We start from the raw sequence: 72089 nt of genomic DNA, 5'->3' as shown, positions 1-72089 counted from the left end.
GCGTCTCGTTCCCTACTCAGGGAACGAGGGTTACATACGTAACCCGAGACGTTCCCTTTCGTAAAGGGAACTCCCGCTGCATCGATACTCGATACTTTGGGGAACGAATACCCACGCCGCCACACTGAGAGTAAAAACGCCCTGGTATAAAGCATCTGGTACACTCACGGACGATAGAATGAGTAGAGGGCAGATCCAAACTAGCTTGTCATAAGATTTGGTGCAAGAAGGGGAGGTCTGGAGCCGGAGGCTCGACTGACCTCATGGCTGGGAGCCCCAGACAGTAGAAAATATTAGATGAGAGGTGAAGGCAGAAGCGCACCTTGTACTTCAAATATGAGTGGTTTTAGATAACCAACTGTACTCTTAATAAAGGGAATAGCTCCTAACCCTTGATGCATAACTAGATGGACTGACTCCTCTCAGCCTGAGTCCTAATGTAGGAACCTCAAAGGCTATGACCTTGACCATCCGACACATGCGATGGAGGATGGAATACCTGAAGAATCTTAACATTGCCTACAAGTACCTCAGTACAGGGCAAAAATAACGTTGAGTGGCTCCCACGCTAGCAAGTAAGAGGGGGCACGACCACCACTCTTCCAGAGAGTAAGACGAGCAGGAAGCAGACTCAATAGATTCTCCTATATATACTTATATATCTCAAATATATATTCGTATACCTCACCCACAGGACATGATGGGTGCCAGGGATAACCCATCAGCCTGATGCCAATAGGCTGGAAGAAAAGGATTCATCCTCCAATCTACAGGAACATGGAGTTTCAGTGGGAACGTCCTTTCGAGAACACCCTTAGAGGCTTGCGGAGGGCACTGAGGCCGCCACAGAGGCCCTAAGCATGAACAGGAGACCCCGTTAGAGAGCGGGATGGAACACTAGTACTGAAGCCAGTGGGCAGTAATAAACTGGGTTCAATGCCCTCCCTAACTTAATTGTTTAGTTCCTAGTAGAGTGGGGTTCTAGTATGGATGTCCTGACCACCTCGGTGGAAAGGGCAACCTAATTATGGGTGGGACCCCCTCAGGGGCCAGACCCATAGTCTCCATAACTCTGGTCGGGGATGAAATAATATACCATCAGCCTGAGACAGAAGATCTCTCCTAATAGGAATTTTCCATGGAGGACTCTCCAAGAGACTAATAAGGTCCGAAAACCAAATTTGGGCCGGCCAGTACGGAGCTACAAGGAGTAGTCTCACTCCGTACCTCCTGACCCTTTCTAGAACCCCAGGGAGCAGAGCGATCGGGGGAAAAGTGTACAGATGTGACCTCAGCCACATCTGTACCGTGGCATCCAAGCCCAAAGGAGCTGGATGTGAGAGAGAGTACCAGAGCGGGCAATGAGAGTTCTCATGAGAAGCGAACAGGTCAACCTCCGCCCGGCCAAACTCTCTCCATATAAGCTCAACCACTTCAGGGTGGAGCCGCCATTCCCCGGGCCTCGGCCCCTGCCTCGACAGGATGTCTGCTCCCATATTTTCAACCCCAGGAATATAAATAGATCTGACAGAGAGAAATTTGTCCTGGGACCAAAGAAGAATTTGATGCGCCAGTCTACAAAGAGGGCGAGATCTCAAACCTCCTTGGCGGTTGATATAAGAGACCACTGACATATTGTCTGTCCTAACAAGAACATGATGGCCTCTGAGGTCTACAAGGAAGTGCCTCAGGGCAAAAAAATACAGCCAACATCTCCAAGCGATTAATATACAATGTGAGATGATGGCCCTTCCAAGTACCTCGGGTGTAACGGCCCTCCATAACCGCACCCCAGCCCGTGAGGGACGCATCCGTGGTCAGAGTTTTTCTCTCACATGGTGCTCCCAAAACCGGGCCCTGAGACAGGAACCATGGTTTCTTCCATACGACAAGAGAACGAAGGCATCTGCGCGTAACTCTGATCGTACGAAAAGGGTTTCCCAGAGGAGAAAATCCCTTGTTCCTGAGCCACCACTGCAAAGCCCTCATATGGAGCAGACCAAAGGGTACTACCGTGGAAGCTGCAGCCATAAGACCCAAAACTCTTTGAAAGTGTTTGACAGTGATAGCCTGGCCTAACCTAATACTCTTCATTGTGTTTAAGATAGTATTTATACAAGCAGGAGACAATTGTGCCCGCATTGACTAAGTCCCACTCTACTCCCAGGGACGTAGTCCTCTGAAGAGGAGTTAAGGAACTCTTCTTCACATTGAGTCTCAACCCCACGCACCTCAGATGGCGCAAAACAACATCTCGATGTTGAATTGCTAGTTCTTTTTGACTGAGCCAAAATGAGCCAGTCATCTATAAGATACGGACCCCCTGAAGTCTCAATGGAGCAAGGGCCGTGTCCATACATTTAGTGAAGGTGCGAGGGGATAAGGCTAGGCCGACTGGAAGAGTCCAGAACTGATGCGCTTTTCCCCCCAAAAGCGGATCTCGGAAACTTCCTGTGATGGGGTTAGAAGGGAAAGAGAAGTTAAGGAGCTTGTGGATCTATCAAGACAGACCAGTCCTCGGAGCTGGTCTGACTGACAGTCGGTAACTTGAATCTGAACCCCCTCGGAGGTTGATCCAGTACCCTGAGATCCAAAATAAGGCCTAACTCCCCCCCTCATAGGAACTATGAAGTGCCAGCTGTAGAACCTGGGCTCCCGTAAACCAAGGAAGAGCCCACTTTGAGGTTTCCTGTGTTAAGAGGGACTAGACTTCCTGTTCCAAAAACCGACCCTGCTCTGGGCTGGCCGACATGTGAACCACCCTTAGTAGATAATATTTGTATATTAACTCCACTGTAAGCAGGACCCCCTAGGCTGTATTTTGAAGACCCCTCGGGCTGTCTAAATATGCCATTATGGGGACCAGTCCCTCGAGACTGGCCTCGGCTATAAATTTCCAAATGGCTTCGGTGACCTGAAGCAGCTAACTGGCAGGAACTAACCGAAATATGCTCTCTACAGACCTCCTGAGAGGCGGCGAACTCGACAGTGCCGCAACGTCTTCGGGCAGATACTGCGATTTGTGTTCGCTGGAAGCCGATGTGTCCCGAAGCGCCATCGGCGGCGGGAAGCGAACATCAATTTCCTAAGGGCTGCATAAGGGGGCTAGACTACTGTACTCGCTCTCCTGGGGGAACGCCCATAAGGGTCTGCGTGTTACGACAAGACCTCTTAGTTGAAGCCGTCTTAGCCCGAGAGACAGTCCTCAGACCTGTCTTCGGTATGGAGAGCTTCGTGCGAGAATGTTTCCTCTGGCCCCAAGCCTTATACGGGGGGGTACAAGAGGGAACCCTCTCAAAATATGAGGAGCTGGCGGCTGTCCCATGAGGCTACCCCCTGGCAGCAACCCCATGAGACCTGGACTGACAACTGGGGATAGCTGATTGTCGCTCTGTCTCCTGAAGCCTCTCGACAACGGTTCTTGCCGCGTCACCAAAGAGGCCAGAAGGTGAAAGTGGAGCATCGAGAAGGAAAGCCCTGTCTTTCTCCCCGATCCACAAGCGATTAAGCCATAAATGTCTCTCTGAGACGACTAGTGCTGCCACGGCCAATAGCACGGGCCGTCTCTTTAATAATATGGAGAGATAAGTCAGCTACTCTACGAAATTCAGTAATATAGAGTGAGACCTCCCAGTTATAGTCCACCTGCTTGAGGAGGTCAGCCGGGTATGCCTGTAATAACCCCATCGTGTGTGGGCATGCACCAGCTCGACCACCGCCATATATGCTTTCCCTAACAAATTCGATGTACGAGATTTGGAGGGAAGTGTCTGAGCTATCAGGGGTGACGCAATGTCGGGGAGAAAATATTTCGCAAAATATTCCTCAACCCGAGCCATCACCTAATAACCATTAAAAATATATACATGGGGTAAATATATACATGGGGGAAAATAATTGAGATGAAAATGGATTTTTCCACGATCTTGATACCTCAGTATGGAGATCAGTGAAAAAGGGAAGGCTCTGACACGGAGATTGTGACTGGGTCTGCAGGAAGCGCTCATTCATTTTATTTTTCTTAGTCGCTTCCTGCTTATTATATGGCCATTTAACATTTAATTTAACCACTGCCCTGATTACAACCTCCAGCAACTCCTCACTAACGGAAATATGGGGTGGCGAATCCCCATATCCACGTGATTTAGTGTTAATAGATAATATCTATCTCCTCGGAGACAGATAAATCAAACGCTGTGTCTTTAACACGGTCGGAAGAAGCCGCAGCGCGGGCTTCCGAACCGTGCGCGAGACCAGTGGAGCTGGTTAATAAACACTGAGAAAGGGTCGCAACCGTCTCAGTATCATATGCCAGCCCCACGTGCGAATCACATGCATACAAGCGGCGCGCTGCCTCAACAGACGCGGGACCTGATGCACTGGAAACGCGAGCCTGATCTAACTGATCGATCAGGCTCAAACGGGAGCGGAGCTTTTTCATTGAAAACAGTTTGCACAGACAGCGCCCTCGAGCACCGCCCGTGCATGCTCCACTCCCAGACAAACTACACAAAGCGTGTGTGTGTCATCCTCGCTTAAATAACGTGGGCAAGGGGACGCACACTGCCTGAATAGCTTCTCTTTTTTCGCCATAAATAATACTCTTTTCACGGGACAAACAACACCAAATAGAACAGACAAGATTGACATAGAGCGCTTGCTGAAGACCAGAAGCTAACATTTCCTGGTTCCTGTGACCCTTTTGTAGCTTCCGGATCACCGTCACATGCGACGTCACGGGTGACGTTGCACCAATCAAGATTGGAATAGTTCCATAGTTGACTTCAGACGCTTCATGCCGAAGGCATTCCCCAAAGTATCGAGTATCGATGCAGCGGGAGTTCCCTTTACGAAAGGGAAGGATAGTTCCCCCAAGAATGATAGTTAAAAACTTGTCTGTCTTCCTTCTTGTGCAGAAAACAACATTTTGAATAATGATTCAACTGTTTTTGTCCATACAGTGAAAGTCAATTGGGTCCAAAACCACACTGGAGTCTTTTGACTTTCATTGTATGGACAAAATAACCTCCCACATCAGTTGTAGGTTTGTGGCCAACACTGCCCACATTTGCTTCAGGAAATGTAAAAAACATTTGATGCCCTCAAAAGAACCATAGCTATTGTTTTCTAAAACCGTTAATCGACAATTGTCCTTTAAATAAATAAAGAACTTGCAGTGTAACCTGTTCAAAACCTTCTCATGAAATATGCACCTTCAAAATTATTCTATTCTCTAAAAAAAATTACAAATATTACAATAAAATGTTTTGATTGAATAGGTATAGTGGGTGTTTTTCAGTAAAAAAACCCCTGTGCTGTGCCGTTTTCTCTCCATGCACCAGCTGCAGTGGTGTGTAAGTATGACTCAGGTTCTCTCAGCAGGTGCAGGATGGGAATCATTAGGAGGACACCTTGCTGGGGGGTGGGGGTGTTCGCAGCCTGTTTATCAAGGTGTTTTTCACAGAGCCAGCCAGTGTTCCCCCCTCTGCTTCTAATGTAATCCATCCATCTTTCACTCTGTCCTTGTTTTCTATCCACCCTAATTTGCCCCTCTCTTTCTCTCCTCTCTTTTTTGCAAGTATCATGCTGTCTCTCTCCCTCTCTCTATGGAGCATTGTTAGTCTTGTACATTTATCTTCATTTACAGAGTAAAAGTATTAATAGATTCTAGGGCAACATATGAAGGATGTTGCAGCTACTGTACATATTGGAGGGAAGAAGGGTGACGGGGATTTACCGAGCAAATAAACGCTATAATCGAGCGGTGTAGGGGAGACCAGGGAGTGTTGTGACATCATTTCAATGTCTGTAACTGATTTGACTATGACTGATAAAGTAATTTAGACAACTCACCACTACACTTTTTAAATGTTTTTAATGTCAAGTAAAGCATTGGATATTCAAATTTGTTCATTAATTTTTTTGGGATCAAATTTCCTGGTTCATAACTATTTCAATCACCACACCAACCCTTAAGTCATTTTAAACATTCTAATTTAGCATGTAGGTGATTTCACCCCTGTAGTAAATTTATAATTCGTCTAAGCAATGATGTTACAACACTCCCTACTCTCTCTTTCCTTCTCTCGTTTTCTCTGTCTCACCTCATATTTCATTTAGGACTCTGCCAGTGTTGCCTTTTCTGTTCCTTCAGCCTTATACTCGTTTTTCTGAAAGGGTTTGGCTTGAATTCAGAGACTTCAGCCCCTCTGTAATTGGCCTAAAAAATGAAGGAGCACTTGTGTGTGTGAGAGATATACTGTGTCTTAAAGCTGGGCAGAAGTGACTGGCATTTATTCTCCTACTTGCCTTCATAAGCAGATGAGAGATGTTAATTAAAATTTCTTAAATTATATATTTCTCTCACATCCAAAGGAAACGCAGGGATATGCAGTAATTGGCCAGCCCTCTAAAGCTTTGAAGTAAAATTGCTTGGGCAACGTTGGATGAAACTGGATTATGATTTGTCAGGATATTCCTGTCTGTTTCTTTTTTTCCGTTCTTCCACTTGATCTCTTTAAGATGGCACTTGTCCCTCAACCATACTTTCTCTTTTTCTCTACTTGTCCTTAGTGCTTCACAGCTTGAGATGAAGAATTCACCATTCTGGTAGAAGCAGAAAAATCTATTTTCCATCACTCTAGTTCAGTGGTCTCTCCTCTATGGCTCTGAGAAACTGAGTTTGGCATGATGTGTTCCCCTTGGAGGGTACACTTGCCACACTGGTGTGAGAACTCACACAGCTGTGCCACTGGGTACAGATAAATGTTGGCAGCAGAGCTTATATATAGGCTTTAGAGTATGCTGTGTGAGATTGTGTGGAAGGAAGTGGAAAATATTTAGCCAACAACTGCAAAAGTAGTAGGAAAACACTATAAGAAAATATTTTCTTTCTTTGATATGATAGACACCTATATGGCTCTATAAAGCATTAACATTTCCAAAATTGGTAATACCATTACAAGTCTCACTATAGTAAACATTAATACTCCATTAGTTAAAATTACCACACACAAAAAAAAATAAAAAAAAAATAGTGGCACCATGGTCATGGTACCAGGTGATAATTTCATAATACTTTGGGAATACCATTGATTACCAGATTCTACTATGGTTTTTACATGATAATCCAAAGCAACTTAAATACCATGATTCATAGTACGTCTAAAAAAAAGTGAACGTGCATTCAAATTTTTAGAAATTGTATTGGAACTTGGATTTATTATTCATTCAGAGTTTGTTAAAGTCCCCCTGTGGTGAAAATCAATTGTTTAATGTTGTTTATCTATGTCTATGTGACCTTTCTAGTCCTTGAAAGCTGCAATGACGTTGCTGCCTATGTGGGGTCAGAAACCTCTCGGATTTCATCAAAAGTATCATAATTTGTGTTCTGAAGACTAACGAAGTCTTACGGGTGTGGAACAACATGAGGGCGAGTAATTAATGACAGAATTTTCATTTTTGGGTGAACTAACCCCTTAACCATTATACAGCATGACTGTAACTGAAAAAACAAAAACAAGGTTGACTAATAAAGATAAAAACTAAAAAGTATATTGGACACAGGACTAAGACAAAATTAACACTAATTCACTGAAAAGCATGCTTGACAGCTGTGTTCAACTTCCACTTTCATTGTATGAAAGAGGATTTTGGAAATTATACTGAAAATCAATTTTGTGTTCCAGGGTAGTCAACAAGTCATATTTTAAAAAAAGGACAATTTTCAGGTTGGGAAGAAGTATTCTTTTAAAGGCCTAAGTTACAATTGTTATCACTTATTTGGATGGAAATTTCATCTCCGTGTTGATATTTTAAGTTATAATTAAAACCTTGGGTAAACTTAATTTTATAGAAGTGGCTGCTTTTAATAAACGAACAGAGAAATCTATATATATTGTCTTACCTGACGTTAATATTAAAATGGCCAGAGGACCACGGAGTTTGCGAAAAACTAAGTAATGTCCTCTGGAATTTATAAAAAGGTTGTATGTAAAAAATAAACTTGGAACAATAAAATCGCAAAGTACATCTGTGAAAGACGATTTTCTCTAACGTCCTCCAAGAAGACTAGTCCTGTCCGAATAGGTCTTTAAAGTAATCAGTAACCAAAAATAACCAGTTTTAAAGTCTGACATGTCTCATATACACATGGGCTGAACCAAAGGGTACTCTGAGGACACATACAGAAATGTGTCCTTAGTGCGTGGCCATGTCTAGCTTTGGATGTGAAGTGATGTAATGATTTGTACACACTTTGGCTGGTGGTGAGCAGATGAGACAGGAGATTGCGGGGGGTTGACAGCCTGAATCACCTCATCATGTCTGTAAGGGCTTCATACACAGGTAACAGGAAGTGACTTAGACAAGGGGAGGATGGAGAATCATCCTGTAAAAGCCCTTGAGAAAATCTCTCTCTCTCTCTCTCTTTCGGTTACCGCAGTATGGCAGCTATCTCTCACCCACGCACTCTTGTGGAGCTCTAAGTATCTGGAGACTTATTTGCATTTTTTCAATCGAATCTGAATATCTCGTATTAGAATCTATATTCACAGGCCCTGTTGGTTTATCTGTTTGGCAATGGCTTTCCTGGTGTGTATGAGGGGTGTTCTTTCTTTCATAGGCTGTGACAGAGGGGGGTGGGTGTTCTCTAATGGATCTGAGAGGTGATCAGATATCAGGCACAACACGTGAAGGGCAAAAGGAGCACAATTAAGGAAAGCATCTAGCCTTAAAGAGAAACTCCAGCTGAAAATGGACATTCTGCCTTTGTTCTGTAATCTTGAGTGATCTTTTGACAAGAAATTGGTATATTTCTTTCTCCTCAAATTCAGCAATTGGTTGTGTACCAATCTTTGAACTTAAGCATTGGACCATATCATGTAAAATACCTTGATTTCCATTTTAGCAAGTAAATTGCCTTCTAAAATGGAAATCTGAGCCAAAAGGAGCAAAAAGATGAGGCAGCTATCAAATGTTGTGCAATATAAGATTAATTTCTCAAACTTGAAATCATTTAATAGACTTTACGCTTGCAGAGTAAATGACAGTATTAAATTTCAGGGTCTTGGCAGCTGTTTCTGCACTGGCTCTGTACTGTCATGGCGACCTCGCAGGATACTCGCTGTTCCCGTTTTGTGACTCCCTTGGACACTCTATTCACATTATGTTTGTGGCAGGTTATGTAATAGTTCTGTTAACAAGGAGATGGAAGGGATATTGTTTATGAAACGCAGGGTTTTCTGCAAACAGTTTAATAGACAGCTCATATCAGCCTAGACACTCACACATATTACACTCACACAAAGTCTGCAAACTGACTGTTAGTCTGTCTGGAATTAATTTCACCTCTGCACCCAGGATCAAAGGTGAATTATTACAACACTTGAGAGCCTCATAATCCAGGCACCGTGCATCCCAGAATCCCACTGAAGCTGAATGAGGGATTATAGGATGATGTACCCATCTGATGTTGGGTGCCATCTGTTTGACCCAGCTTGCCAGGCATTGGGTTTAATTTGAACCCTATTAAACCTGGTGTTTTATTTTTCTGCCATGCTATCCTTACAAACGTAACCATAAAAACTCAATGGAAAAAAAACATTGGTACAAGATTTACCTTGAAACTGTCTACACTCAGAAATTGCTAGTAAATTTCAGAAAGAATTACGAAGAAATGAAAAGTATTACATTAGGGCTTTTCACACTTGAAATAGTTAACCCTGAGTCATTAAAAACCCAGGGTAAACGGATTCTTGAGTCATCTTGCTTCACATTGCTCATAATTTATCTGGGGGTTACAATTAAACCTGGGTATTCATATGCTGACATTTTACACTGTACATTCCTAAACCCTGGGCTAAGTGTCATTGTCATTGATTGGACGAACGCTGTACGTGACCCGTGTACATAAAGGCTATAGCATTGCGCATCCTCATATTATATATTGCGCCTGTACTATCAAGTTTGTCCTGAATGGACTTTTCAGACTCCAAAATAAGAATGAAACGGTGTCTTCTTTACTCCGACTGTCACGTTTTCTGTCACCATTCAACATTTCTTTCCCTCAAACTCTCTAACATAGCCTACTGTTTATACAACACGCTGTGTTTCTGTGACCCTCCAAAGCACCGCTAACCATGCTCTGGAGCAAGGTTTCATAACCTCAGGTAAAAAACAGTGCAAACCCTGCTTCTAGTTACAACTGTGAAAAGTTTTTTCAGGTACTTTCAAGTCTAAAGCTGACCCAGGTGGGCACTCCACATTCCTCTACCTCCACATTAAAGAAATGCCACATTGAGAAGTAAACAATGAAAAGTGAAGAGCTAAAGGGAAAGTAATTAAAAGAAGCATTATTTAAAAAAAAAAGTTAGGTAACACTTTATTTTAAAGGGTTAGTTAACCCCAAAATATTAAAATTCTGTCCTCATTTACTCACCCTCATGTCGTTCCAAACTCATAAGACTTTCGTTCATCTTCAGAACACAAATGAAGAAACTTTTAATAAAATCTGAGCCAGTTCTGTAGTCTCCATTGACAGCTATGCCACTACCACTTTGACGGTTCAAAAAGTTCATAAAGAGATCGTAAAACGAATCCATATGAATTGAGTGGTTTAGTCCAAATAATATTTGATCGCTTTATATGATGAACAGATTGAATGTGGGCTTTTCTTCACATATAAGCATTGATCAGCAAACACAAACAGAAGCTCAACCGAACCTGCTTGATGCACGAGAATGAACCTCATTGGTTCTTGCTGAAGCTCAAACGTGCTGCGTAACACACAAGAACGAACCTCATTGATTCTCACATGTCAAGCGAACATGCTTGAGCTTCCGTTTATGATAACTGATGTGTGAGTTGATGAATGTTTATATGTGGATAAAAGCCTAAATTAAATCTGTCTCTTCAGAAAATTTTGACTAAACGGCTCAATTCATATGGATTAGTTTTACAATATCTTTATGAACTTTGACTGAAGCGTCAAAGTGTTAGTTGTGTAGCTGTCAATAGAGGGACAGAAATCACTGAGATTTTATTAAAAAGATCTTCATTTGTGTTCTGAAGATGAACAAAAATCTTACGGGTTTGGAATGACATGAGGGTAAGTAATTAATGAAAGAATTTTCATTTTTGGGTGAATTATCCCTTTAAAGTGACATATTTATGTTACATATACTTACTATGGTAATAAAAGTAAATTATGCATAAATACAAGGAACTAACCATAAACTTAACCATAACCCTATAATAAGTACATGTAGTTAATTAATACAAGTACTTTTTTGTATAATTACACAGTAACAACGTCACTTTATAACAAAGTGCAACCAAAACTCATCGCAAAGTAAAACTTAAAGAAAGTGTTGCAAGAATTGCAACATGAAATCTGTTGGAAACAAAAAAACATCAAAACTCTGGTTTCATTTACAACATGCATTGTTTTTGCAATTAACTACAGCTTTTGTAACTGTTACAGCTTTTGCATCATTTTGACTAAAATGAGATCCTCATTGTGTTTGTGCCAGGTAAATAACATAATCTGAAAGTTATATTTTCAAAATGATATTGCTCCCTTAAATAGCTGCACTGCAGTCGGCTGTACTGTATTAGAATTAGATGCTTGAAGCCTAACTGTTTTTAAATTATAAGTATCAGATTGGAAAGCTGCATTTTTAAAGAAGCTTTCCCAGCACCAATAAATACTGAATGTGACATTTTCGCAGGCACTGTAGCAACTGTTTGAAAAACTCTTACTCTGCACAAAGGCTAATTACCAGTAATTGACTTTTTCCCTGGTGTTTAACCTTAAGTAAATAATAAAAAAAGCTTCAGAAGAGCTTTAAAATGATTTAAATGATTAAAGTTCTACTTTGTCAAACTCTTGTTTTCAGACATCAAGCAGTGTTTCTGTTGTTTCGTTGTTCTGAACAGGTACTGTATGTCTGTAGTTTATACTGTGTTGTGCCTGTTTATTTTTCACCTTTGAGTTTCAGAGTGTCTGCAGAGTGCTTGTGTGGGCGTCCAGAGATGCGTGGGACGACTGGGGAGACGAGACCAGACGCTGAAGCTGTCAGAGTTTAAATAGACGAGAAAGTGAAGTACTGCTCATCTTGTACTGACTCACAGATGACTGAGGTAGCTTGGGACGATATGAGGGGGTCAGGGAACAATGATGGCTGAATCACCTGAAAGAAGCAGTGGTACCGAAAGCAAGAGCAGTGGTTAAGGAGAAAAGACACCAGAGGAAAAACATTAGTGATAATTGAGACGCCAGGTGAATTTGCCCAGTCATTTTGAATTATTCATGCCTGAGTCAGAGTAAAAAAAAAAAAAAAAAACTGCCAGGAGTGAGAGAGACAGAGATGGAGAGAGAGACTGCAGAATCAAAGAAAAAGAGCAAATAAATGAATGCCAGAGAGAATAAATGAGTTTCAGGTCGTCTAACCTCACTCTGGGGATTCAGGCCTGAGTTTCCTATGAATTTACACAACACTGGGTATAAAAATCCTTTCCTCATAATGGCTCTTCTTTTAACTTTTAGTCTGTTGTCATGGAAAAAAAACCTAGTATTTCCTCTGTGTTAATGTCTAATTTGCAAACAGAGTGTGATGATGCAAAGCTTCTTTATTATGAGAAATCTAAAAGCCATCCTTAAGCGCTTTCAGAGATGCTCCAGAGCACATAATACTCAACATCATCTCAAAACACCCACTTTATAGCAAACACAAAACAAAGAATTCAGGGTCCAACTACTTAACTAAGCTTGAGGCTAATAGACACTTCAGCAGAGAAAGTCTCCCTGTACCATGAGAAATTAATGAAACTTTATGACAAGAGACATCACTATTCACAACAGTAAAGACTCTAGTAATAACTGTAATTATACATTTAAAGTGCTGAGTAATGTTAAGTAACTATATGCACTTCATACAGGGTTAGGATTAGGGTTTGGTTTAGAGTTAGTTGCATGTAATTATGCATAATTAATAGTTATTAACTACATGTAAAACATGTAACAATGACACTGTGAAATAAAGTGTTACCAAAATGTATACAAAGAATGCACAATACTGTATGAGCAAATATGAATATAACAGGATGATTAAACAAGCATTTAAAAGTGATAAAATGATACAAACACAAACACAAGTGATTTTAGAAACCCATTAAAAATTCACAAATATTTCACTTTTTGGCAACAGAAAAGATGAATCATTAGTCAACCATATAAAGAGTTTAAATTCTGCTTTTTCACTGGAATCAGCCTTAAAACTAATCGCACAAGCACAGTACTATCACAGTCTGTACATAATCATTTTTCCTTACACTGTCACTATCATAATGCTTTGTCCTTTATCATTTCCATTACAACTTTCTTTTTACTGTTTGTTTAGACCTTATATCGCTATGACATAATTTGCTTCTGAAAAATCTCACTTAAAAATGGCTTTGCGTCATGCCAGGCTAATGCCTTTACATAACACCCTTCATGTTTTAATTAAATGAAAAATAAAGCATAATTTGGGGGTGGTTGACATTCAGCAAATGGCGGATAGTTTTAGACTGTTTGAGAACATCCTACGTCTATTAATAGCTGAGCACCATGGCGGTGTTTACAAGTGGCATTTAGTCATGCTTGTACTCGATTAGACAGATGTGAACTTCTCGTCTAAACCCACATTAAAGCTAAGGCCCTGCACAATCACGACAAATTACATCTGCACTCCCATGAACAATCTGATGCGCCGCGCTACTGTGAAGATTAATCTCCTTCGGTAATGCTGACCAGACTTGCAATGGTCTGGATTTCCCGCCACTTTCACATTCTTCAGTCCAGCTTGTGTCATGCCTGAGTGTGCGTTGTTAATGCTTTTAAACAAAGATGTTCTGTCACATTTTTTATCCCTAGCTTTATCCCTGTTCTAGGGGGAGGGGTATCTAAAAAACATGTTTCTATAACTGCCTGTCTCTATTCACCTTAATTTACATTCAAGCATTTGGCAGACGTGCCAAGCAAGTGACTTACAGTGCATTCAAGGTATACATTTTATCAATACGAGTGTTCACTGGGAATCGCAACCGTGACCTTGGCATTGCTAGCCTCATGCTCTGCCCGTTGAGCTGCAGGAACACATTTCACAACAACAGGAACACCCATACCCTTTCACTCTTAATGGTTAATTAAAATGCTAAGAAATCACTATAATAAATGAATGTCGATGTGAAAGCAACCTGAAGAGATTGACAAGTGACAGAGAATGAATGTTTTTGTTGGCTAGAATCAATTAAGCAAATTTCACCTTGCAACTGACTTTGGCCAAGAAATGCCAAACAGGAAGAGACTGCCTGACCGATATGTAATGCAACCAAACAGTTTAATTTTTTTAGGAGATACCTTACATGCAACTAAGTGCAATGTCAAGATCGTGTCATGAAGAAAGATCTAAGCCTATATTGTTGGAACAACAGAAATTCTCACTGTTTTCCATTAGAAGTCTTTATGTTACAGTTGAAGCAACGCAGTATTCATTATAGCAGACTCTGAGCAAACAGAAGAGAGAGTAGAATGACTGACTTTAAGAGAAACCTCAGCTCTTTCTGCTGAGGAGGAAACTGATTTATTGGACGTCTGATTGAACCATTTCTACAGACGAGCAATAAACGTATCATAAACATAACAGCTGTGTCATAATGTCCAATATAGCAAGTGTCTGTTTTTGTCATCTGATGATCTCTGATGACAAAGTACAGATATTTTTCAAAGACACTTTGATACTGATGATGAATTATTGGACAACCAAGATGCAGCAAAACTTTCAATAGCTGTTACAATTGTAAATTGTTCTGCGATGACTAAAGGTTTCTAAAACACTATGCAGCCTGCATGCCTACACTTTAAGCCAAGCATGACAAACTCAAATGATCTGGGTCTGTCAAGACAATATATACTGTTTGCAGCTATCTACAGCTGATGATGCATGGACAGGAGTTGAGTGACTTACCATTCTTTCAAACCTAACAACTGCTCAGTATTAGAGATGCACCGATGTATCGGCCAACAATCGGTATCAGATGATCAGTGGCGATTATATCCTGTCAATCAAAGGGTAAAACATGTCCTACTGCAACTCACACTGTGCGTGAAGAAAATATCTTTTGTTGAGTTAGTTAAGGCAAGTTAATGTGACAATAACGCATTAACAGCTAAAAACAGCTACATAAAAGCAGGCTCTATCTGACCCTATGAATCACCCGTAGTTCAAGCCAGGGTTGCCAGATATGCAGTTTTTCCCTGTACTAAACATTATTTGTAGTGCTCCTTTCTCCCAATAATCACAAATAGAAACAAAGTGTCATCTTTCAAATTCTTTCAATTTTATCACGAAATTCAAACAATAAATGGCGTTTTGACGCTCTTAAATGTGACGTGACAGATCGCTGTAGCGCCTCAGTTCAAGCAGCAGTGTGGAGCGCAAGTCTATTCTTCCACTTTAATAAAAATGATATCTAGAAAAACATGCATGAATATCAGAAGGTAAGTTGAAAGTTACAGTACAACTTACTGAAATCCGTATCATGTCTCATGTAATCACTCAATCAGTGTTTCAACCGTGGAAAGATATCAATAAAACTTGCTTGTGAACAATATCACTTAATGTTGCATTTACCTCAAAGTCATCCGTTTGTTAGGTAGCTAAAAAAAAAAAAAAGTATTTACTGTTAATTATATATGTATGTTTGAATAAATTTGCCATGAAGGCAAGTGCTTATGAAAACTGCAATTTACTCCTTGCAGGTGGATAACAATTACACGGCAAACAATTCACATATGGTATTTGCAAAAAAAGCATTTTATTTGAGATGGACAGGGAAAATAAAGTGATTAGAGTATATATGCTGCCTGTCAAAACTAAAAACAAGGCATCCGCCATAATCAGCCATACAAAAGTCAAAAGACAGAAACTAAAAAACAAAATGCTTTTATCAGTGTTTCTGCAGGTTTTATGAAGGCAATTTTAAGACTTTTTAAGTCCTTTTTAAGACCAAGCAAAGAAAACGTAAGGAATTAATTGAATGGGAACACAATATGTCAATATGTTTTTGTTTTGTTTTCCAGTTTTTTTTTTTTTTTTTTTCAAAACAAGATGCATTTACTGGAGAAGCAAAATGACATACAATATATAGTCTTGTTTTATGTGAAATTGATCAAAATGAAGTGACTTTATGATTAAAACAAACAAATACAGTATCTGCTAGCAGGCTCAGAAAAATCTGCTTAATTCAAAGGAAAGTTCTCATAACTCACTGACAGATTCATATATTTGTTCTTGTTTTAAACTTCACTTAATTTTGTTCAGTTTTTAAAGACTTAATTTTACATAAATGTAAATGTATCTTGATTTAAAGATGTTTAGATACTTGTATTGGAAAACAGGACACAGATACAGAAGAGGACATTTTTTGCAATCCATGCCATGACTTCAAGAATTTAAGACTTTCTGCTCTGATTTATGACATTTTAAAGGCCTTAATTTGTCCAAGGGTGAATTAGGACTTAAGACCCGCAAAAATAAATAAATAAATAATAAAAATTATTCAACTGAATTTTGATATTAATTTTCACACATTTTTTTCTAAGAATTTGAGCATCATTGAGCCAAACCAGTTTGTCACAGGATGCATTGTCTAAGAGACCTGATTAGCTCATAACTCAAATTCACCCAAACTCAAAAAACTGTTGTTACTGCATTCTTTTAGGTGATAAGAGAAGAGATGTCGTTGCGAGGGGGATGGGAAATAAATGTTTTTGATTAAAGTTTACAAGGGTACATGATAAAAAAAAAAAAAAAAAAAAAAAAAAAGATTGATTTGCTAAGATAAATCATTTATAAGCACTGCAATATTACATAAAATATAAGAATTGTCAATTTTGATTTCATGCTGGGTGTATGAACCTCTCACAGAGGTATGGTTGAAAGTAGCCCTTGAGCTGGTAGCTTGAGAGACTTGCTTTAAAGTACACAGAGTAACACATCCAACATATCTGTCTAAGAGTCTCACTTTGTTCCTTTCTTTCTACTTTTTTGTCTCAGAGCGGTATGATATCTCTTGATCTGTTTGCCTGTCTCAGGTGCGCTACTTTATTTGGGTACCTTAGATACTGAAACATCACAGAAATGTTGAGTTACAACACAGCACTGTGTTATCACACCACCTTCTCCCCATTTCTCTCTCTCTCTCTCTCTCTCTCTCTCTCTCTCTCTCTCTCTCTCTCTCTCTCTCTCTCACACACACACTAACACTGACATTCAAAACACACACATCTCCACCCACGGGACTTAACTGGTTCTTCCTCTCTTCTATCTCCATCAGTATTTTGCTGAGGTTGTTTGGAGGAGATAAAAGAGTTCTCTCTCCAGATTTACCCTGATAAAAGAGATATCACACACTCTAAAGGCAAAGGGCTGAGCAAATTGATCTTTAATATTAACTTTTTTCACTTTCTTCTTTTAAATTCTTCACAGAAAATTTAAATGGACAAAAAATGAGAATCTAAAGATTCTTAAAGGGGTCATATAATGGTACATGCACTTTTACAAGTTGATTGTACTGAAATGTGTGTTGGCAGTGCCTGTACACAACCATCATAAAATGATAAAAATCCATCCAGTGTTTTTTTTTTTAATCTTCTTATATGTTTTCCCCCCATCTCAAATCAAGCCGTTCGATTTTGTGACGTCACACGGTCGGACGCCCCTCCCACGATTGTTGATTGACAGCAGCGTTTCAACACAGACCCGTTCTCGCTCATGAGCGAGCTGTCAATCATAGTCTGCGCGGACTGGCGCGGTCATTGTTGATACGCTGGAGCACTGTCTATGAGCAGAATGGTGTCTAAGCGATTGTGGTGTTCTGTTCTTGTCCCCACAATCAACGTCAATGCTTTCATGTTTGCGCGAATCATTTCACACACCAGACTGCTTTACAAACGAGGTCAATATAAAGCTGGTTTTGTTAAGAAGCTGCTCCTGAAAAAAGGATCGGTACCAACTATTTGTGTTCCTGCTGCACCTCCAGAAGAAGAAGTGAGTGTAACGTTTTATTAACCTTTATATTAATATTTATATTAATCTTTGCAAATCGCTTGCTGCACGCTTCACGATGAATGTGGCTGTTTACACTCAGGGTACATTACGGCATGTTTTCTATATATGACGTTCTCAATATAATTCATAATCCCACGTTTATAATGAACAACGCGTTATGGTTATTGTGTTATTGTGTTACGGTGTACGCACAGAACAGAGGGGCGGGGTGAGCAAAGCTCATTATCATTTAAAGACACATGCACTTAAACGGCGTGCTGAAAACAGAGCTGTTTTTGACCAGGTAAAATGAGTGTTTTCTTACAATACTAATGAGAAGTATATTACAAACTTTTAATTTAGACCCTAAAGAATCATATTAGCTTGTACAAAAATGGCATTATATGACCCCTTTAAGTGAATGAAGGATTAGGGTGTGCAGATGCTGATGCTGATACACACAGGGTGTAGCATTGTCACACAAAAAAAAACCCAAACTGCCAACTTCCTTGCCCAATGTTATTTGAGCCCTCTCACTACAGAGGCTTTAGAATTAAAGCATCTAATACAATTTCATCCCCTTACACCGTGTCCTAACTGCACCGCGGCACGCAATAAAAGGTATCTTTTCCATGTTAATCAGAGTTTTTGTCCTAACCAGCCGAGACGGCGATAATTCTATTTTAGAAACGATTTCTATTTTTCTGCGGCTGGAACAACAAACACAAAGTGTGGCAATTATAATCTCAGGTACTGTTTATGTGCTTTATTTAATGTTAAAAGCATGCAATGTGACTTTGAATATCATTTAGTGCTCCCAGCTTTGTAGCTGTAAAAGCAACAATGGATAATTCACCTCAGATCTTGAAATTAAACAAATGGAATCAAGAACGTTCAAACTGTGAACAAACAAGTGTATTCTTTGTTTTAGTAACTCAGTAGCCTATGTATTTTTAATATTGTTTAAATGGTGTAATATTTGTGAATTTGATTATGTACTTATCCATTTTCTTGCGAATGCCGTCTAGATTACTCTCTGGTGCTATGCACTTGCTGCGAGACTCCGCTGTTCTGATTGGCAGTGGGTTTTGATTGATTTTGATGCATCTTGCAGTCACGTCGCGTCTAGTGTGGACAGACAAATTATTTGTAGCTGGAAACTTCTCGCATCGCGTCTGGTTAGGACACGGTGTTAGAATACCAGACATAGTTTAGGTGTTTCCCTGTGGTTATCCTCTAACATTTGAATTTAACCAATAACATAATAATAATAACAGAAATAAAAAGAAGCAGTAAATAGTCAGGGCAGCCACAGATAGCAGTTCTTGGGCACGGGTCCATTGGTTGAAATTGCAAAAGTTGTGAATCTCTCTGCGTAGAAACCTTTATAGAGGGATAAAGAATGTACAGTAATACTGTTTGCTTGCCATAATACAAAAATGAATTGTATTATCACCAAAATACAATGCCTTAAAACATGCTTCATGTTGTAATGTCTAAATTACAGTCACTATGAAATCAAAATGGACAATTCTCTCGTACATGGCCTCTCTGCAGTTCAATTGAGGAACACTTTTGAAATAATCCAAGTCCAGCATGATTGTTAAAGTTAATCAGCATGCAACAGCATTTTGGTGATTCATCACCTTCAGTGACTGAATGACTAATTCATCATCAGTCTCTTATTAGGGGCCTGGCGGCCAATGGACGCAAGAAGTAAGAAAGATATGTTGTCATGACAGATCTTTACCGATTCAAAAAATAAATAAATGCTTCTTACAGTCAAGTCCTTTTGAAAGAGTGCAATCAAATATGATGGATGAATTTCAAATTTATGTTCACATATTCCTAACTGAGACTTAAACCACCATCAACTAAAGAGTCATGGAACGAGAATGATTAACAAATCACACATGGACACGCATGAAAACATTCAATTGAATAGAATTGCTCAAACATGCTCACAAAAATCCACACAAACACCACTAATATTTAAGCCAGTGAAGCACATTTAGGACTCAGGCCTAATTACAAGCTTGTCTGGGTAAATAGTAATAGCAAAAGGAAATTAAAAGCATATCCCCCTCCACCCCCTTCTCTAATGAGATCCTGACCAAGAGGTCATGCAAATTATAAATATCATTTCTGAAACTGAAAAAAAAAAAACATTGGAAGAGATATTTAGCATGCTTACATAATGGAAGTTAGGATTATGGAAGAATACCTCCTGTCATCTGTTTGGGCAATGATGAATAGAGTAGAGAGACAGAACGAGAGAGGAGATGAGGCAGACGGAAAAAGAGAAAAGGTACTGGGAGAGACATAAAGACAGAACTGGGCCAGCTAGGTCGGGCTTAGCCATGCAGACACAGAGGAGGGTTGTCCGTGTCAGGGAGGTCAGGAAGACCTTTGTGGAAAGTAATTGCTTGGGAAAGGAGGGGAAGGTTAAACACACCCACTGCCATGACAGAAACTACTCTTAAATCAGCAAAATAAACCTAAAAACATTAACTGGATGCCTAGGATAGGCGTAGACTATAATGAAAAACTGTACAATATTATTATCTTTATCCACGGAGAAAAAAATACAAAAGAAGAAAAAAAGGGGAGAATGTTCTAGGCTGCGTTTCCCAAAAGCATCATGAGCCCAAGTTGATCGTGAAGAGCGCTGCCACCAATGCTCTCTACTATCAATTTAGCTAACAATGCTTTTGTGAAATGCAGCCCTGGCTTGTCCATATAATAAGTGAACAGGGACAGAGACTGAAACTTATTGTAAATAGTATTCCAACAACATACATTCTTTCAAGCAAGATATTTACACAATTATTTCATGGTGAATTGCTTAGAAAATGATGTGGTGATCATGTAGTGAAAAATCACTCACTTTAATAGGATACTTAAACTAACCTGCTATCCCAAGCATTTATTCATTATCCTGTTATATCAGTGGTAATGGGAACACAAATATTCTGTGAATTATCTATGTACAACAGAGGAGCACAACTGTAGAAAGTTCCATAAAACATTGACTTTTCAGCAAAATGATCTGACTTGGCTGCTATTCTTATGTATCTGCACTGACAAATCAAATTGGCAACTGGCTTGTGGCCATCTTTTTGTAAAATAGGGAATTTAAAATAGTTGTCATTTCTCTGTCCTGACTCCTTTAGAGAGCTACTGAGAGGGAGATGTGGTTACAAGGCTATTTGGAAAATACTAATTAAATTACCCCATTTTACCCCCTTTCCTTAAGGGCCAGGAACTTTGGTTGTCATCTGACAATCAGCAGTAGATGGATTGTGACCTTGTCTGTTGAGGCAACGTCATTTCTGAACCAAAGGTAAACCAAGCCGGTACTTTCTAGATGCCTCCACAGCAGATTTCTGTGTGGTTGCCAAATAAAATTTGATTGATTGACTGGCCCCTTGAATAGCTGATTTATTGAGGTTGCACTGAAAAGCTTTTTTTTATGTTGTGGAAGGATCTTGCTATCACTACACGGTAAACAGCCAAGACAGATTCAATTACACTAGGCACATTTTAAACTTCTTAGCACTGCATATCCATACAATCAATGATAATCAAGGAGCAGTTTGGCACAAAGATCATGGTCATGGGTGGTCCCTCATGAATAATCTATAGAGAGTTCTTTATGATTGCAGCGACTGAACCAATCAGACACACAATTATTAATTTATTTAATGAATTATCCAGGAAACCCCCTCACCCAACCACAAAACAAGGTGCCTGTGACAACCCCCTAAAAAGATCAGAAACCCTGGTTCTGTTCAGATGGTTAAATTACTCTTTTCCATAGCTTTATTTCCATTTTACCCACTTTCCATTTTACCCATGTATGCGTGAATAACAATGATCCCTTTAACAATGATCACAGCTACACGCAAAGAAAGAGTTATTTTTCTGTGGCCACAAAAAATATTCTTTCTGAGAGTTGATAGACGATCAATACTGAGTGTTCGCTGGACGAACAGATTAACTGATGGTAATATTAATTATTAAACTACATCAAGTTAAATCTATTAACTGATCCAAATATTTATAATTAATTATTCATATTTTTCTTGTTTCTTCTTATTCATATGTTTTTGTGTGCAAACTTATTTCTGTGAGAGTGCAAGAAACAAATCTTTGAAGGCAGATCAACACCTTTAGTGTTGGGACAACATACCTGGATTGAGACATTGAGATTAATGGTTATCAAGATTGGGTTTTTACAGGCAGATTCTTAAACATTAACATTTGACATGCCAAATCTCAAAACATTTGGTACATCCTTGCACAAACTATCGCTAAAATCAGATAGAAAAGATTGGTTGAGCAAAGGTTGATTAGAATCTTGTACAAGTCCCTAACCCCAGCCATAGCCATAATAACCACAAAATGATTAATAGGAATCCTTGTTCCTGGACCAGCAAAGATGATCCCACTCCAAAATCATATCACCGTACATTTACTAGTCTGTAAGCGTACACATTTTTTGCATGCATGAATAACTAGATCCCATCTTCCACGTCAGAGGGACTGAATGGCATCATTCCCCCACTGCGAACCAAACACCTGAAGCAGGTTTTTAAGCACTTTTTTATTGCTCTTCTTCATCATTCACCATTATTAACAAAAAATCTAAATAAAAAAATCTAACTAAAAGTCTTCTTTTTTTTTTTTTTTACCACGCACAGACAGGACAGAGTAAAAAAGGCAGAATTTTACGCAAGAGAGAAAAGTTCAATATAGACAAATACCGCTGAATCTTTTAAATAAGGCACACTGTAAGCCTAATTTAAACAGGGTAAGTCATGTTTGCGCTTAAACAATGACTATTTAAATATTTAAATAGTCATGGCATGGTTTTATTTCTGCACATTTAGCACCTGGTTAAAACTGATTGTGAATGGCTAATGAATAAGAAGGTTAATTTTTTGCGCTGAAGTACACACTTAAAAGGTGAACCTGTTTGTTTAGTGAATTTGTAGTGAATGTACACAGAAATCTAGCATGTTTGTTTGTGGACGAGGGCACGGTAGAGCAGAGACTATTTTTGTCTCTACCTGTCTGTGTCACTATTAATGAGAGATAGCCACCCATCCTGACACACACGCTCAGTGCCTGTCTGTCTCTTTAAGCAAACCGCCCCTCAGGTCCCGCTCATTTCACATGCTGTATTTGCAGAGTGCCAAGAGACTGGAAAATACACTGAGATAAAAGCAAAACTGCAGTGATGTCAGAAAGAAGAATGAGAAGGAGGAGGGGGGGCACTGAGGGAAGGGAAAAGAGCTTTTAGATGATCCAGAGCAATAAAGTAAATGAGAAAAAAAGAGGATAAGAGAAAAAGATAAGACAGTGAAAGTCTTTCTGTTTGCGTTAGTTTTACACCTTCAGCAGGCATGAAGCACTCCCAGCACAAGGACGGCAAGAAACTGAACGCTAAACCAATAAAAGTGGTACAATCCTAATCCCCTAAAAGTGATTGTGTACACGGTGATGTGTGTATTAGAGAGAGAGAGAGAGAGAGAGAGAGAGAGAGAGATGCATGAGGGGGATAAATGTGTGTGCGAGTGTGTGAATTTGGCAGGGATAACTGACTCGGAACGCATGACTGCGATGTTTTTCCTGAGGTGACTGAAAACTGTCACCATTGGCACCTGAAGCTCTCTCTCTCTCTCTCTCTCTCTCTCTCTCTCTCGCTCTCCTCCACTCAAACCATCAAGGACAGACACGGCAGACTGAAGAAAGAACAGTAGTGTTAACTCTCTCTCACCCTCCTCTTTTTCTCTCCCTTCATCTTTCTGTTTTCTATCCTCCATTGTTCTCATTCATCATTCTTGTTCTTCTCTCACTCTCTTTTACATTCACTCGCTCTCTTTCCCTCACTCGATCGCTCTCGCTCCCGCTCTCCCTCCCTCACTTGTTCTCTTATGAATGTCACCTTTACTGGTGGTAGCCGCTGGATTTGCACACACACACCCACACGCTCGCTGGCTTTGGGGTGGGGGGGGGTGGGGGTAATGTAGGGGTGTGGGGAGAGATAGCGCGTGCCAGAAGAGGCAGAAGGGAAATTTCTCAGAGTCCATTCTTCTTTTGCCGGCTACCGTCCTGCGACTCAGGGCTTTGTCCGTCCCAGCAGCTGAAGCAGAAGTGCCTCTGGACGTGGGAGCACTGGATTACCGCTTGAGATTATTCTCTTTTTTTTTTGCCAGCACAACTAAAGTTAGCCATAGGGACTGCAGGCTGACCATCTGGCAGTTTCTGACAGGATCTGTTCCTGATTTGAGCCGAATAATTTTGCTGCTGGTGAGCAAAGAACTTTTTTGCAAGGACCAACCGTGTGTGGGTGAGAAAGCTCATCGTTCCTGTGTGCTAAACTTTAGCTTTGTCAGTGTTTTCGTCTTCAGGAACAAGACACAAGGGGAGGGGAAGGGAGAGGAGTGAAAGAGGGGGGGCAAATATGTCGGCAATGTCGCAACAATGACTTTGTCAGCCGCTTTCTGTATCTTTTTGTGGAAATGTGACGACGTCGATTTACGTTTTAAGGATTTGTTGTGGTGTCAATATGTATTTAGAGAAACAAACATAATGAAGGACAAACCATGGACAGGTTGTGAGTGGACCAGAACTTAACCTCTTCCCTTACTGGAGGGAAACACACGGCCACGTGAGGAACCTACCTGAATTCTTGGCTCTCCACGCAAGGTTTGACCCCTGACTTTTATCTTTTTGTGCTGCTGGTAAAAAGACGAGTGCATCCAGAGAGGGTCTCTTAAGCAAACAGAGACCCCCCTCCTATAGGTGAGAGGGGGGGGGAAGATGGCAGCACTTGCCAGTTCTCTCATCAGACAAAAACGGGCAGTCAAGGAAGACCAGGCCAACCGGCCGATAGCCAACAAACGCAAGCCGTGCCCCAAGAGCAACAAGTCTCTTTGCCAGAAACAAATTCTCGTTCTCATATCAAAAGTACGGTTATGTGGCGGTCGAAGAGGAAGAACAGAGAAAAGACCAGGTAGGTTTATCTGTAACTTTCTATTTTAACCACTTTTCACTTCTGGAACCAAATCCATCATCTAAAAAAAAGAAAAAAAGAAAGGTAACTGCTTTCTTGAAATACCAAAAGAGCAGAATGAAAAAAGTTTTGAACTAAAGTTGCAAACTGATGTCATTCTTGGCTTCTCTAATGCCACTTCCGAATCACGCTCAAGTTCAAACTGGCTGTGGTACAAATGTAGGGATACAACGCTGAAATACAGTCTGGTCTGAAATACAGTCGTCTCTGTGAAGTAACGTTTCACAGGTCACATAAAGGAGAAATCACTAAGCTCATGAAGTTGTAGCATCATGGAATTTATTCAGACTTTTATAAGGGAAGAAGGGTATTGACTACTATTTTATGACATAAACAGAGCTGGAAGAGGCAAGCCCTTTATAAGGTGTGATTTACAGTCTTTCAAAGCGTCCCACATGCACAGGCTATTCTGGGTTGCGTTAAGACCTGCCCTTAGGATGCTAATTATTACCTCATATCTTCTATGTTCACACATGGGCAAGCATGTCTGCATATTAATACCTCATTTCAATTGTGTTCCATAAAATATTGTTTCTCAGTAGGGCTATGAGATTGGAAGTTGGACTCCGGCCATGTTTTAGTTCCAGTAACCTTGCCACTGGCCAAAAAGAAAAAAACAGCACGCTCTCTGATTACAGCACTGATACTGAGACAGAATCTCTGCGATTGTTATGTCAACCTACAGGGCAAAAAATAAAAACAACCAATGTCCACAACTCTGACTAGCAGTTTTATTGAAACAAAAACATCTCCGTTCTGAATCCCTGCCATTGGTTGTGAGTTTTGTAATGTCTTTGGATAATAATGGGCACCAAATGCTTATGACATTTTGAAATTGATGCCATAGCCCAAGACTGAATAACTAAATACTGAAAAACATGATAAAAGAGAGAAAGGATAAAGAGATAAGACAGTGAGTGAGAGTGTGAGTGTTTGAGAGTGTGTGTGAGAGAGTGGGTGTTTTGTACATAAACGAAAATGATTATAGTCAGGGATATTAATCTGCCTCTTTATCCGCCTCTCTCACCAATGAGCATGAAATGCTCCACACTGCAATCATTAGAAAAAATATGGCTATGAACAGAAATGAGTGTGAAAGAGTGAATGTGCGTGTACTTCTATAATACTGAATTAACGCTGATATCCAGTCCTACTCCTGGGACTGTGTTCTGTAATATTTACTTTCCTTTGATATCTACTGAACACATTATCACATTACGACGGTCCAGCACCGTTAGCATAATGTGGTTTAGGGACATATTGAAGTGCAAATATATTTTCGCACATGCAAACACACAAAAACTGGCTCAGTGAACTACATATAATATTGCATTGCTAGGATAGGTGAAATTACTACTGCAGGTCTTTCCTTGTCTAACCCTGTTGGTCTAGACAAGTTTATTATTGTTAGTGCAGATTTAGTGGTCTACCCCCAGAGGTCAAGGTTGGGATGGTTAATATGGCCTTGTTAGCCCCTGCTAGTAAATGTTGAATTGAAAACCAGCTGGCAGAAAAAAGCAACTAGCTGGTGAATCTGATTAACAAATGATATCCTGTTGGTTAAGCTAATTAATTAGCTTACTAAGCAGCACATCAACATCCAAAACACAAAATGTACTGGTCTTTTCAGCAGGAAGTCCCTCTACATGCCTTAAGCTGTGACGTTTGAGAGTTGTGCTTCAAAATTCAACCCATAGCACTTTGGGTGAACTGAAGCAGCCAACAATTGACAAATTAGTGGGCATCACCTAGTCACAGCAGTGTGGGATCATTGGATCACTGCTGCATTGTCAGGTCAGTGATCCATATGCATCCATCATAACAATGTCACGCCTCTGCTGTACCCGCAACACCCTTCACACATCTGTCTCACGCACATCTGTCTCTCTGAGTCACTTGCTTTGGATGGGTTCCCTTGCTGCTCTAAAATGGCGTCGCGGTCTCACACCATCTGAGGTCGGCGCTGAGTCTACTGGTCTCTCGATCGATGCAACTCATTAACGTATACTGATTAATCAATGATCCCCCTCTCCGTTTGCCCAGTGCCCAATTTCACGCAAAGTGGAGATGGTATAGAAACGTAAACCACACACACACACACACACACACACACACACACACACACACACACACACACACACACACAGACACAAAAACCATTCTCTTAATAGCAGTGGCTGTTTTACACCTTTACAGTTTTATGGAGCACTTGGCTTCAGTGGAGTGTTTGGCTTTATTCAACAACAAATCTCCTATAGAGGAGGAGAGAGACAGCATGAGAGAACCAATTATTATCAGTAAAGGAGCGAGAAAACCCCTCACAAAGGGTACACAATTTTCCTTTAACATAAAACAGCTTACAGGAGTGGATTGAATATGGTACATGAATGAATAACATCAGTCAAGCCAATTTTCTATTCTCGATAGCTAACACCTGAAATCATGGTGATACTGCAGTGGCTAAAGAAAATATCAAAGATGGCAACTTCCCTAACAACACAAATTATTTTCATGACTTTATTTAATAAATTAATAAGTCAAAATAAGGCACAAATACTAATTATCTGACAGCAGCTTACAATGCTTTATTTTTAATAAGACAATGGTGAAAAACAGCGCCTGGAGCAAAACCTTTGGATGAGATTCTGCTCATATCTCCGTCACTGTGAGTTACCAGAACCTCACATAGCAAGCATATGTGCACTGCAGAGTGACTATCGCAGTCTATGGCGTGATGGCCAACTACGGCCACTCTAGTGAGAAACATTTAAGAGTGGCTTAAAAAAAAAAAAAAAAAAAAGCTGTCGTAATGTAGTTCACTTGTTTATGTATACATTCTGATTAGATCTTCGACCAAATCAGGAAATGGTAATGGTGCTAATGTAAGATTTCAGCTGCCAGGATTTAATGATTTGTTCTAAATACTGGATGCCTTATTAGAATTAAAATGTGATGGTAAAAGATCAGAGTGGCTAGTAACAGGCTATTGTAGATGAAAGAAAAGTTCACCTTTCACCTTCATAATTACAAAAGAAAAAGAAGAGAGATGAGGTCTGCAGATAAGGTGTAGTAAGGAGAATGCAGTAGGGTTCAGTCTAAAGGAGTCGCTCAGGGCACGAGGACGTGGCACTGGAGGAGGACAGCATTAAGCTGACCGCTGAAGATGGGCTGTCAATCTTGCTTACTCAACAACACCTGATCACACTGCACAGTGTTAGGTAGCCTCTCATCCGAGTACTGAGAGTGCCAGGGGTCAGAAAGAAAGAGGGAGAGAGAGAGGAAGAGAGAGGGGAAGAGATAGTAATGCGGAGAGGAAGGAAGTAGAGGTGGAAGACGATGAGGAGAGGGAGGGAAGAAGAAAGAGGAGAGATAGTTGGAAAGACAAAAAGTGAGTCACTGCAAATGACAGAAGGGCATGCAGAGGGAATTCAGAGGAAAAGAAAAAAAAATCACTGACGATTAAGCAAAAGTTCTGAAAGAGAGTTTGTTTAATTAAAATGGGCAGCATGTACGTTCACTGCATGAAGGTTGTGTTCATTTTTGTTTGTTAAAATAAAAGAAAACACTCATACAAATACACTATATAATAAAAAAGGTATATTAACTAACTTAAAGGAACATTCAGAGTTCAAGCTCACATACGCTCTATGAGCATGCTTTTGATTACTACAGAAAACAATTTTTCATTCCTCAGTTTGTCACAACAAATATTGTGTTTACACATTTACAATAAAAGTCTATGTGGCAAGACATTGCATAGGGATAAACACAAGACTTGACAAAATTGCATACTAAACTTTTCTAAGCTATATTAAATTTATCTAACTTCTGTCATGATCATGAAGAGGGTAAACTCAGAAATAATCGCAGAATGGATGCAACATTACTTGACAAAGGCTGTTTATACCTAAAGAAAAATTCACCCACTTTAATTTTGCTAGGTCAGACCAACAGCTAAATGTTACATTTTAAACTTGAGATTTAGGTTAATTTTTTTTTTTTACACTTTTTAACAACACACTTTGTATAGAAAAAATATATATAAGCGCTGTGACATTTCTTTAAAATGTAGCACATTTCTGCATTTATTTCTGAAATGTCTTGCTTCATAATCTTTTATTTTTACATAATATATTAACATAATTCAAGTTTTAATTGTATTCTGTGTAAATTTGAAATAATATTCTTAGAAATAAAGTACAAGTAACCTAATAAGGGATGTAACCAGTAGAAACAGTATTGATTATTAAACTGCTGGTACAGTCGATTAAACAGAATTTTGCTTGTTCTCGCTCTGAGCTCACACACAGCACTTGTTCAAATAATTAATGAATTAAGATGTAGTTCTCTATTGAGTTTGTTAGTCAACAAATTAAAAAAAGATCTACTGTGAGTGTGTGGTGGCTGCTCCCTCTAGACGATCCTAGAGGCAAAAGTGAATAAAGATGTTGGAAAAGTAAATATGACAGAAATGAAAGACATCAAGTCATCATAATACTAGACGGTTAACACTATTGATCCACGTGTCAGGGCCAGTAGGGACGATGTGTGATTGACCATTTAAAAAGAGTCTAATAATGTGTCAGGAAAGAGAACCCAAATGTAACTAATGGCCTCTACTGCACACATTTTATTGGTGCTAATATTAACTGAGGAATTCTCCATTCTAACAGCATTGATCTATTCTATTCTCAGCTAGTGGCCTTCCAAAGTGAATTAAAAGGTCTGGGTTTCCCTTACAAGCTCTATTAATTGAATAATTAGCACATTCTGTGTGTGACAGGTTTCAGATGGCTCATATTTTAGTTTCTGAGTGGATGCACTGTAAAAAAATAAATAAAAATACTTGACATGTAAGAAAATAATCCATAGAAAAACAGAAGGCACTGGTGATTTTAAAGTTTACAGACATATCCTTTAACCCTACAACACAACACAACACAATGCAATGTGTAATTCAAAACATGGTTAACACATCTGTGAAAAACCATCAATATGGAAATTTCATTTACATTGTGCTTTATTTTTACTGACTTTTTGTAGAGTGTAAGATATACAAAGACCGACCACTAACACAGGAACTCTCCCCATTTGGCTTCCCATTTGGCTGTCCTGAGAGCACCAATCCTGACAAATCTCAGCTGCAGCAATCACTGCTCACTACCATCTGTATGAAATGAATATCCGATTAGTTTTGCGGCTGCAACAGCAGCCAAGAGAGTTTCCCAGACTCTTTTGTTGATATTGAGGACGCCAAACATACAAACATCAGCTTATGCCGTTACACAACCAAAGATTGGGAAGGGTTTCATCATCTATCAAGAATTTAATTCCAGATGAAAAGATAATTAAAGCTGAGGGGATTGATGCTTTTGTTTTGAAGGTTTATTTCAGTGCTGCGGATGTGCCGCCTCTGGGTTGGAGTGCTGGACTTAACAGATTGAAGAAAAGTTCCATCAGTCTGGAAGAGATCAGATTAGGACTAAATTTGCCTGAAAGAGATCTGAGAGAAGGCAGCACTGAGATAAATGCCACTAGCCTGTGATTAGTATGAGTGAATTCATGCTGGAGCAAATTCACATATCATGTTCATTAAACGTGTATATGTAGCAGTTTCAAGAAGGAAACAACACTGTAGAAACATTATGTGCATACGAACAAAATGTAAGCTATGTTTTTTCCTCATTTCAGAGGATTTTATGAAGTCTCTACAGTCTTCAGGTTCTATTTGTTTGAGTGATGCAGAAAACAAAAGTTGGTACATTTGTGATATGATATACAGTATCTCAGCATATTAATTACACTACATATTATATAACTTAGTCTGATTGTAGAATGACAATATACATAATGCAACACACACAAGTAGTAAGGAATGGTTATATAAAAGCAAAATCCTAAAAAGGCCTGGAGATAAGAGAAACTAAGAAAATCCTCCAAATTGAGGAACAAGAACACATCTGCATTTTTTTAAAAGTCCCCCTGTAGTCCATGATTGTATCCCTTAAAACTCATCACCAAAATTACATTTAAACATTTTTTCCTTGAAAAAAAATGTCTCCATGCCTTAAAATAGCTTGAATGTAACTCTACACCCTTGCCTCATTTAGTATACACAGGTCTATCAATCTGCAAATTAGCGCCACCTCCACTCACTCACACCAGCTCAGAGATCCACTAGTTAACGTGATTAGTTGCAAGGTAGTTTGTGACCTCAGAAAGACCAACGATTTCAAACCGCGATTTTTAGACTGTCTCTGGTTCAGTTTTAAGGAGAAAATACTCAGCAATGGTGTTGACTTATGAATTTGCGCATGGTTTGTCTTAAAGCAGATTACAAACACCACATGGACATAAACAACATAAAAAGCTTGAATTTCACCACAGGGGGACTTTAAATAAGTACTTATCTCTTGTGTTCCAGTAAAAGTAACATCCTTAAAGCATGATACATTTTCTTATCTTTTTTTGGAGTCGACTCCCCATCACTATGCAATAGTGCCCGCCCACTTTTTCAGCAGTTGGTTCCAGAAGTATTTTTTCCATTCATTTCTCCCATAGGGATTCTAAGAAAAGTCTTCGTTAAAGTGTTTTAAGCCATGGACCAAGCCAACCAGCTACGAGGTGAATCATAACATCACAAACTTTCATTTGAAGCAAAAAGTATATGAAAATCGGACAAAAATACTAAAGGTACAAGACTGTGTCCTTAAAGAGATAGTTCACCCAAAAATACTAATTTTGTCATCATTTACTCACCCTCAAGTTGTCCCAAAACTGAATTTCTATCTTCTGCTGAAGATGTTTTGAAGAAAGTCAATAACCAAACAGAGAAAAAATACTATGGAAGTCAATGGGGCCCATTAACTGTTTGGTTATGTCAAACATAAAGAAATCTTTTTGTGCGTTTTGCTTGTTTCGACTCTCTGATTGGTGGAATTTTCTGTACAACATCATGGGTAAAGTAGTTTTTCACCACAAATTCCACTGTTAAATTACGATTATTTAAAGCAAAGTTGAAATAATGCAAGCTGACGGCTTCAATAGAAGCAAATACTATTGATTAACAACCTCGTAGCTCACAATAAGGTAGGCTTTAAAGGTTTGTAAGTTATCTTTAAAAATTAAGTTTTTATTTCCGGAACCCGACTGTTGAACACTATTTGCTAGAGTCTTCTTAATGTTGCCATTCATGTCTCACAGATCAAATCTCAGAGAGTAATGGAATTCTGTCACCTTTAGGTACTGACAGAGAGCACTTGGGCTTTATTTACCCTAAAACGATGAGTAAATGCATCAGAATCGGAAACACCCCCATGCCCTCTCTTCTCACAGCCTAATGACATTGCGAATGACAAAGAATGCCTTAATAGCCTCTCTCACACAGCAGCTGAAATTGAATTTGTGGATACTTTGATTAAACCTGACAAGGACAGATTGAGTTTGACCTCTAACAAGAGGGAGACACACAAAAGAAGTATGTGTGTGTGTGTGTGTTAGTTAGAAGGGGCAGAGGATAAGGAGGAGCAGACAGAAAAGTTAGGCATTTACCTCAGTAATTTCTGAGCACTTAAGTGCCTGGTGTTGACGTCATGATCAGGCAAGGCTCCATTACTCTTGGGCTGTCATCCCAGAGAGTCAGATTGCTTTAACATCCACCACAAGTACCAGAACCAAACCAGCATGTAAAACCACCTTTCATTCAGATTTTTAACATTCAGCAGCTTGCTCTACAGCTCGCTGGTCAGCATTTATCTATACTTTCAATCTCTCATTTTGTCAATTCACAATAAACGATGATTGAATCTGACACAGCTGTCATCTCAGGGGATGGCCCCTTGAGGTCACACAATGATGCTGACAAGGTCATGTCAAACATACAAGACAGAAATTTTGAAAAGTCTTACTGGATTATTGACCTGCAAAATATGAATACCCATAAACACTCAGTAATGTTCATCCAGTTGGGTCTTGTGAGACATGGCATTAGAAATACTGCATCCTTAGAGAATGTGTGCTAGAGTCAAGTCACATTGGTGCCTAGTTTACCTATTCCTTCCATTTTCTACTTTCGCTGATACTTCACACAGTTAATCTAACATACAGATGGAAATAAAAAGACCTGATTCAGTAGAGAGCAATGGTTAAGAACTAAAGAAAGAAAAGAGATGATGAAGATGGGAAGAACATAAGGATATATTTTCACATACAGTAGATTTCAAAAAGTAAAATTATGTCCTTAGATCAACAATCTTGATGGACCTGGAACAACATTATGATCAACCAATCACATTTTAGTATTAAGGTTTGGGAATTATTATTTCAATCTGATTTGATGGGTAGTTAATGTTTAGGGTTGAGTATAAGGATTCTAAAATGTTTTTAAAGAGAACTTAAAATTACTAATGCACCGAAAAAAGAAAAGAAAAAAAAAGCAGCAATGTTTAATTAGCGCTTCTCCAATGACACGTTTTGACTGTGTCAGTATCTATTTTGTGCAAACAACATGGACAAGCTACAACAGGAAAACATGTCAGCAAAGTGGACACGCTTCACCATGACCAAATAATGCTAGAATAGCAATATGTAACCTTTATTTTTGGTTTTCAGCTAAATTAACTTTTTTTCAGTCATCTTTACCCCATTCAAAAGGGAAAAACTAATAAAGCTTTAATTTCTATGGAGAAAAAGAAATTAATATCTAATACAATTTGGGTATTTTTGGAAAGAAAAACATGCCAAAAAGTTGTTAGGTTTTGTGCACTTAAAAATAAAGCAGTTGATGGACACCATTGACTTCCATAGTAGGGAAAAAAATACTATGGAAGTCAGTGGGGTCCATCAACTGTTTGGTTACAGACATTTTTCAAAATATCTTCTTTTGTGTTCAGCAGAAAAATGAAATTCATACAGGTTTGAAACAACTTGAGGGTGAGTAAATGATGACAGAATTTTCATTTTTGGGTGAACTATCCCTTTAAAGAAGCAAATAGAAAACTGCAGTGCATACAAGCATTTCAAATAACATGATTAGAAGCCCCTAAGAGCTCACTTTTTTTTTTATTACAGTTAAACTAAATACTAAGTAAATTTGGTCTACTGCAATTGTTTTCCATCCTCATAGGTATATGATGCATTGTGAAAACCAAACGGGTGTTTGTGGGGGAGCCTACTGTTTAAGACATTGAAAACCCCTGCAGCAGAAGATAGAAAGTATAAGAAATAGGGTAAGATAAGAAAGAGAACAAACCAAGAGGGAAGATCTGATGAAGGAGGAATAAACAGAGAGAGAGAAAAGAGGAATGAGTAACGTGAGAAAGATAAGAGGGGAAAAACTGCTGAGAGATGCAGACTGAGAGACAGCAGAGAGAGAGAGAGAGAGAGAGAGAGAGAGAGAGAGAGAGAGAGAGAGAGAGAGAGAGAGAGAGAGGACTGGTGGGGAGTCCTAATAAAGGTTGAGGGAAGCCCTGGTAGTTTGGCCTTAGTCAGGGAGGGGAGTCACAGATGCCCTTGGCTGCTCACTGAAGCAGCGCCTGTAATTACTCTGCACTCTCTTATCATTACGGGGTAAGTCGGCATCTCACAGCTATAAGGCAGCACACCACAGTGTACCAGACACTCTTTCCCACATACACACAATAAACACACACAAATACACGTTCCATGCACATACACGAAAGGTTGCTTGACAGTTAACCTTTATCGATCCACTGAACACCAGAAGGAAAATAGGGTGCGACTTCTGGCTCTGCTACTGTGTGACTGATCAAACCACACACACAATTGAATGAACACATGGAGGCTTCATCTTGGCTATTGCAATTTCTGTCTGACTTGAGGAGCTAGCACATTTTAAGTAAACAGCAATATCAATATAGCAAGCAGGCTGAAGAGGACATCCCCCTCCTTACAAAAAAGTCCACATTATAGTGTGTGTGTGATATCGCAAGTGGGCAGAAGATAAGCAAGAGACAAAGCCGGAGAGCACCAGCAGGAACATGCTTAGCATTGCTGCATTTGTATCACTGTAGCTAGTGTAGGGAATATCAATGCTTCACTAATGATGCCAACATTGCTTAATTCTTCTCCCAGTAGGGGTTGGTTGTATAGAGAGGATTGCTGGTTTAGAGAGGATTGTTGGTTTGTATGTTTGCTGTTTATTTCCCTAGCGTCTGTGACCCTCAGAAAGTCAGAAAAATACCATGTAACAGTACGAGAATGCCTCAGCCAATCATATTAATTAAAAGTCATCGATGCGTGAGATTAAATTAGACAGAGCTAGGGGTGAAAGGGGCATCACTGTAAGCTGGGTGTCGAGATAGAAAGAGAGAGAATAAGAAAAATTGTACTGTTGTTTTTTTGCAGGTCAGAAAATTAGCACAAACAATATTGATAATGTGAACACTGCTCTGGTAGGATATTAATTAAGTGGAAAACTTGCTTAAAGAAATCAAACAAAATCAAATAACTATTTACTTTTTAAATAAACATTCTTAGTCCTGTGCACAATCTGCATGTTATAAAAAATTATCTTCATGATCAAAATGTACATAAGAGGGAATAGCTATTCAATGTAGTATAATGAGCTAGAAGTAAAACTATAGTCATATTCCACACAGCCTGTATGGTAACCTCACAATTTAAGTTCCAAGAAAAAACAAAAAAACAAAAGCATGTTTTAACAAGCAAAAAAAGCTATTTAAATTGCAAATAATGGAGAGTAAAAAGCTCTCCTCGTGGTTTCAAAGAGGACTAGATGAAAATGTTTAAGTTTTAAACTGTTTAACATTTAACGATCATTCCCGACCAATCAATAACCATCATAAACGTACCTCAGTTCCTTTATTCTTGATGCCTGCTGCAGTGCAACTATGAAGTTTCTCACTGTATGATGTGCTGAATACAAAGTGAGCTTTGAGGAGTTCATCAATGTCAAAGACACTTGCATATTCCTTTTAATTGCCTTCTTGTCCACGATGATGTAGTTTCTGGACACTCGATTTGTGCTCCCTAATGCGGAGTAGGAAGTGTTAACACTAGACACAAAGGTCTGCATGTTTGTGCCAACCTGTAATGAAAGGTAAAACAACATTGTCAAAAAAACATATTCTTGCAAGATAAACAAATAAAGCAAGACTCAATCTGCACTTTCATTTACAATAAAAATGGCACACTGCAGACAATTGAAAAATACCTTCTGAAACGTCAACAAATGCCTGAGGAGAACCAATTTTTGCTGTCCTATTGTGACCTTTTGTGATTGGAGGAAGAAATGGCAGCAAGATAACTTTCAACCTAAACAGATAAAATGAACATGAAAGTAAAAAAAAAAAAAAAACATGAAAAAGTTTCCCTTGCCACAATCAATGTGTGACCTCACACACACCTAAAGACCTCATCAATAATAGTCATATCCTTGGTATCTTGCAGTCTCAAGTAACTTCCATTTTTTCACAAGTGTCCTGGAAACCTCCAAAGAGCATAATATATTCTGTTCAATCTTGCATATAGGATAAAGTACTGAATCAGTACATAATACAAGTGTAAAATCTATAGGTTACATATGAAGTTATGATACCTTTATAAATAAATAATCTCTAATCATAAGCTTATGAAAAATGTGCAGTGTTAGGGTGCTCCAAGACCAGGATTGGGAAATTAGTCCTTAAAAAAAGCTTGCGGACAGAGCTGCAGCAGGTCACCAAAGATTCCTTGTAGGCAACTTCTGTGTCAGGTGGCATTGATAAGACTAGCATTCAATATACTAAAAAAAAAAAAATAATAATAATAATAATAATTGCAGATGCAATTTGTAACAGTCAAGCAGACTTTAATTTCATGGACATCTGTGGCTGCTTCAGCAAGTTTTATTTTACAGCTCAAGTAATAACATTAATGATCATTCATTATTCACATAAAATGTAAGAATGTCTCTGGACTCTTCAGAGCAAATATCGCGTTAAACGTTTGTTGTTAGTGACGTGATTTTAATGAGGTTAATGAACTATGGATTACTCACCTGAATGTTCTAGAAGTGTTTGTTTGAATGCAAAGAAAAATTGAATGCAAAGACAACCAAAATGAATCTGTTCTTTGACAAGTAATAACAAGGTATTGTACAAAACTGGGACGTTAATTAGAAATATGATATTGCACGGTGTCAAAACTCATTGCCTGAGATACAATCCCGCCTATTTTCCTGACTGGCTCTTAAAAAAACAAACAAAAAAAAACTGTAAAATATATTATAGCTATAAATGATACGGGAGCGCATACATAGGTTGATGTATTATACCAAAATGTTATATTTAATATATTTACAATTCCTTACATAAAAACAATCGTGTTTCGTGCACCCGATATATCTAACTGGCGTAGTGACGTAGCCTAGAGTGGAGGCGTGGTTTGATTCTCGAAAATGACACCAACACTTGACACTCCTAATGTTGATTAATTTGATTCGGTTCTTAATTTTAAAACGTTTAACTTCGGAAACACAAAACTGTAAGTACACGGAACTTACTTTATTTCCACATACATTAGTGATGATTCTGTAGCAGTTCAGTGAGTCAGGTGTTGATCCAGTTACCGCTCTGAACGATTCAGAGGTCTCTTTGAACGATTCACAAGGGGCTGTTTACACGACAGTGATGACAACGTTTTCAACTAAAAACGTAAAACTAAGTATGCGTTTTGGTCGTTCGTTTACATGAAAACGGATTTTTGGGTGGCTGGAAACGCAAACTTTTGAAAATGAGGTTCAAAGTACAAGTTTTTGAAAACGATCTCCGTGTAAACAACGAGAACGCTAATCTCTGAAGACGATGACATCATGCACATGCGTATTACGTGCTTCAGTCTATAGTGTTTTATCGCCATCTAATGGTCTGGCAGTAGAATACAGGGTTTTTAGTCGATTTCGTGGATCCGTATGAATTGAGATAGTTTGGACAATATAACAATGTCTGTAAGTGGAAAATTAAAATGAAAAACTACTCCGTAAACGTACCCTAAAAGAATGGCTCTTAAGAGATGTGACCGATCGGTATATGCCATCAAAGTACCGCGAGAGCGATTCGAAAGCATACCTCACCGTCTGCTCTCTAATAATCGCTCTCGCGATACTTTGATGGCACAGTGGCACACAGTGATGGCTGTTCGCAGCGCCGAGTCAAGTCGAACAGTGTTTGCGTGCATGTTTTTGGGCACAGGAGCTTCTTTCCGTTTAAAATACTGTTTATCTATCCAAAACATTGGCCATACAGTACAAAATATTACATTAAAAAGAGCAAAAGTTTGGTAAATGACAACAGTTGCTAAAGTGGGAATGGCCAGTTACGCCAAAGACTTTAGTACCTAACAAACACTAAACTAAGAGGTAGTTTGAACTAAAGTTTAAAAGTAGTATAATGTGTAACATATATTCCATTGAGGGATAAACAGAGATAGAGCCCTGCCCCTGATAGGGAACATGTATGCACTAATGCAATAGATTACCACATGTTGTGTAACAGGATAAAGTGCATTATTTTACAATATGATGCCTGGCATATGGAACACACACTTAAACTTACTGCCTGCTTCTACTTAATGGAATGGTTTAGTTAAAAATAAAAATGTTGTCATCATTTACTCACCTTCATGTTGTTCCAAATCCGAATTTCAAGCTTCAAAAAAGACACCATTAATCATGTATAAAGCATGTGACTTGTGTGCTATATTCCAATACTTCTGACCTCCTTTGATAAATTCAGTAAACAGTTTTGTGAGGATTAGACCACAATTTTATTCACTGATACTTTTCCCCTTAAGTGATCTGTTAACTGTTGCAATTTGGATCAGTCCTATTGCAATTTTTCAACCAATCATAGCTTCAGAACGACTAGTTTCAGAAGACTTGGAAAATGAAAGACTTATGGCCCCCCTTTAGGATTTTTTTGCATCCCTGGAAGCATCAACACACTTCGAAAGTAATGGAAAAGAGCTGCCAGAACAGTTCTTCCAAATTTCTTCTTTTTGTTCCACGGAAAAAAAAGGAAATGGTTTTGGAACTGTGAAATAACTGTAGAGATTAGAAGCTGAAAGACAAATAATGACAGATAAAATAAATCCAACATAAACAGAATTCAAGCATTTATTTATCCAATAGCAGCTTACAGTTGGTTTGCTAAATCCTTGCAAACAGTATTTGATCCAGTGCATGTGAGTCTGAATGAGTGAGAGAGAATAAAAGCTGGTCCTCACAGGCAGGATTCGGCACAGCACACCAACCGTCACTTGCTGTATCTCCAGCCTGGAGTTGGCAGCAGCTCAGTGATTTCTGACAAAATTACCATCTGTAACAGCCTGGAAATGGACACTGCACACTACCACTCCCCACACACACCTCACCTCCGCCGGATAAACAGCCCCCAGGGGGGAAACCAGAGCGGTCACTTTCTTTCTTTCCTCATTTTCTCTCTTTTAAGATTTTTACACAGAGATGGATCTCTTTTTCATACAGTTCTCTATAATCCAGCTCCCAGAATAGCATCTTTCAATTCTCTTTCTCTTCTTTTTTCCATTTGTTATTAGTATCACTCATTTTCAACCTCATTTTAAAACAAAACCATCAATTTTTTAACGAAACATTTTTTTGGGAGATTTTTTGTTATTCTTTTATTTTATTTACCTTTAAATTACTACATTTGATCAATAAATAATACAATTTCAACTCACAATAAAAAATAACTCACAATTTCATGCATAAACCTTTTAATTCAGCTCAAAATATCTTACATTGGGTGTCTTTGCTGACCTCTTGTAAAAAATAAATAAAAAATATCCACTAGATGGCCTTATAGCTCTATTAGGAGCAAATGAGCTGTTCCACTTTGTCCTTAAGTCACTTAACTTCAGTATGCATTCAGATACACATGAAGACATTATAAAATCATTTTTGGGTAAAATTTTAGCATTTTCAGTTAGAATTTTGAGCATTTTTAGATTTTTCTATGTGTACTGAAACTTTCCTCATATTCCATTCATTCTTATTGGGGTCAAACTGACCCGCAAGGGAAGGATTTGTTTCATTTTTAAATTTCAACCACAAAATTCCTCGAATCCATTATTTTTTTTGTGTGTATTCATGGTTCAAGTGCGACAAAATTTCTGTGGTCTTGGATCCCTCAGATGAACACTCAATTTAAAAAAAATATATTTTCCGGGTCAAAATGACCCGAGAAAAAAACTTCCATGAGCAGCGTATAAATAATGTTTTTGTGCTAATGTTTTTAGAACATTATTAAAGACCAGATAACTTTGAACGAATGTTCTATTAACGTTAACGTCTATTAACGTAACGTTATCTCCTCAACCACCACCAATGTGCAGCATCCACCTGGATGATGCGACGGCAGCCATATTGCGCCAGAACGCTCACCACACACCAGCTTACTGGTGGAGAGGAGACAGAGTGATGAGGCCATAATGGACATAGGCCACTGGGCAAATTTGTCCAGGATGCCGGGGTTACACCCCTAATCGTTTCGAAAGACATCCTGGGATTTTTAATGACCACAGAGAGTCAGGACCTTGGTTTAACGTCTCATCCGAAGGACGGTGCTTTTTTGGCAGTATAGTGTCCCCATCACTACACTGGGGCGTTAGGACCCACACAGACCACAGGGTGAGCACCCCCTACTGGCCTCACTAACACCTCTTCCAGCAGCAACCTGGTTTTCCCAGGAGTCTCCCATCCAGGTACTGACCAGGCTCAACCCTGCTTAGCTTCAGTGGGCAACTAGTCTTGGGCTACAGGGTGATATGACTGCTGAAATTTTTGGATGTGATGATGAAGAGCCATGATAGCCGCAGTTTCCTGCTGTTTAACAGTAGCGTGGGATGCTGTTCGCAACCCATCGGTTTATGCTGATACTCTAAAGTGAATCATCAGTGTCACCGTTCCAGTGGAGGGCAGCTGAGATTCTGATTAGCCCTGTCATGCTTCAGCTGTCAAATGAGGCTGTAAGTGTATACTTTATGCCTGTCCAATACATAGAGCCATTTTCTCTAATGAAATTATGTCAAATGCATCCCTCCCCCCACCTCGCCTGGCAAATAATCGCATGCTTCCTCTTTTTTTGGTTGCATAATGCATCATATTATTACACCACATAGGTAATTATTAGAAATTGAAGGAGAGGGGAAAGAGTAAAAGAAATGAGTTGGAAATATTGTAGTCATTTTGTCCGTGTAAATGACCAAGCTAACTCATAATTGTGATGCTGAAAGAGGATGGAAAGCAGCTCTGCAGTATTTTGTAGCAAATGGTTTTGCAAATTGCAAAGTAATTTCATTGCAGTGTATTTCAGGAATATTTGTTGTGACTGAGCTTATTGTCTGATAATGTAAAGTTAACGACTTGCTTTATACAAAGGAATTATCTGCTAGGTAACATGCATAAATAACTTAGATTGTGTAAAAGTGAAGCAGGTGTTTTCACTTATGCTTATCCACTGGTACAACAGAAAAGGTGTGTTCGACTTGAAGCGGCGCTCCACAGAGCGATCGGTGTGTGACATCAAAGTACCGCGAGAGCAATTCGAAAACATACGGAGCTGTGTACTCTCGGACAGTGTCAGTGAAGAGCACCTTGAGATGCAATATGAGACATGATGAAGTAAAATCGAGGTAAATATCACTTAGCAGAGTATTTTTATTGTGTGCCATTACAATCAAGTCATGCAAAAAATATAAAATGTTTAAAAGGCCATTTCTACCACAAAATGTTGTCTCAATGACACTGTGGTGGAAATGTTTATAACATGCATGACAGAATTTCTCATGTATTTAGACTATTGGACATTTTAGTTTACAGTTAAAAGAGTGAAAAGGTTAAAAGTGTGTTTTAAGAGAGTTTATGTTGTAGTCCACAGGGTCCAAAGTGCTTCTAGTTGAAGAAACACCCAATACACCCGACTGCTCGCCTCGGAAGTAGGAGCTTCTCATGTGTACTTGAAAGCAGAACAATTTCCTATTCCTACCAACACTCACTTCTTGCTGAACTCAGGCTAGAGATAAAACTGTAGCAGCAAAGCTAACACATACACACAATCAGACACACACAAACCTGAGCTTTGCAACCTCTTTGTGTCAGTGGAATTTTTATCAGGATTTGCGTGGGTGAAATCAATATGGGCTTTTACCGGGTCTTGGGAAAAGTTCAGCAGATTCCACCTCAGTTCTCAGCATTGCTAAAGGTGTCGTGACAGCAAAGAAAAGTGGAAGGACACACTCAAGAACACACACACACTGTGCAGGACGTGTAGCAGAAAAAGATCTTCATTTACTTGTGATTGGATCGCCCGATTACCCATTAATTACAACAAAGCAGTTCTCAGTTCATTTCAAGTTTGACATGATGAAGCATGATGAATTTGAGACTTATTGTCTTTTTAACCCACCGGCTCGACATTTATACAATACGGACCTTTAATGTCCTTCGCAGTGGAAACTAGCCAGCCTATCCCTCCAGATAATCGCTTTTCTTCCTTGAGAGATTTCTTTCATTTGAATTTCACTGAGGGAAATGAATCAGCTGGTCCTAAGAAACTGTGCTTAACGTGGTCATTACATTTACTACAACTACACCTTTTTTTAGAACTATTGGTAGTCTGTTTACTAGCAATTTTGCTTTGCCTTTTGCTTGTTTCTAAAATGAACAAACCTGGCCGGAGGGACTGTACTAATAAAACATTCAGCTTCTGTTCTTCTCCTCAAGTCTCATAAATAAACGTGCAATGCGTATAAATCTTTAATAGAGTTGCATACGCATTTTATTTCCGAAAGTCCTGAAGTGACCAAAGCTTGTCTAAAAATAAAGATGGTGCTAACGTGAATACAATGCTATAGGATGGACTGTGAAGCGTTCATGGTAAAATGGCCACAGGGAATGAGGGAGCAAACATTGTCTTCAAGCAGTTATACATGAGAAAATGTCAAGTGAGTTATGCATACTAAATGTTCATGACTAATGCATTATCTGCACTATATGTGAGGCCTGCGAAAGGTGGCCTATTCTGATCTGACCCTACAGGTCATTTGGAGGCATCTTCGTGTGCATAAGAAACAGCTGTGCTCTAGATATTGATGCTAAATTAGGCCAGTGGTTCTTAACTGTTGGTTGTGGCCCAAAAATGGGTTGCAGGTCTGCTGGTATCGTGGACAGCAGTGGGTGAAACAATGTCACATGCAAAAACCCTAACTGTGATTAGCATAGCAAAATAAATAGACATGTGACCTTTTAAAAAGGGAGCATAAGCATCCAATCAAATTCTTAAGGATTTTGTCAGAAATTCACAGGTTGCTTGACACAACTCTTCATCTTTGAAAACCATTCCCCTCAAGGAGTCTTAGCAGAGTATCCACTGGTGTTAACAGTTAATTTGATGTTCCTACATCAAATACATGTTCCAAAAAGTTTAACTACCAGAAAGTTTTGCAATACTTTTTGTATTTTATATTATATTGTATAATTATAAACCCATTTCACCTTATGTTGTGAAATGTTTTTCATGTGCTAAGTTTCTATAAAAATAAATGCTTTGGTTTAATATTTGATCTAACACAATGGCATTTGTAAGTGTGACTTAAATGCAGTTTATTGGACACATTATCTATGTATACAACTGTTCAAAACACTGTCTCCAGTTTTCAGTGTCCCACGATCCTTCAGAAATCATTTTAATATGCTGATTTGGTCCTCACTAAACATTTGATCTTATAATCAGTGTTGAAAACAGTTGTGCTGCTTAATATTTTTGTCTCAACCATGATACAGTACATTGTTTTTCAGGATTCTTTGACGAATATAAGGTTCAAAAGAACAGCTTTTATTTGAAATAGAAATATTCTGTAACATTATAAATGTCTTTACTATCACTTTTCATCAATTTAATTAGTTTTTGAGGTGAAAAAAGTATTAATTTCTCTCAAAAAATGTTACTGACCACACATTTTTGAACAGTAGTGTATTCAATTGTTTTCTTTCATGTTTTAATATATGTTTACATCAGGAAGTTTGGTCTGAATTCCCTGAACTCTCAGAAAAAAGGCACCTTTTGAAAAGGTACCTGTCACTATTATGTTCAGTTTATTTTCATTAGTCACAGGTTTTCTTTCGTTCAGTTTTCCCGCCACTCATTTGTTACCATGCACTGATAAAAATGTATTGTAATTTTACAGGAAATTCCTGGCAACTAATTGCCGTAAATTTACAGCAAGTAATATACAGGATTTTTACTGTTTACTGTTTCAAGTACAAGTAACCACTGTTTACTGGTCACCGTCATTATTAGTTAAGTTGTACCCGATGTGTTCTGTTAATCATCACATTTGTGTTTGTTACTTAAGTTGAGCCCTTGCCTTCATTCCCTGTCCGATCCCTGTTACGCTAAGTCGTGTTTGCTATCGCCCGTCTCTCTGCCTGCCTGAGGTATTAAGATTAAACTTTGAGTGTACTTAACTGGATCTGTCTTCGTCTTCCTGCCTGAAACACAACGTGACAGTACCGCCCCAGTGATGGTTTTTGTACCTTTTTTTTTCTGAGAGAGTGTCATACTAAATATGTGCACAGCATTGCAGTATAAGTACATCTTGAGGCACTGTTAATGAATATACTCTGATGTTTAAGCTTTAATGAAGCGTTAATGAAGTCGCAATCCGCAAACTGTGATGTTTTCTCCCCGGACTAATATTGTGTGTCTGTGATTGTGTTTTTTCTCTGCAGAGCCACAGCTAAAAGGCATCGTCACCCGTCTGTACAGCCAGCACGGCTACTACCTGCAGATGCTGCCGGATGGCACCATGGACGGCACAAGGGACGAGAACAGCTGCTTCTGTAAGCGCGTGTTCTTTCTCACTTGCAATTCACACCTGACAAGCGCAGTGTGACTTTGGTTGGTCAGTTGTGGAAACTATTGAGTTGTGTCTGTGTGTGTCCGTTCCTGCGACTTCTAGACAGACATAAAATGAACTTTTGTTGTTCATTCATTTCCTCTGTCTTACAGTCTCCTCACGTACATGTTCTGTCTGGTGTAATTAATTTGAAAGCCTGTGTTGGCATATGTCCCTTATGTTAGGCCTAAGGTGTATAACCCATGGTCACTGGTACAACTCTGGGGATTCACACTCAGCTGAATTGAAGATCACATGCCGTGGTATGAATATTTGTCTTGTCTGGAATTAAGGCCAAACACGATAATTAGAAGAGGATTATCAGATATTCTTGGCCTTGTTGTGTATTTTAATCAGATGTCTGTAATTGATTCAGTTTTTATGATAATATGGTAATTGTTGTTTTAACGATGTCTGAGCTGACATTAATTAGTATGTCACTCACATTGCAAAATTCCACTGTGCTACTTTTCCATTGTTTTTCTATGCATTAGACGGACATGTTTGACCGTTGTGCTTGCATCATTTTAAGCGTGTCATAATTGACACAGCGCTTAAAGGGCACCTATTATGCAAAATTCACTTTTACATGGTGTTTGAACATAAATGTGTGTTGGCAGTGTATGAGCAAAACCGCCCTAGAATGATAAAAATCCACCCAGTGTTTTTTTTACAATCTCAATAAATCATTAGCACTGTCTCAGAACACCCTGTTCTGAGATTGCTCTCACTGTGACGTAGAATTGCGCTAAGCCCCACCGACGTGATTTGATTGACACTGTGGTTACCCTGCCCTCGGTGATCTGTACACCATCGCCATTGTTTCAACGACAGCCGGTAATGTTTCCTAAGAAGTGTAGGTGTTCTGTTGTGGGATGTAAGAATGGACATAGTAGTCTTCACTGACATCAGAGCCACTGAAAACGCAGCGGATGGATTTTATTTATGAAGAAAAGGTGCCACTTAAACTTCCTAAATACGTTTATGTTTGCGCGAATCATTTTCTGACTGACTGTTTAGTGAACGAAGGTTAAAGCTAATCCTCAAGTGTGGATCGTTGCCTACTGTTCGCGATCCAACGTCATCTCCAGAAGAAGTAAGTGTATTTTATGATTTTTGAGCAAATAGTCATTTCAATAGATGTCAGCCAGTTCAACAACAAATCTGCGTCTAAAGCTATTTATTGTCGTCGTCATAGGATGTGTCAACAAACAACGTCAGACAGTTTTATGTCACGTATCATTTTTTGCAGCAATTACAAATGTAAATACATGCTCTATCTCCATATAGACAGTAACGATATATTTACGTCTATCTCCCTGCAGCATGTTTTCTGGTTCTGTAGCCATCTTCTCACATTTGCCACATAAGCACCTGTACGACAAGTAATGTCAACATGACGCAACACCCCTCGCATAAATATAATTTCGTTTGTACAAAAAAAAACAAAAAAAAATTTTGTTTGTACTTAGCAAACATTATCACAGTATTTGTGTGTATGTAGTTTCAAAAAATTGCGCGAACGTTATCACAATTTGTGTGTGTGTGTGTTGCACATCCATAATTGCAAAGGGGACGCGATTAAAACTTTGTAAGTACATAAATGTATCAAATAATCATTCCGAGACGTCTAGTCCATTCTCATTCGTGTTTATTCTGTGCCGGACTCTCTTCATCATCTGGGTCCAGCAGGGCGGGGATATGCAGCTCATTTACATTTAAGGTGGTACACACCAAAACAGCTCTTTTTAAAACAGGCCCCAAAAATGACATTTTCAAATGGTTATAATAAATTAACTGTGGGGTATTTTGTTCTGAAACTTCACAAATACATTCTGGGGACACCCAAGATCAATATTACATTTTGTAAAAAGGGGCATAATAGGTGCCCTTTAAGTTAAACTTTTGGAAAACACATTTATATACTTTGCCGTTTTTTTTCTATACTTTGCAGTTTTTTTTTCCGTTCCACTGCCCTGCTTCTCACGTTGTAACCCACAAAAACTAGTTTTGTGTGAATGGCCTCTTAGAACTCAGTTAGAAATCCAATGCAAATTGTTCTAAACAAAACTGCAACAAAACCATTGCGCACTTCTGTGCAACACACAGCGGTGGTTCAGTACTAAATGGATCTGCATTTTGAACTAATCGAGTGATTGATTCAATAACCAATTCATAAAAACATGGGCTGCGCCCAAAATCACATTCAGTGCATGTCTGAGTAGGTACTACATTTGAATTTGAATTTACTCTGTGACCGTTAAAAAAGTATGTTGTGTATATAGTGTGAATATGGATAGTATGAATGAAATTTGGACGTACTATATCGCCATGTTGTTACGGTCACGTGACCTACCAGTGTCAGTTGCGTCGCTTCACTGCCATTCATAAGCTATGTCCCAATTCAGAGGCTGCATCCTTCGAAGGATGCCTTTGAAGTCCATGAATGTCGGACCGAGCGTTGTTAAATGGGACGGTCTAGCCAATAATAGGATTGTTCTTGTGGCCTAACAACTGTGACAGGTGCCCTTGACTTTTTTGAAAGTTATATTCAACTGTCTGAAAAGAAAAGAGGGTTCACAACCTGTCTAAATATTTTCCATTTATGGTCCATTTATGTACATAATAAAGAGTATAAAATCCCATAATTGGTAAGATATGTCAATGTTTGAACAGATTTAAAGTGTGTTTTGAATATTCAAGTTGAATCCCAGCAATACTTACTGTACATTTAAAAGTGTAATCTGGCATTTTCTCAAAAAAAAAATCCAGTCATTGGCCACTATGAATCTTGGGATAGGCTTGAGTGTGAAGGATCCACTCGTTCTATCCTTCGCGGCACAGGAAAAGGACGCATTTGTTGGCCGCGTTCGAAGGAGCCTTCTTTGCACCGTTGTGATGCATTCGGCCTTTGAAGGATGCAGCCTCTGAATTAGGACACAGCTATAAATCCTCTCCCATGGCCTCACAGGATAGTAAAGTAGTTTACATCAAAATTCAGAATCTCAAGTAGGTCATCCAGGTTTTTTTCGCTTACTGTTTTTCAGTATGTATTCAGTCACTTGCTTCCTTTCTGAATGAATAAGCTGTTTTTAACTAATCGTTTGAATAAATTATTCAATGACTCAGTCATTAAGCCAGCCACTGCCAGTTTTTTTTTGTTGTTGATAATTTTATTTTGAATATTTTGTTGTATGAATATCTGAACATGCAATATATCAAAAGAAAGAACAGATGCTCTGCTTTTAAACAACAACAACAAAAACATTTTATTCTAGCTTCATGTATTCTTTTTTCCCCAACACTTGAATGTGGGTAGGTTTCATAAAAAAAGCAACATTTTGAACAAAAAGCTGAAAAAATCACGTTTTTGTCAAAGACTACATCCAGATTGGATTTAGAACAATGATCAAAAAATGGATGGAGCAGATCGAGTCCATCAATACCCCTAATGCTTGCACATTCTTATAGCTCATCCTGCGTCGACATTTGATTCGGTAACATTAGCAGCAAAATATTTTCTAATTATGATTATTAACAAAATAAAAATAAAACAATTCATAATTATTGTCAATATCACACACCTTAAACATAACAGTGTAAATTTTCTGTTTAGGGATGTACAATATATATCTAATGCTCATTTATTCTTTATAAACACTAATAATTAAATAACATTGTTGAATGCAATGCAACCAATGAATGCAATCTTCACTTTTAAGGAACCCATTATGCCAAAGTGTTCTATATAAGAAGAAATGCCTTAAATGATTACACAATACTTACATTTTTAACAGGTTATTTCTATAAATGATTACACTACACTTCAATTTTTAACAGGTTATTTCCATATTTTCTAGCGATACAGTATGTTTACGAGCTGTTTAATTCATATTCTTAAAATTATCCATGATGGGAAAGGTTCTATATATGAAGGGCCTGACAGAACCCTCTAAGGTTCTAGAACAGGGGTGTCCAATCCTGCTCCTGGAGGGCCACTGTCCTGCAGAGTTGAGCTCTAACCCCAATTAAACACACCTGAACCAGCCAATCAAGGTCTTACTAGGCATACTAGAAACTTCCAGGTTGGTGTTTTGAGGCAAGATGGAGCTAAACTCTGCAGGACAGTGGCCCATTTGGACACCCCTGTTCTAGAACCTATTTTTTTCCCAAGCGTGTATAATCTTTAGAAAATTTCACAATGAATACCTATTTTTCATACTTTACACGCTGGAATGCCCACATTTACTTGTAGCATTTAAAAAAATAGATTTAGTTTTTAATGTTTTATTTGTCATTAATTTAGAATAAGGTCAAATAGAATTTTAATTTTGGTTTAAATTAATGGTTAAATGGTTGCTCAGAAGTCATTCATTTTTAATTAGTGTTGCCTTTTTGAGGCGCACAAGCAAATATTGGCAATGCAAGTTGAGCTTTATTTTATGTAAATGAGCAGTTATGCAATGCAATGGCTACCAGTGGGAGTGCAGACAGAGGAAGTCAGGTGATTTGCCCTGTAGTTCAGCAACTCCAGCAATTAATTCAGTATGGACGCGGATGCACCTTAAGTTTTTTGCATAGAACCACTGAAGAAAATTTATTAACCTAAGATCTTAGTATTCCATTTCTGGAAGTTAAAGGGATAGTTCACCCAAAAATTATGTAATTAAGTACTCACCCTCATGTCGTTCCATACCCGTAAGTCTTTTGTTCATCTTCAGAACACAAATGAATCTTTTTGAGGAAATCTGAGAGCTCTCTGTACTCTCCATAGACAGCTACGCAACTACCACTTTGATTCTGCAAAAAAAGTTCATAAAGAGATCGAAAACTCATCCATATAAATTGAGGGGTTTAGTCCAAATTTTCGGAGGAGACACTGTCGCTTTATATGATGAACAGATTAAATTTAGGCTTTTATTCACATATAAACATTCATCAACTCATACATCAGTTATGGTAAACGGAAACTCAAGCATGTTAGCTTGATGTGTGAGAAGCTGAGGTTCATTGTCGTGTTACGCTGCACGTTTGAGCTTCAGCAAGAACCAATGAGGTTCATTCTCATGTTACGCAGCACGTTTGAGCTTCAGCAAGAACCTTTGAGGTTCATTCTCGAGTTACGCAACATGTTTGAGCTTCAGCAAGAACCAATGAGGTTCATTCTCATGTTACGCAGCACGTTTGAACTTCAGCGAGAACCAATGAGGTTCATTCTCGTGTTATGCAACACATTTGAGCTTCAGCAAGAACCAATGAGGTTCATTCTCGAGTTACACAACACGTTTGAGCTTAAGCAAGAACCAATGAGGTTCATGCTCATGTTACGCAGCACGTTTGAACTTCAGCAAGAACCAATGAGGTTCATTCTCGTGTTACACAACACGTTTGAGCTTCAGCAAGAACCAATGAGGTTCATTCTCGTGTTACACTGCACGTTTGAGCTTCAGCAAGAACCAATGAGGTTCATTCTCATGTTACGCAGCACGTTTGAACTTCAGCGAGAACCAATGAGGTTCATTCTCGTGTTATGCAACACATTTGAGCTTCAGCAAGAACCAATGAGGTTCATTCTCATGTTACGCAGCACGTTTGAACTTCAGCGAGAACCAATGAGGTTCATTCTCGTGTTATGCAACACATTTGAGCTTCAGCAAGAACCAATGAGGTTCATTCTCGAGTTACACAACACGTTTGAGCTTAAGCAAGGACCAATGAGGTTCATGCTCATGTTACGCAGCACGTTTGAACTTCAGCAAGAACCAATGAGGTTCATTCTCGTGTTACACAACACGTTTGAGCTTCAGCAAGAACCAATGAGGTTCATTCTCGTGTTACACTGCACGTTTGAGCTTCAGCAAGAACCAATGAGGTTCATTCTCGTGTTACACTGCACGTTTGAGCTTCATCAAGAACCAATGAGGTTCATTCTCGTGTTACACAACACGTTTGAGCTTAAGCAAGAACCAATGAGGTTCATGCTCATGTTACGCAGCACGTTTGAGCTTCAGCAAGAACCAATGAGGTTCATTCTCGTGTTACACTGCACGTTTGAGCTTCAGCAAGAACCAATGAGGTTCATTCTGGTGTTACGCAACACGTTTGAGCTTCAGCAAGAACCAATGAGGTTCATTCTCGTGTTACACTGTACGTTTGAGCTTCAGCAAGAATCAATGAGGTTCATTCTCGTGTTACACTGTACGTTTGAGCTTCAGCAAGAACCGATGAGGTTCATTCTCGTGTTACGCAACACGTTTGAGCTTCAGCAAGAACCAATGAGGTTCATGCTCATGTTACGCAGCACGTTTGAACTTCAGCAAGAACCAATGAGGTTCATTCTCGTGTTACACTGTACGTTTGAGCTTCAGCAAGAACCAATGAGGTTCATTCTCGTGTTACACTGCACGTTTGAGCTTCAGCAAGAACCAATGAGGTTCATTCTCGTGTTACACTGCACGTTTGAGCTTCAGCAAGAACCAATGAGGTTCATTCTCGTGTTACGCAACACGTTTGAGCTTCAGCAAGAACCAATGAGGTTCATTCTCGAGTTACGCTGCATGTTTTAACTTCCGCAAGGACCAATGAGCTTCATTCTCATGTTACGCAACACATTTGAGCTTCAGCAAGAACCAATAAGGGTTCATTCTCGTGTTACGCAGCACATTTGAGCTTCAGCAAGAACCAATGAGGTTCAGTCTCGTGTTACGTAACACGTTTGAGCTTAAGCAAGAACCAATGAGGTTCAGTCTCGAGTTACGCTGCACGTTTTAGCTTCCGCAAGAACAATAAGGCTCATTCTTGAGAGTTACGCAGCAAGTTTGAGCTTCCACAAGTACCATTGAGGTTCATTCTCGTGTCTTACACATCATGTTTGAGCTTCAGCAAGAACCAAAGAGGTTTGTTCTAGTGCGTCAAGAAGGTTCGGTTGAGCTTCTGTTTATGTCCACTGATCAATGTTTATGTTATGATGTCTGACTCGGTTGAGTAGTTGAATCCATATGCTGTGTTTATTAAACACTGTGACACAAACAATATAAGGTTCAAGACCGGAAGCATGGTCCGTGAGCATGCACAGGTTCGATTAACAGTAGAAGCAGTCCAAACAGCAAACGGATCAAAGTCCGTAATCCAAAAACTGTAGTCAAGAACAGGCAGAGAAACATACACGTGACAAAAAAACAAGATAACGGAAATGCTAAGTAAAGCCAGGGTAACCTGGCAATACTTCACAACATGATGAACAAACATCATGGCTTATAAAAGATAAGAAAAGGAAGTGATGCAAGAAGAACAGGCAGTAGTTAGTACTCAGGCGATGGCTCCCTCTGGCGGTTGGAGGAATGGATGGTGGATGCAGATGTTAGTTTAAATGTGAATAAAAGCCTAAATTAAGTCTGTTTATCATATAAAGCGATCATGTCTCTTCAAAAAAAAATTGGACTAAACTGCTAAATTTATATGGATTATTTTTACGATCTCTTTATGACCTTTTTGGAGTATCAAAGTGGTAGCTGCGTAGCTGTCAACGGAGGGAAAGAAAGCTCTCAGATTTCATCAAAAAGAACTTCATTTGTGTTCCGAAGAAGAACGAACGTCTTACAGGTTTGGAGGGTGCATGAGGGTGAGTAATAAATGACAGAATTTTCTGGTTTTTGGTAAACTATCCCTTTAATTCTTCTGTACAGGTTCAACCTGAGGTCTCAATGGCACAATCTTTTTTTTATGTTGAGTCACCATAACATGCTGTTCTAGAAGGGAAATAGACAGTAAGGAGAGAGAATGTGATGTGTCATGAGCTCTTGTGCCTTATGTAGCTCTATGTGAGTTTTGTGTGTGTGTAACGGATTGAGAAGTATTTTATTGGGATGGCAGTTGTCAGGGTGCGCTAGTGAAGCACATTCCTGTCTGGGTTGTCAAGGACTAGCTTACATGTCACGCTTGTCTATTGAAATGACTGTCGCACATATTAAATAACCATACTACTGCAGCGTCCCATGAACGTTGTGACAGGGCGGTCTGACATGAATCCTAAACACTTCACGCCCTATGAGGTGAATTTGATGGTGCTAAATCGTTAAAATAATGTCCGACAGCAATTACATACTGTCATACATATGTCAAACTCTGGCAGGAAAATCTCACTGAAGACTAATTGCAGAAATATTGACCTTAGTCTGTGAGGGAATATCTCTCTGTCTTTCCCTCCCTCTCATTGCCATTTATTTAGCATGGTTTTTATCTTCTGCTATATCTCTCAGAAGCAGTGATGTTCCTTGAATCATCCATATCAAATACAATCCATCTTTCTATCAAGGACAACAGACGTAGGACAGATAGTCCCAACTGGATACCTTCCCCCACTTCATGCCATTATCTTTGCCATCCCTGACAGTTTTACATCCTCTCTTCTGTGTCTTTCTCGTCTTCATCTCTGTTATCCTGTTTCATCCTATGTTACGTTGTCTCTAGTCTTGCAAAGCCAGACATTTGACTCAAGGAAAAGGTCTGGTTGTCATTGCAGCTTATTCTTCCCAAGAACAGCCCACTTAGACAGGAAAAGACAGTTTGATTGACAACCATACAGTTTTCAACCTGACTATTCCATTCTCTCTGACACTGTTTGCTATTCTTCATCAAGTATTTTATCTATTTTTCGGAGTATGAATTCTTCTTTATTTCGTCCCACAGCACAGTTCAACTTGATTCCTGTGGGTCTGCGGATAGTGGCGATTCAGGGAGCGAAGACTGGTTTCTACCTGGGCATGAACAGCGAGGGATATCTTTACACCTCTGTAAGTGACTGAATGCTCTTTTAAGGATTGATGATTATCATAATTAGAATAATTATGCAGGTGCCCTCCATGTGTCTCCACAATAATGATTCACAGATAATTGACAACATGCAGCTTTTAGAGAGGTAAATAATTATGCAGACATTTTAATTACTCTCCTCATATTAAAGAGTTTGGCCAAATAAACTGATGTGAAAGATGGCGTAATTAGGATGATGTGGACACTTTTCTTGGTGCTGAAAACGTCAGGCTTAGTTTATGGCGTGAAAGTATAAATTCTGGGTCTTGCGTTGAAGATTTTGGACTCTCTCCATGGTGCTGAATTTCCAGGTTGCTCTCCATGGTGCTGAACTTCTCTGGTTATATCATTGGGGTCCAATCCTGTTCCTCCAGGACCACCATCCTACAGAGTATACATCTAATACTAATGAAACACACCTAAGGTAAAGGTCTTCAGGAAGACTAGAAGGGTCAGGTTGGTGTGTTGGATTAGGTTTGAGGCAGCCTTCCAGTGGCCGAATTGGGCACCCCAGGGCACCAGAATTTTCATGACTGATCCAATTATTTTTATTTTTTTGATTTAGGAGCTCTAATGTCACAACACCAAATAAAATGGTTCAATATGCAGTTCTGTATACCGTTCAAAAGCCTAAGGTCTGTATTATTATTATTATTATTTTAAAGTCTCTTATGCACACCAACAGTAAAAACAAAAATATTGTGAAATATATGAATAATATATATTTATATTTTATATATTTTATAATTAATTGTTGTGATGGCAAAGCTGAATTTTCAGCATAATTACTCCAGTCTTCAGTGTCACATGACCCTTTAGAAATCATTATAATATGCTGATTTTGGACTCAAGAAACATTTCTTATTATTATCAATGTTGAAAAAACAGCTGCTGCTAAGTATTTTTGTGGAAAACATATTAATATTTTTATGATAATAATAATATAAAATAAATTTAAAATTATATCAATATAAAATAATATATTTCAGGGTTCTTTGATAAATCTAAAATTCATAAATTAGAAGGTAAATAAAAAGAACAGCATTTATTTATAATGGAAATCTTTTGTAACATTATCAATGTCTTGACTGTCACTTTTTAAATGTTTATTAACGCATCTTTGTTGAATTAAATGGTCAATTTGCTTAAAAAATAATAATAATAATTACTTAGCCCAATTTTTTTTGAACGGTAGTGCATTTAGCCACAATACATTTTAAAAATATTAATCTCACTTGAAAAGCAACAACAGGATATCTGAAATCTCTTGTGGTTCTGGAAACATTTCAAATCCTGTTTTAAATGTACTAGATACCCTATAGTCAGATTGGATATGTGCTGTCACTGCTCTCAAAGGTCAATCTTTCCCATAAAAATAAAAACAATAACAAGGGATTAGCCCATGCAGTGTGTCCAATTACCCAAATTGTGCATGAGGTGGAGTAGAATGGAAAGCAGCAGCATTAGCAGGCAAGGTGGAGCAGATATTTAGACTGTCACGGCCAGAGCAGGATAAAGAGAAAAGAGAGCGTGATGAGACGGCTCTCAGAGAGAGAGAGACATTGAGTGTGTGTTTGTTAAGCTGTGTATATGAGTGTGCATCCCAGAGCTGCCGATTAGAATGTGGGGATGAGAGAGCTTTTGTCTCCTGCCTCTCTGTGAACTGAGAAATGAGGGGATTTTCTTCTCAGAAGTGGAGAGCTGCATTTGGTTCAAAGGCAACTGACTCTAATTCAGAGCCTGTGTAGCTTACCGACGCGCTGCAAGCCTTGGGACATTCTGCCCTGTGTTGCTATCCTAAGACTGTCCCTCCTCCCCTTTTTTATGTCTTAGGTCTGGTCCGTCTATGCTGTCACTGTCCTTTCATTTGGACTCATCCTTAACAGATTTGTCCTTTCCGTGCTACTGTAACCATCTGAATTTGTCCTGTAGTTGCCCTATTCCAGTCTTTGGCAGTCAAACAAACCTTATTTTTGCTTGCAGTCGAATCAGAGATCATTACATTGAATTCTGTGTATTTTAATCAATGTCAAAGGGGTTACGTAAGCAGATTAATTTGGGAATGTTTACAATGCATGCTGCTTAACTGGCATCTGGATGCAGGAAATCATACTGGGTTTTGTTATATCACCATTGCGTCTGTGTGTGCATAAGATTTTTTTTAAGCATACGTGAGAGTTTTAAATGCGAGTGCAAGTGTGTGTTTGATAACCATCGACTTGGAGAAAGCGTGTGTAACGGAACAGACAAATGTGTGAGAGAGGCTCAGAAACTCGGAGGACACAGCCAATGGGGAAACACCTCAATCCCCGGAGCATTTTTCTCTTCCGCATGCTCCCATTCCCCTCCCCTCCCCTCCTCACTGCAGCTAAAGAGAAGGTCATTCATAATATGCCACTATATTGTCAAGCTCTATAAGTATCTCATTGTAATAAGCCCACGTAAATTAGACGAGCTGCCTCAGGGATTGTGCTCTTCTGCCACATAATGGATTTCATACATCCATTTGGGCAGACATTCTTCATGTACTCATGCAGCATTTGGTGCAAAGCCTGTAATGACCATTAAGGTTTAAAATGCACCGTCAAATCTGGAAGAGGCAATTCAGCTGAATGATTTAAAAGGTTAAAATTCACAAAATGTGCATTTATGACAACATTCCATTGTCATTTACTTTTGAATATGGCACATCCATCAAATAAAAATGCTGTGAGTTCGATTTTTCATGGCTATCTCAAAGTACTCTCCTTTTACAGTTTTGTCTTTTGACGGCATAAGTAAGGAACAGATGTTTTATGGTAAATAATGTAACCTTACTTTAAATTAATTATACTCTTAATTGGCAAAATAACATTTTGGAAGACTGATGAAAATTGTCTATGATGGTTATTTTCTTCCCCTAATGTAATTAGAATAGATTTAACTTTAATTTGTTAAATTTGTTCTGTTTAATGAAAAAGAAACATTCCGGCTTTGTGCTGAGCAAAAATTAAACGGTTCAAAAAATAGTATTAATAATTAATTAGCCATAACAGTCTAAATAAAAAATATTTTTAGAATCCTACACTCATAAAGTGAATAAAGGTTGCAAAAGTGAGTTTTCGCAAAGTTGCCAAAGAAGAACCATTTTGCATTCCCCAAAGAATCTTTCAAAAGTTCTTAATAAAGAATCGTTAGTGTGAATAACATTTCAATAAATTATCTAAACAGTCTTTTTCCATTTTAAAGAACTTGTGCAATGAAAAGTTTCCATGGATGATAAAGGTTTTTCTGGAACCATAGATCCCAATAAATAACCTTTATTTTTAAGAGTGGAAATTCATTGGTCAAGAACAGGGAACCCCAATATTCTGTCATCATCATTACACATATTATATTTTCTTTCTTCCACTGAACACAAAAGAGGATATTTTACAGAATGTGAGCTTCTCTTATAGACTAATGTGGATGGTAACTGTCAAGCTCCAAAAGAAAAAGAAGCATAATCTAACCCATATGATGATATATTAATCTATATTGGAATAACATGAGGATGAGTAAAATATGACCGAATTTGCATTTCTGGTTGAACTATTTCATCAACTTCCAACACTGAGCTGAAAGCTTTCCAGCAGCCTTCATTGTTCTGCGTCTTGAACTATCCAGTCAGCAGCTGTGTAGCCCTGGAGAGCGATGGGGAACGGACTACTGAGGGAACCTCCATGCTATTGGTCTACGGTTATATGGGCATCAAGGTCTGTGAGATACCTGTTGTGGAGTTATGAAAATGATTTTCTGATAAAAATAGAGCCTTGTCCCGTCCTGACCCATTTTATAGACAGTATGCTCTGGAAAAACCCTCCTGGGCTGAGCGAGAGAGGGTGAGAAAGAGAACATGAGAAAGATATGAGGAGTGGGAGGCGCTGACACAGTTGTAAGGTTCCTGACAGAAATAGTTATGGGCCTGTTGCCATGATCAGCCATTATTCAGACGACACGGGCTTTGATTTAAAACTGCTTGCTTCAAACTAAGTTTCTACCAGCTAACTTGCAGTATAATGGCATTGTCTGAGCACAATAGGTGCATGTGTGGGTGGGTGTGTGATTTGTGTGACCTCAGACAAGATGTGTATAGTGTCTGTTGTGGTGCCTTCATCTCAGGTTTGATAAATGGTTTCTATAGACTCTCTCCTCTACAGATGGTATTGAGGTTCCGAATGCTTCTGTCACTGAGATGCAATCACACCCATCACACCGCAGACTCAAAAGAGAGACGTGGTTTGTAAAGGTAAATGAAAAGCCAGAGACATACCGATATGAATCCAAACTAGAACACATGCAATTGCTTTCAAACACACCTCATTCCCAGCGTTCCCTCACAAGTCGACGAGGGACGGAGAAAGAGAGAGAGAGACAGAAGTTTAAGTGATTCAGTAATCTTCTCCTTCCCCCTTGCAGGTAATGAACTGCAGATTGTAGCTGTTCATCCCCATAAACCCTCTGCGGCATTTTAAGCTGCCTCCATTTCCCATAAGCCCCCTTATGAACCCTAGCTTCAATTGAGTCTCTTATTACTCTGTGGCCTTTGTCTTTGCACAAGGTGATCTCAGTATTCATAGGTATATTAGAATGTCTTGATAGACACTAATATACTATATTTCATGTATGTACATAGAGACACACTAAGCTTTCCATGTCCTCTGACAACTGGTTGGAGCTGAAGCTGAGTGAATGTGGAATTAAAGCATACATTGACTACAATGTAATCCCTTATTAAAGCAACACTAAGGAACTTTTCCTCTTCGGTCGCCCTACAGGTTGGAAGCGGAATTGTCCATTACCGCTGTCATAAATAATTTCGCCGCCCGCAGCCTACTGTCGCACGCACACTCGCTGTTTATCTAGCACCGGCTTTGGAATGAACGATGTTCACTGACAAGGTAGAGTATGTTGCATGATTTCATGAAAGTATGATGTATTGCGACATCAGAAAAGAAGGAAAACTAAATAATGACTATTGTAACGCTTGACGTAAAGCAAGTTAAATTTGTAGTTTTCTTATGTCTCATTCAAATATACAGAAACGCGACCCGGTTTGACAAACTTGCATGGTGCGGTTATAGGCTAGCAGATATAGGGCCGAAAAGCGAATCCAGAAGTGCCTTTCACCCTGTTACGACTTGATACGATTTTGGAAAAATTATTTTAAGGTAAAAAATGTTCCTTAGTGTTGCTTTAATATTTTGTTGGTTCTCCCTTTATTTATTACAGCAGACATTCTTCTGGGTATTGACTCACTAAACATTGCGTATGCGCCATGCTAAACTTATTTAAAATCATCCTTAAAAGTTGAGCTTCATTGGAAGACCTGCTTGACATCACAAATCAGCTTTATCATTTCCCATAGGGTTTCAATGGCTTTAAGGTCAGGGGATTGAGGAGGCCACTTAAAGACTTCAAAATGCTGAGCATGAACACTTTCAATCCATGGTAATCAACTGTAGTTCAAAACATGTCCTGTGTTAAAATGGATATTTTGTATTTTTACTCAGCCTGTACTCGGTGGCAGTCAAATAATCAGAGTCACTAACAGCTGATTTGTCTAACAGTTCATTCATCACACTGGAAATTAAAGGGTCAAGTCGAGTGCACTGCAATCTCATGCTGTGTTTTATACTGCACATTTTGGAAAATATAGTTCATCCTAGCAATATGTGCATGCATACTGCAGAAAGAATAGTATTTCTATTCTAAATATTCAGGAAAGCGAATGCGTTTCACTCATTACAGATTCACGTTTGTCATTGGTGTCACAACTGTTCCGATCGATCTTTCGACATCACACAACAAAATGAAAACACAAAGTCAAATTAGGCAAATGGGTTAACAAGTCAATGTGGTGGTGTTAAACATATTTAATTAACCTAATTTATCACAAATACAATATAAACAACCTATTCGATTAATCGTTGAACCTTAATAGATTTGTAAACATCTGAAGTGTTTATATTTTAGATGCTGTCAGTACTTTGATATTGTAAACGTACGTGTGCTCCACACTTTGCATACGAATAAAAAAAGAGATCCATTTTCTTTGCCACATGCTCATTAGTAATACTTCCTGGTTGTCCCCCCAACGACAGCCCTGTTCCAGATCGTTCATTAAAACAGGAGATGCCATCTTGCATTCCATAACATAATTCTTATTGACAGGGACCCTCAATTCATCACACAAAACAAAGATAAATGCCAAGAGCGTAAATTGATTGTTGCCTCGCCTGCATTCGTTTCATCCATCCATTGATGTTTCCTAATGTAGCACTGGATGCTTTATAGACTTATGTAATGTTGTATGTCACTGAACATCTGCCGAACACACAAACTAACTACACTGAATGCTGTGGGAAGACACATTACACATATGTACACATGCATTCAAGCGCAAGGATTAACTGATGCATAAACATATTGGGTAGAAGAAAAAAAACACACACACTCACTCATGAATGTAAGCCCCATTAAGGAGCTTTATGTTGAGAGATGATCACGGACGAGACTGGCCCCAAATGACATACAGACAGAGATTACTGCACTGTAGGGGCCACTTTCGGTCAGACAGCATCATCACATCCGGTGTGGAAACTAAAGTGTCTGGGTTTAGCTTGGTTGGCATGATCCAGTGAGCCCCTGCTGGTGAATACCTTTACTACACCTATCTACGGGTGCGTCTCAATCAACTCCCACACTTCCAAGGCCATGAACCAGTAAATCGTGTATATGAACTCATACACTGGTATAGTCAGACACAGAGACATAAGGATCCTGGCTCACCCTAACCTTAACCCACCCTAACCCAACATCCCTACGGGTATTTATGAATGACAACATAACTGATATCTTTATTTCATTATTTTTTACATTATGATAAATACTTTGCATGTTACATATACGTGCAACATTTCAACCGTAAATAAATTATAAATGTTAGCTAGATTATGTTCATTACCCGTTTAGTGATGTTTATGTTGACATTATGATTAAATAATGTTTTGTATTTTTAAGAACAACTTCCGTTAAGAGAACATAGTGCACATCGATGCTCCCTGGTTTCCACGGTGCATTGTGGGACTTTTAGGGAATGAAAGTTTCGGTGAACTGGAAGGATTTTGCGACAGCCCTTAAAATGGCCGACTCCCTGATCAGTGCCCTGACTACTGAATTAGGGCGCTGATTGAGATGCAGCCTACATCTTTCTCTATAGAGTGCTGCAGGGATGATGTAGTTTTGTTAACTGAAACCTGGAAATGGGTTTTCATTTGAGCACTTCCGGTTCCACCATCCCAGTCAATGGGTTTTTGCTTAAATGCTTGAAATTAGGTCCGTTGTTAACACAAGCTCAAGATATTTTCGTGTTTTATTCTACAACATAATATACATAGTAATACCCCCTTAATTGTGATTTTGTTTTTTAAAGCGTTTACTCTTCTTGTAAAAGGCGGTTGCTAACAAGTGGCTAAATGGGACTACAGAGATTGTCGTGGACATTAAACGTCATCAGCTGAACAGGTAAACTCATCTACTCACTAGTCCGCTTTCACAGCCTCGTTGTGTTTATAATCATGCTCTAGCAAGCTATCATAACTACAACTTTCAGGGAAAATGTTTTGAAATAAAAACTGAAATAGTTGCGACAGTGGTGTTGGTTATAGCCTACAATTAGCTTTTTACTTTTGTTCATAAAAGTGAACAAAATGTGTAAGGATCATTAACTTTTTGTTGGTCAGAGAGCTTATTTTATGCAATATTCCAAAAGCCGATGGAAAAATCCTATTGGCTTTTTCTCAAGGGAATCGGGGGTGATGCTAACTTATGGGTTGCCTACAAAATTACATCATCACTGCAGCACTCTATTGAAGACCATTTAAGAGTTCCTGTATTTTCAGACTAAATAAGACACTAAAAGCAAATATTTTGCAAATACAACACTTATTTTTTTTCACAGCGTGCATATAATTCATCCAGTTCCTCTCTTTCTTTTTCCGTTCTGCCAGTGCCATAGGCCTTCTCCACTCTCAGGAAGTATAGCACTCATTTATAGCTTGAGTTGTAACTTTGGTTTCCCAGTGTTCCTTTGTGGCCGAGACGCTTGTTTTGTGTGTTTCGCATGATCTTGAGATGAAGGGCATATTTCTCTGTCTACTTCCTGTCTCAGTGTAACGCCTTTAGCTGTAGTCATGGATTTGGGACTAATACAAAGTTTCACTGAATAATGCATGTGTCTTTGAAATAGCATAATTGATATCAATTATTCAACCGTGTCTCCAGCATTGTGTTACGTTTCCAGAACTTCCTGCCGAGAATCTAATGGACACAGAGGTCACGTTGGTCTCAAAAATCCAAGAAAATGTCAAGGCTGCTCTGTTGCAAAACTTTTAAAGCTTGTAAGATTGTCTCTTACGGGCATTAAAGTGATTTTAAAAAGTGCTGTAATGTATCTGTTTCTTGTCATTGGCAGTTTTACGTCACTGTTAAATTTTTCATCCCCTTTTAGTTATTGTTGTGTTTGGTGTTAAAGGTGCAACAGGCCTTGTGGAACATTGCAGATTGCTCTTTGTAGCACTTGAGCGGGCGCTGTAAACTGCCCTCGAGTAGAGCGTTTCTGAGTTTGCCATGTGGCAGTAACAAGGTCATTAACTCCACTTCGATGAGAGATAGAAACAGCACAGCAGTCGGATCCCACATCCTCCGTCTGTCAATTTCATGCTCTCTGAACCAAGAGCTGTGAGAAGAAGCTTGCAGAACGTCTTGGATTGGGACGTCATAGCTCAGGTCCCATGGTGGCTGTGTGGCGGAGTGTGTGGGTGCATGTTTTGTTGAGTCTGCGTGTTTGCTAGTATGGGTAGTTCACACTTTAAAATTTAATTATTCATAATTTTTAAGCTTAAAAATTCAAGCAACATTATAGGCCTACAGTACATTTCTAAGTCAGTACCATAGCAATCTGTAGTCAAATATATGCACGTATCAGCCGATATATGTTCATTTTTAATTTTATAGGCCCGATAAGAAAATTTGGCCGATATATTAAATCCGATAAATAATAGATTATTTCCTTCAGCTGAGACACAGATGCGCACCGTTCACCATGGCTTTGAATTCTTTGAAATATGATTGGAATCACTTCAAACAGAAAAATACAGATAAGTGCAACATGTGCAGCGCAAGTCTGTCATGAGAACATTATAATTGTGTGCTTGGGACAGCTTTAAATGGTGAAACTTTTTTGTTTTTGTAACCAGGCTCTCAAAAATTATTGGATTTAGATTTATCAGCCATTATATCGGTTATTGGCTTCCAAACATAAAGAATTTTTGGTATTGGCCAAATGCTTCATATTGGTGCATTACACACACACACACAATATTGCTGAGTCTGAAGGACATTATAAGGTGAATTTTTATTTATTTACAAGCTCATGGTCAATTTTGATGTCATATGGTGCAAGTCATACAAAGCCTTCTTGATTTAAGCCCGTTTAATTGTCATTCATTCACAAATACTTTGCTATGTGTCAGCATAAATTAGTCCATTGACTTACCAATCTTAAAGGGAAAGTTCACCCAAAAATGAAAATTCTGTCAGTAATTACTCACTCTCGTAGTGTTAACGTAGTGTTTTTGCGCAGCGCGTCAGTGTTGCACGTCACCACGTAGGCTCACTATTGGCCGACGCTGGTCATGTGTGTGACGCGCTGCGCAAAAACATTACGTTAACTCACTTGAGGCCCAGAGAGAAGGAAATGAATAGTGGAATAAAGTCATTATTTTTGTTTATTTTTAGCGCACAAAAAGTATTCTCGTCGCTTGATAAACTTAAGATTAAGTCACTGTGGTCACTTGGACTATATTAACGATCTCTTTTTTATAACTTTTCTGGGCCAGCAAGTTTCAGTCCCTCTATTCAATCCAGTCTATGGAGGAGTGAGACAGCTTTCAGATTTAATCAAAAATATCTTAATTTGTGTTCCGAAGATGAACGAAGGTCTTATGGGGTTGGAACAACATGAGGGTGAGTAATTACTGACAGAATTTTCATTTTTGGGTGAACTAACCTTTAATTCAAAAAGTTACTTCCGGTCTGGAATGGTGTTCCTTTTCTGATGACGTCAGTTTGACGGCTTGGGTTGAAAACGCTGAACCACTCCCCTCAAACCGTTAGTCTGCTATGAGCAGAGATGGAGAGGAGTGGTGCTAAAGTAAAACCCTGCCCTCTGTTCAGTATTCTGTTTCACTGGGAAATACGTCACAATGTAAAGTCGTTTCCAACTTTCGGTTCACGGGGACTTTAATATATTTGTCATTTTAGATATTAGGCATTTAACACATATATCAAGGATGCTATTGGTTTTATTATGATCCAATGGTGTGATGCAAAATCCTTTTGTTTGACATTCATAATAATTTATAATATTATTTAAATATATTTTGGACAAAAAAAAATGTATATCAAACTATAAAATCATTTTTTATAGTTTGCTTTGTCACGTAAGTACACGTATTTGAAAAGTTAAGAAATTCTTCTTAAGATTATAAATGCGATTTCATATTTTTATAATAGAATAAATTGTCACAACATATGACAGTGTCTGTGTATGCCTAGAAAATTCCATATCATATTCATTTCTTTGTAGCCAAGAGTGGTACAAACTTCTCATAGTTAAAATCCGCGTGAACTGGAAGTTACGACCGACTTTACTTTAGTATTGTGACTTATAGTAAAATAGAATAGTAAAATGAGGAAAAAATTAAGGGTGGAGCTTGATTTTTAGGGCACTGCCTCACAATCTCTAGCTTGAAGTGGTTAAGGATGTTCCGCCCAAGCTGTCAAACTGACGGCATCAGAGAATTTACAGAGGGAGAAGGATTCTTTCAGATTTTGAATCTTTTTTTTTAATGACCAAGTAGAACAGATTCAATCAGACACTTGCATACAAAAGGAGAGAAATGGAGGGAGGCAGCGAAGGAGGAGAAGAAGGGGAGGAGAGAAGGTGGGGCGAGGGGAAGGTCAGAGTGCTGCTCTGCATAATAAAGATCTCGGCATCGTCATCGGGATTCTCCACACGCACGCTGGATATTACCTTTTTCTCCACATGTCATTCCAACCCATTCCACCAGGACACGCAAGCTGAAGGAGCATGTCTAACTCGTTCAAGAGTCAGAGCGAAAGGATTAGCTTTTTATTTAAGCCCGTAATCATGGCTACTCAATGCAAACTCTCCCACGCACAGATAGGAGCTGGTCATCTAGGTCAGGGGATTTAAACCTGGGGTCCAGGGGGCGCAAGGGGCGCTAGGGAGACTATGAAAAGTTTGAGAAAATAAGATTTTACAAAATGGATCTTGGGTTGTCTATGACAAAATGTGCACTTAAGATATCAATGAAACATTGAATAAATTATTTCTTTTCTAAATCTGATAATATTACGATTTAATGCCATTCCTTTCCAAAGAGTGCTCAGAAATCCCGAGATTAGTCGTGATGATAATTGCATTGACAGCACTAGTTTTTAGTAGTTAGATTTTAGTCATATTTGTAATCATTTAGATTTCATATAGATTTTAGAATTATTTTTGATTATAGAATTATTATTTATATACTGTACGCATAATGTTCATCTCAGACATGCTAAATAAAACATAACTATTTTTAGAGAATATTAATAATAACATTTTGCTTAATCAATGAAAATATAAAAAACTGTTTTGACCCTTATTTAATTTTGTATTATTTTATAATTTTATAATATCATAATTAATTTCTCATACTGTGTTAATGAATGTTTATTTGTGAAAATGTGGAGCTGAATTTATATTTTAGGAAGGGGGTCTGTCCTATGGAGGTTTTTTGGCATCAAAATGTAAAAAAAAAAAAAACACGAACTTAGGTTGACTTTAGGTCAACTCTTGGTAGGTGGAGTCGGAGGATAGAGATCAAGTTCTTAATGTCTAAATATTATTCCACCACAAGCTATGCTGTGATTCATGTTGTCTAATAGGTCAAAGGTCAACTTTCAGGGTAATATATTGGAAGCCTGAACTTGAAAATGTGAGGTGGGGGGTGTTGATGTCCTTCACGGTGGCCATGGTAACTCGATTCACACGATTAGATTGTAATTAGCATTCCATAAGGCTGATCATCTATTGATCTCCTCCGTCTGTGAGATTCGGAGGACAACAAATACGTGAGGCAAAAGCTGCTTAGTTTGATGCATAGGCCAGAAGGGAGGGAGGGAGGGTGGGTTGGATAAAATGAGTGAAAGAAAAAGAACGAGAGAGCTGATGAAGACAAGTCTAAGAAAAAAATCCTGAGCGTTGCATAGACTAAAAGCAGACAGGCAGAAATTTGGTTGTATTTGCTAGTTTTCACTCAAGCTGCTTAATATTGGGAAAGAAAAACTCCCTGTAACCCTTTCATTCCCTTCCAGACCCCAGCATCTTCTCTGTTGCTCTTTCCCTCACCCAGTCTAAATCTCTCAGTCTCCGGTGGCTTGCCGAAAGTCTTCAGTCAGCCGTTTCTGCTTGGCTACCCTCAGTAAATCAATCCTGCTGATTGGGTCTGCTCTCTGACAGGGCAAGGACCCTGACGAAGACTAAGAGAGATGTATACATGTCGCTCCTAGTTACAGTCACCCGGCTACAGCAGCTTGTATTGGTGGGAAGGGCTCTTAGCGAAAGGGAGATGAATCGGAACAGCGAGGTTATGCTCGGAATGTGCTAAATTAAAGTTTTAGGTTGAAAGCGGAGTGTGTTTTTCTTCATCTCAGGTCATGACATTTTGAGTATCTGTAGATTTGTGGGCTCTGCTTTCAAGTTTGTATGTTTACATTAGCATTCCGGTACGTATGTTGAGTGGAGCTCACCGCTTTTCCACTCTCAGAGTACCTTTGGGGACAGTGTTAAGTTCATCAGTCATGCAAATGAATGCAGTTGTTGAGTAGTATAATCTACGTCCTGCTCTCTGGAGAACATTGCTTTCAGAAAAGCACCATGATGAGATTTCCCCTACCCCTATAGACGCAGCCCAAACAATCAAAAATACGGCATTGTTATTTCTGTTCTCAACATGCTAACTTTGTCATCTTTTTGTGTTCGCACACATCTGTGCATGCATTTCAGAACTCTAAACTTATTAGCATATTTGTGTTTTTCATTCTTTGGCAGGAGCATTTCAACCCAGAGTGCAAATTCAAAGAGAGTGTGTTTGAGAACTACTATGTGACGTACTCCTCCATGCTGTACCGCCAAAGCCAGTCGGGTCGCTCGTGGTACATTGGCATCAACCGGGACGGCCAAGTAATGAAGGGCAACCGCGTGAAGAAGACCAAAGCGGCTGCGCACTTCCTACCTAAAGTCATTGAAGGTCAGATCAGGTTTTAAATAAACATGAGACATTTTATGATGGTAAACTAGCCTAAAGTGGTAACTGTGTTTTAGAACATTCTACTAGGGGTTTAAACTTGGTCCAAGCAGGTTTATATGCTAGTAGACCATTTTTAGACCATTTTGGACCTGCAAGGTGTCTTAACCAACTAAGGTGGTTAAACATGGTGGCTGTTCAAACAGCTAATAATCAACCTGGACAAGCTAATAACCTGCTTGCACTGACTAATGACTAATATCCAGCTTGCTCTATCAGATAATGGCCACCTTGGACTAGCTAAAAAACACTTTACACCAGCTAATTAACCATCTTGCACCAGATTAAACCAGCCACTAACAATTTTACAGCAGTAACCTGATTGAACCAGCTAATAACCAGCTATGACCAGCTAATACAGATACACCAGCTAAAGACCAGCTTAGACCAAATAGACCACATTCCCAGAATGCACCAGCTAATAACCGTTTTGGATGAGCTTATAACCAGCTTGCACCATCTTAAACCAGCCAATAACCAGTTTAGAGCAGTTAATAACCTGCTTGGACCAGCGAATAATCTGCTTTCACTAGCGTAGGTCAGCTAATAATCAGTTTGCATTAGCTTAGACCAGATAATAACCAGCATAGACCAACTAGTAAGCAGCTTGCAACAGTTAATGGATATCTTAGATCAGCTAATAGCCATATTGCACCAGATTAACAGCCAGTTTAGATTAGTTAATAACCTGTTTGGACCATCTATAGCCATATTGCACCAGATTAACAGCCAGTTTAGATTAGTTAATAACCTGTTTGGACCATCTAATAGTTTACACCAGCATAGCAGCTAATATCCAGTTTATACTAGCTTAGACCAGATAATAGCCAGCTTGCATGTTTAGACCAGATAATATCCACCTTACGCCATTTAATAACCAATTTGCACCAGATTAAACCAGCCAATAACCATCTTAAATCAGTTAATAACCTGCTTGGACCAGTTAATAACCAGCTTGCATCAGCATAGACCAGCTAATATCCATTTTGTACTAGTTTAGACCAGATAATTACTAGCTTGCACCAGCTAATGGCCCTCCCAATATTCAGATTATTGGTCAATCAGTATGGGTTTTTCAATTGCAGACTCTTGAAGCTTTACATTTTCCACAGTTTCATGAATAGTGCAACTATTTATGACAAAGTTATTTTAGTTCCTCTGTTGTTGCTTTAAATAACATCAGTGTGTCTTTGTTCTTCTCTTTCCCTCAGTGGCCATGTACAAGGAACCTTCACTGCATGAGCTTGTAGCAGAGCAGAGTCCTCCTCGCAAAACCGTAAAGACTTCAGACTCCCCCTCCCACAAGAACGGCAGGAAAGAGGCGCCCAGAGCTGATGCTTCATAGCACAGGGGGCGCACACAGGGAGGGTGAAGGACTTCAGTGACACTGAGAACTCCATTTTCCTTCATGCAATAGGGGCAGGAAGAGCTGTATGAGCGGCTGCTTGATTTTGAATGGGGCGAGATCAGACAGCAGTCCCTGGCAATGAGAGGAGAATCCTTGCCTCTCTCGGTCGAACCAGCTCGTATATATTTCCACTGACCCGGCATGACACCTGACCCACCATATGATTCTATAATCCCCTGAAAAACATGTTTCTGTGCCCCCACATGCTGACAAAAAATGCTAACAATACATATTCTAACTGAAGAATTCAATTGACTTCTTTCCCTGCGGTGTCTTTTTGTTTGAACGAAGAGTTTGGGTGTGAGAACGAGAGCGCGAGGGAGAGAGGTTATTATGTAATATCATCATAATGATTCCAGCAGATGAGACCCACCCTGGTTAATTTTTTCCTGCCATCACTTTGCCAACGGCTGCTCTGTGCCAATCAGAACTATAGTAAGGAGTGCAGTAAATTTTGTTTTATTGGACCATTCAAGGAGGATCCAGTTCTATTGGTCTGCAGGTGTAGATTGATTTCTTCTGGGCCGCTGCCAGGGAAACCAATGGTATCGTCCGGAATAAGTGATCGGGCAGCTTTTAAAATTAAACAAAACCCTGTAGTTCCAATTCCTTCCACTGATATTCTCAAACACAACCTGATGACGATGATAATGAGCTGAGATTGAATCCACAACCCAAACGCATCTGTTTTTGGTTTAATTGTGGCTACACCTTGTAAGATCCAAAAAAGGAAAAAAACAAGTAAATTCTCTTGTGACGACTCTATTAATGTTTAATGGCCAGTGAGCTCGGATCAGCATCCATATCATTGGCAAACGAGTGCAGATTATTCGGGGCAGTTGTTTGATAGCTCTTTAATGGGATTCGTACAGGGGATTACATGGAGTCCAGCCATGATTGCTTGAATTATTTACTCCTTTTCTCGAGAACGTTCGGCTCGTTCAAGCAGTTCGGATGAGAAATTGTAATATGCAAATTTAAATTGTGGCGAGCCGATCAATGACGCAGTGATTGTGTGCGGTTAGACGTGTCTATTAGAGTGTGAAAGAGACAGAATGATGCGAAATGAACATCTGCTTCCACTGTTTATTTGTGTGTGTGGCAGTCTGGGCACACATGTGTAAACACATTGGCTCACACAGTTGATCATTTTAATGGTTTAGTCGTGTCTGGGAATTTTAATCTGCCTGGAGTTGTTGACTGATGACCTTCTCCAGGTTTCATAATTGACACATAACCAAGAGGAAGTGCTGCGACATCCAGGACCTCTTTGTAATTCCACAGGCATCTTCCCAGTCCACACCACACTCCGTAAATTGTTTGCAATGTGTGTGTTTGAGTAAAGAGTTGGTCAGCCATCTTACAGATGGTGCCCTTTTGTCCTTCAGAAGGGAAGAGACCAGCCCTGTGATTATGACATCAATCATTTGTGGGCCAACAGCAACTGGTGCGAATGTGCGACCTGAGTGGCTACAGATGTGACAGGTTCACAAGTTTGGTTTTGCTGTTGTTCCATGTGAAAAAAAAGGTCATTTGTTGATTCGTATTTGTGTTTGAATGGCCTTTTCAATGTCCTTGAGCTGTGTCCTGAACAACTGGCCAGCAAAGAAAGTAGTTAAAACACAATGAATGAAACTATGAGTAAGAATATTAAATCGAAAGGAAAATATTTAGGTAAATGAAACAGGAAGTCAGAAGAACGTATAGCGGATGTCAGTGAGGGTTTGTGCATGTTGCAGAACGTTTTTAGCATGTTGAAGCATGGTACGCGTATGTGTCTCAATAAAAGTTGGCCAAGTTAAAGGAATATTCCAGGTTCAATACAAGTTAAGCTTAATTAACAGCATTTGGACATTGTGTTGATTACAACCAAAGTGTATTTAAACTAATTTTTTTTTTTTTTTTTTTTTTTTTAGGCATGAAATTGGGTTACAATGATGCACTTACTGGAAGTGAATAGGGTTCATTTTTAAAGGATTTACAGCTGTTTTCTAGTCATATCATATCAAAAGGGTTAGTTAGGTAAAAATCATAATTTTTTTATTTTTTGTGGCTATTCAATTAAATCAGTGAGCATGTTAGCATTTACGTTCGTTTGCATCCTTCACTTTCATTGTAAGTGCCTCACTGTAACCCAGTTTTTTTTAAGGAGGGACAAAAGAAAATACATTTTTGTGTTAATCAACATTATGCCACAAGTGCAGCAGATTGAGTTTAACTTGTATTGAACCTGGAACATTCCTTTAAAAGAAATTGTAATGTGTAGCATGAGAAAGTCTGAAGAAAGTTTGGTTATGCGAGATGAGGTTTGGGATGAAGACGATTCGCTGGCTACGAGAAAGTGAAAGTCCTGAGGGCGGCTCAGTGATTGAAGTTAGAGAGGAAGAGGAAGACACTTTAGAGGCATTAGATTATGAGGAGCAAAACCAGAAGATTATTAAGTTGGATTCTTGGAGGAGAGCTTGTGCTTTGGTGCTAATGATGAGGGCAATTCCTGTTCTGTGAATTAGACACTGAATGAATTCTTGCTGATTGAGCTGAAGGTGAGGAACAGGGTCCTTTGAGGATTGGGGGAAGGGAACATTTATGCTCGCGCGTGTGATGTAGTTACCTGGCCCGACGGAGACGTTGAGAACACAAGGACGAATGCGGCGCACACACTCATGTGTGCTCCAAAGTCATGCTCCATTTCCTGAGCAATCTCCCCAAACCCTCTCCTGTGTGTCCAGTGGCTATTAACCTTACCTCCAGCTCTGTGTGTGTGTGTGTGTGTGTGTGTGTGTGTGTGAGAGAGAGAGAGAGAGAGAGAGAGAGAGAGAGAGAGAGAGAGAGAGAGAGAGAGAGAGAGAGAGATAGAGCGAAGTAACGATCGATTGACTCAATAAAACCCAAACTGGAGAGCAATAGCCCAGCGCTGTGAGCAATAATTTCCCTGTGCAACCGAGGAACCCGAGGACATTAGCAGATGATGAACTGAGAGGGGTTTTTTTTGTGCGTGTGTTTGGGACTTCCAGTCGGCGAGAAAGCAGCGGAGGAGGATACAACATGGAGATAAAGTGACATTCAGATCGTAAACCCAATTTTGGTTTTGTCAAATGGGCCTTGCCCGCTTGATCTCGCTCTCGTTCTTCTGTCCAGACCTGGTTTTGCTGTGAAGCGGCTAGTATTATGGTCTCGGATCTCTCCTGACTCTCGCTCTCTCTTTTAAATCAGGGCAAGTTCTCAAGGACGCATTGAGTCCACCCTCTGTTTCATTTGCCCTCAATTAAAGCATGCAAAGACAGTGAGACGATCAAGGGAACCACTTC

The 72089-nt window shown here is 39.1% G+C and overlaps 1 protein-coding gene across 1 annotated transcript; it reads left to right on the top strand.

The window, feature by feature from the left end:
• Nucleotides 1–24549: 24549 nt before the first annotated feature.
• fgf11b (fibroblast growth factor 11b) lies at nt 24550–69504 on the top strand. The gene is made up of 5 exons (XM_081354993.1): nt 24550–25113; nt 44942–45052; nt 53797–53900; nt 67118–67316; nt 68585–69504. The coding sequence occupies exons 1-5, from the start codon at nt 24921–24923 to the stop codon at nt 68716–68718; spliced, it is 741 nt and encodes a 246-aa protein (XP_081211119.1). The 5' UTR covers nt 24550–24920; the 3' UTR covers nt 68719–69504.
• The last annotated feature ends 2585 nt before the right edge of the window (nt 69505–72089 follow it).

The sequence above is a fragment of the Scardinius erythrophthalmus genome (genome assembly GCF_964197995.2).
Source record: "Scardinius erythrophthalmus genome assembly, chromosome: 23".
NCBI lineage: Eukaryota > Metazoa > Chordata > Actinopteri > Cypriniformes > Leuciscidae > Scardinius > Scardinius erythrophthalmus.
This window is presented reverse-complemented; position numbering and strand designations above follow the sequence as displayed.

Coding starts and splice junctions, on each gene's coding strand:
- fgf11b (XM_081354993.1), top strand. CDS start 24,921: ATGGCAGCACTTGCCAGTTCTCTCATCAGACAAAAACGGGCAGTCAAG. Junction 45,053..53,796: donor GGACGAGAACAGCTGCTTCT/GTAAGCGCGTGT, acceptor TTCGTCCCACAG/CACAGTTCAACTTGATTCCT. Junction 53,901..67,117: donor AGGGATATCTTTACACCTCT/GTAAGTGACTGA, acceptor ATTCTTTGGCAG/GAGCATTTCAACCCAGAGTG.